At 43.0% G+C, this 63,131-nt stretch overlaps 1 protein-coding gene and 1 pseudogene across 2 annotated transcripts in view; one reads left to right on the plus strand and one right to left on the minus strand.

Moving 5' to 3' along the window:
• The window catches only part of LOC307227761 (tryptophan 5-hydroxylase 1-like), a gene marked incomplete at both ends in the record, with an annotated part of 7,395 nt that extends 5,879 nt beyond the window's left edge, over window positions 1–1,516 (plus strand). The window contains 4 exons of the mRNA XM_079997185.1: window positions 332–458; window positions 545–640; window positions 933–1,066; window positions 1,342–1,516. Coding sequence (XP_079853311.1) covers window positions 332–458; window positions 545–640; window positions 933–1,066; window positions 1,342–1,516 — 532 coding nt within the window. The remainder of the gene's footprint in view (window positions 1–331; window positions 459–544; window positions 641–932; window positions 1,067–1,341) is intronic.
• A 24,410-nt stretch (window positions 1,517–25,926) lies between these two features.
• Window positions 25,927–60,732, minus strand: LOC307227919 (voltage-gated potassium channel KCNC1-like; annotated as a pseudogene). The gene is made up of 9 exons: window positions 60,162–60,732; window positions 33,094–33,671; window positions 27,782–27,967; window positions 27,588–27,719; window positions 27,243–27,458; window positions 27,010–27,160; window positions 26,660–26,727; window positions 26,174–26,307; window positions 25,927–26,014 (listed from the first exon to the last, which is right to left on the minus strand). The product of its transcript is annotated as a voltage-gated potassium channel KCNC1-like (transcript).
• Window positions 60,733–63,131: the final 2,399 nt, after the last annotated feature.

Genomic DNA, 63,131 nt, shown 5'->3' on the forward strand with positions numbered 1-63,131 from the left:
AAGCAGTAGCTGAGTATATGGACGAGGTGAAGAACATATACAATCAATTGTCTTACAAAATTTCCAAAATTTGCTTTAGGAGTTGAATTTGACAAATAATTTTGAGAAGAAAATATAAAAAAAATTAATTTCAGATATTCATGTATTTTATACCATTTCTGTTTCGGCTTCAAAATTTCTGAATTTCCTATAGTTTAAATTTTTTTCTTTCAAATATTTTTTGCAATTTTAGAAAGATGTTTTTTTTTTAAAGTTTGATATTTTGTTAAGATAAAGGTACTTTATTAATCCCCAAGGTTGATAACGCTAGCATGGCACATGTACATTGCAGAGACACATGCCATGAGCTGCTGGGTCACGTGCCCCTGCTGGCAGAGCCCAGCTTTGCCCAGTTCTCCCAGGAGATCGGCCTCGCCTCTCTCGGTGCATCCGACGACTCGGTGCAGAAACTGGCCACGGTGAGAACCCCATAAAACAATAAAATCCTTCTGTAACTCTGTAATAAAAAAGCTCAACAATCGATCCCATTTACTCTCAATTACAGTGCTACTTCTTCACGGTGGAGTTTGGCCTTTGCAAGCAGGAAGGCAGACTGCGTGCCTATGGAGCTGGCCTCCTCTCCTCCATCAGCGAACTCAAGGTACAAATAAATTGATCACATATGGGATTTTTAAACAAGTTCTCACTGATTACCTCTTTAATTTCGGAATCATTAGAATAAAGTGAAAATTCTAAGAAAAAAGCAAATTTTGACTTTCCGGAATTCTAATATTAAATTCATTGTTGACTTTAGAATGTGAACAAGAATATAGATGGCTTCACACTGAATCTGACAAATGACAAGAACAAACTGGAAGTCCATTCGTTCCTCTGGAGAGTCGACATCTGGATGATTAGTTTCATCATTGTAATTGATTTTTTTATTTACTCAGCATGCCCTCTCTGGCAATGCCCATATCCTTCCATTTGACCCGGTGGTGACCTCGAATCAGGAGTGCATCATCACCACCTTCCAAGAAGTCTACTTTGTGTCTGAGAGCTTTGAGGAGGCCAAGACAAAAATGAGGTAAAGCTCACCTTAACTACCGACATGACTTATTCTTCATCAGCGTATGGAAAAATCTTCTGCAAAAATCAACAGGATATCCTGTATATATTATTTTGGGGTGTACCGAATTTTCCAATACTGCGCATTTATTATAAAAAAAAAAGTGTGTGAACTCGCTGTGACCTCATCATCACGACTAACCCACACAACATAATTGAGTGAATTCAATCTTATCAGATCATCGCTTGCTACCTCTGAAGCTTTCCACTCACTCCTTTGTGCAACCCTTGCAGGGAATTTGCCAAGACCATCCTTCGGCCCTTCACGGTGCGCTACAACCCATACACCCAGAGCGTAGACGTCCTGAAGGACACCAGCAGCATCACCAACATGGTAGAGGACCTGCGGCATGAACTGGACATCGTGGGGGACGCCCTGAGCAGGCTAAACAAGCACCTGGGAGTCTGATGTGGGAGCGAGGAGGGAGGGACCGAGGCCTCCGGCGGAACAAGCTCGCTTTAGGTGGGGTTTCTGGCAGGGCTTACTGAGCTGCAAAATGGCGAGGGATTGGTGAGAGATTATGGTTGGTGTCATTTGGTTAGGGCAGGGGTTCACAAACTTTTATTTTTATGACAAGCAAACTACTTCTAGGTGAACATTTTTCAAATCCTTAAATGATCTACCTATAATACACTACCATTTAGACCTTGCTGGCAAAAAGTGCACATTACCTTTAGCAGACGCTTTTATCCAAAGCGACTTACACAGCCATCAGGAGCAATTAGGGGTTAGGTGTCTTGCTCAAGGACACTACAGCATGCTAGCAGGAGGAGCCTGGGATCAAACCAGCAACCTTTAGATTACTAGACAACCAGCTCTACCTCCTGAGCTACCATCCCCATGTATATATACAGACATAAGTGTGTGTGTGTGTATATATATATATATATATATATATATATATATATATATATATATATATATATATAGATAGATAGATAGATAGATAGATAGATAGATAGATAGATAGATAGATAGATAGATACACACACACACACACAGAGTATAATGGGAAAACATTTAATAAAATAGGATCCCTGCAATTCCCTCATAGACCACTAGTGGGCTGTCAACCGTGACTGTGGAACCCTTGGGTTAGAGCATGGCTGATTTACAAAATAACTGTTTTGATTAAAACTGTAAGCTTGGCATGTACAATCTGTTCCGTTCTGATCCTGGAATGTCGGTCAATGTGCAAGCCTGTCTAGAATACAGCATTGTATTGCACGTGTATTGTAACATAGCCCTTGTGTCTGCTGTTTATGGCCTGTGTATTGTATCGAACGGTGTACTACATAAACATGACATACATTAACTTGTTATGCATGTTGCTTGCCTAAGTTGCCATAGTTGTTGACATAGTTGTTAGTCACACGGCTGTACCTATCTGAAAATAAAAGGTCAACGCTATTGACACTGGCTTTGTACTTCAGATTGTTTTTTTTAGAAGATCTCATATTTTCACCCTTGTCTCAGCTGCCAATTTTTGAAACGGCATTCTACATTGTTTCCACTGTTTGTGGCAGGAAGTCGTGGTGGATTTGATAAAGCAGCACTGGCAGTTGTGGTCAGTTACCTGTCGATACGGGTCAATGTTCACCCAACAAAAATAGAACCGCATCCCGGCAATGGAAAAACATAATACCCACGAGTAACCAAGAAGAGAAAGGAAAAAAATTAAAAATACATAACATCAGAAGAAGGAAAACTAAAGACAAAAATAATTTTAGAGCAAGTTGTAGAGCATAGATGAGGGTAAACTTTGGTTACAGTTGTGTTTTTTTTCTTTGCCAGTGCAATTACATTACGTATTTGTTAGTTCGTGGGCTAATCTATAGCCCGGTGCCATTCACCTAAATTGAGGCTAATGGTAGCCTTTATGCATTGCTGACAATCCAAATTTTTGTCATTATCGACAATCAGTGTACCTTTGTTTTTTGGACGCAAAAAGCAACTTAATCACTGTTATATTGATCGATATGTTGCTCAATATTACCTTGTGCGATTACATTTGACATTTTCCATGTTGAGTCATTTTTATAGTATATTAAAATGAATCCCCAGATGCTGGAGAAACTAAATCTGTTGTGGTTTCGAATAGGACATCAAGCATCAAGTATTATTTGAACAAATGTTAAGATATTACTGCCAGTAGATGGGACAGAGGTCTAGTTGATATTGAAGTCATATTTGTATGGGGATTGAGGGTATTGGTGTAGTGTGCCATTTGAACTGAAATACACTATAACCTTTACAGGTGAACTTAATTTGACCTTCTCTAAACTTTTGAATGCACATGTCCAAATGTTCGATGTTTCAGTACTTTTTGCACAACTTGCTGTTCTCTCACAAGGAGCTGAACAGCAGGTGTTTGATCCATGAATCGACCAATACATTTCCTGGTTCAATTACAATTGGTATTTAAACAGTCCTCTTCATCATGCTGTTCACATTTTGACATCATGAGACCAAGACGACACCGAACAATTGATCAACAGTACCTCGCCATTGCGAGGCTTCAAACAGGATGTTCTCAGAGGGAAGTGGCCACTGAGCTTAGAGTGTCACAGAGTGTCATCAGCAGATTGCAACAGAGATATAGAGAGACTGGAAGAGTCACAGAAAGGCGTAATAGTGGACGTCCTTTGGCCACATCCCACACTGATGACCGCTTCATTGTGAACAGTGCCCTGTGGAACCGGATGATGAATGCCACTCAACTCCAGCCACATTGAAGGGAGGTGAGAGGCACCCAAGTGTCACGTCAGACCGTTTACATCGAAACCATTTACATCAGTGTGGTCTGCGTGCTAGACGACCTGCAAGTGTACCTGACCACACCACCAGGCACAGGCATCATGGTCTTGCATGGACCAGGGAGCATTTACGCTGGACGAGGGACCAGTGGGACTCAGTGCTGTTCTCTGATGAAAGTCGATTCTCGTTGAGCAGAAATGATGGCCGCCAACGATGTTGGAAACGTCAAGGAGAGCACTATGCATCAGCCACTGTTGTCACTAGACGAGCCTTTGGTGGTGGTGGTTACAGTGTGGACAGGTGTGTCTAGTCAATACAGAACTGCCCTACACTTTGTGAATGGTACAGTGACAAGCCCATACTACCTGAATAACATCATTAATCCAGTCATTGTGCCCCTGCATGAACAACACAGGCCTAATTTCATCTTCATGGACGACAATGCTCCAGCTCATCGAGGTCGCATCATAAGGGAACGGCTGCTGGAGACTGGGGTACCTCAAATGGAGTGGCCTGCACTTTCTCCAGACCTGAATCCCATAGAAAACCTATGGGGTCAGCTAAGTCACCGTGTAGAGGCTCGTAACTCTGTACCCCAGAACCTCAATGACCTGAGGGCCGCCCTTCAAGAAGAGTGGGGTACTAGGCCTCAGCAGACAATAAGTCGACTTGTGAACAGCATGAGACGTGGTTGTCAAGCTGTAATTGATGCTCAAGGGCACATGACAAGTTATTGAGACATTGACATTTTTTGTTGTGGTAAACCCATCACTGTTGTTGGCTTTTGTTTCAATAAATTGTTTGAGATGAGGAAATCACCATTGCATGCCCTTAAATGCCCTACTTTCATGATATAATATCACTGTAGCGTGAACTTTTTACATTTTCCATAAATTTCACCGAAAGCCAAATATCCCTAACTTTTTGTAAGTTGTGTTTATTTGGTATAACTAGGACTACAACTACATCAGTTTTTGAGTAATGGAAACTAATGAGATATAATTACATCAAAGAAATTATTCTATAAAAGTTGGGTCTAAATTGGGAAATTAAAGCTATTGGTAATATGCACAAATAGAAGGCGAGCTGTGATAATCATCTCCTTGTGCCTCCAGAAATCCGAGCTTGTGTAGCCATGGCAACGCATCTGTTAGGTAACTAGGTTACGGCGTCTTACTGATAGATGTTACCTGTTTTCTTTTTTTGCAAGTATATCGTATGACAATTAAACGTCATACTGCATACTTTCTTCTGTCTTCAATTCATTTGGCTATCTTCCTTTAAAAAATAAGCGACAACACACAAGCACACTTGTATAGCACATACTTGTGTGCTAAAATTAAGGATTTATTTATTTTTACTGTCCTCTACAAATGGTTACCATGGTAACAAAAGCAGAAGGAACGTGAGGTCAGCTAGAGTGAGAGGTAGACAGAGAAGTGTGCAGAAGGTAGGACGTGTACATTGAAACCAAAGAAACAAGTATAGTAATAAATAATCAACTGCCATCATATGCATATAGTTAATCGCAATTTTGACATTAACTCAGATCTGACTCTAGAGATTTTCCAATTCAAAAAGCAACACATCGAGTGATAGCCATACTACGATTTGATTAAGTACAGAAACACAACATTCATCAGAATGTATTTACCGACATTTTCACCATTAACAGGCCACTGTCGTTCTCCTACTCCTTTGCAGTGAGCCAGTTGTGAAAACAAACCCCTTTTTACATGAAATGCTCTTTTTTAAATTTTGTGAGTGCAGTTTCATTGATGCAATATGCTGTAACTCCAAGGTAGCTGTGGTTACTCGCCGATGTCCAGCACTCTCCAGTGAAAGCAACTGCCGATGCCCAGTTGTTTTGTCCATTGTTCAAATATTGAAAGAAAAAGTAAAATGTTTATGCACTTTTCAATTATACTTGCTACGCCCAGAATTGGCTGCTGAAATCACTGTTAAACTTTTTTTTTATTCATTGCACAGATAAACAAGCACACAAACATTATCGTGCGTATTTGTTTTCCTTGACGTCCTTAGCTAGTATTTAATACTATAGTCAAAGTAAAGGTATGAAACAACTCTTTGGAAACATGTCTTGCCATGTGTTTTCATACAGTTGCATTTTTTATCTAAACCAGTCATGACACTTTTTGAAAAACGTAGTCATGCACAATTACAATCCTTTATTAGTAAGTGAACGCTATGTATGACTATTATAGTGAGGCAGAGTAGAAAGTCCAGGCTGCAACATTCTTTACTTCATTTCGGTGAGGTCTAAAACATTAATAGGAAAACAATAACAAAGATTCAGTTTTTAACTCAAATTTATTTTTTTCTGGGACAACTTTTACTCAGAGCAGCAATAAGACATATTCCACTTGACCCTGACAATTGGCATACCGGTTGCCTCGACCCCTACCAGAATATTTTCCATTTTTAAGGATGTGGTAGCAAAACATTCAGTAGGAATCGCTCACACATGTATCATTTCTGAATGGTCAAACTAGGAAAATGTGTTAATGCCGTCAAAAACATTAAGGGCACTTCAAATATAATGCATTTTTTTCATAAAAAAAAAAAAAAAAGCTGCCACTGCTGACAAAACAAAATTGCTGGTTATTTCAGCGCCCCCAAACATAAAGTAATCAATCAATTAGGTCACTAGGTGGTTAAGTAGAGCAGTAGGGAAGTAGATAAGCAGATGGATGAGGGGATGGAGTGGTACAGTAGGTAGATACTGTAGGTAAGGTGTTTTGGAGGGAGGTACGGGGCAAGTCAGATAGGTAGGTAAGGAGATAGATAAGGGCGGTGTTAGGTAGTTAAGGAGGGGTTGGGTGTGAAAGGATGTAGATAAGTACGTAGGTGGTAGGTAGTTAGGGAAGTATATAGGCAGGAAGGTAGGAAGAAGGTAAGTAGGTATAGAAAGGTAGGTACACAGAAACAAAGTCATAGGATGAAACCTATCCAGATGTGCAGGCTTGACAGCAACAGGTGTTATTCACCCACATATACAGTATAAGGCTCAACTTACATCAGGATCTCTTCCAGTTTCCAGATCGTGCTTCTAGCCCAAGCCATTCAATTTTTCTAAGCGTTTAAAAAAAAACAACTTTGCACCCTGCGGTATACATTCAGAAGTTCACTGACACCCAATCATGTTACAATGGGAAACTTCCACAAACACAATACCTCCTAATTTGCATATAACTGCAAATATTACCTGGTGACGCCAGATAGTTGACTAGTTAACTCTTTGGATATAATGACCTTAGTAGTCAAGCAGGTGTAACTAGTTAAGCAGAATAATAAAAGACTGACATAACAAGTTAACTACTTATATATTCTTGGCGTAACTAGTGCTGCTTCAATGGCAACATGCAGGCTTAAAATCCAACTAGCATGCTGAAAAGACAAGTAGTTAGTACTAGTAAGATCACTGTGCCACTACTGAGGTTTGAATGCAACTAGTAGAAAAATAGTGCAACTAGCTGCTAAACACTAATGACTAGTAAAGTGAACACATTTGATAACAAGAGGGAATTGTTCTACTTGTAAGACAAAATGTCCAACATGTTGTGAAGAACAGGAATCTAGCAGGATTTTTTGGTAGATAGCTAGTAAGGCAGGTGGGTATGTAGGTAGGTTTTGGTAGTAGGTTAGTATTGGTATCCTACTTCCAATATGGAAAGTAGGCTACTGGTTCCTGCACATATTTGGTGCAGTATTTGAAGTGATGGTGGCTTGCAAGATGGGAAGTGAAGAGGCAGTGTTTATCGTACATTGTAATTACAGGAAAAAACATTACAGGAAAAAACATTGCAAGTACTATGTAGTCACCTATTGCTTCACATAATTACTGTGGCAGTTTCACCACCCCATGTCACAAAGCGGTCTTTCCAGAGACCTCTGATACAGAGACAGATGATGGGGGGTTGTTAACACCAGTTTATTGTAGCAGGAAGTCTTGGTGGAATTAGCCAGGAGCAGATTGAACATGTCATGACACAGCTCTTCTCCTGAGTGCATGGATAGGGTTTTTAAACCTGCTGCTCGTTGCCCAACCAACAAGTATCAGGTGTGGCTGCTCAAGCCATCCCATCCACCACATACCCCCAACACCAAACTGAGGCCAGGAAGAATTCCTGGATAAAGTCTACCCCCCCCCACCAAGCAGAGAACAAAAATGAAAAGAAAAGCTTAAAACAGACTCTTATTAAGTTTAGGTATGGTAACCCTGGGTCAAACACCGGATTCTGAAATAGGGTTATACAAACAAATGTCCAAAAAAACAACAACAAAAAACCCCCCCCCCAAAATAACCCAAAACAACTGGTATCCTTCTAGGCAACTTGTGTTCCCTGGAGCAGCAAGGTTGACCAGCCTCCTTCCACCAGGGCCACAACAGACTAGCCCCTCCCTTCCAGAGCGTGGGGCCTCAGTGCTGTTGAACTGGCTGGTGACAGGACATTGTTGCGAGACGGCCACGTGGCCTTAGCCAGGAGCAGATTGAACATGTCATGGCCTCCTCTCCTGCGTGCGTGGATGGGGTTTTTAAACCTGCCGCTCGTTTGCCCAACCAACGAGTGTCAGGTGAGGCTGCTCAAGCCACCCCATCCACCACAATTACTGATTTATAACAGCACGAAAAAGGTGCATTTTCCCTTAAAAAACTTGAAAAAGAATTCACCCGCATTTTTCATTACTAGCAGCTATAAAATACGTATACAGTCTGTAGAAAGTCACTGAAAGTAAGGCCTTGCTTTTCAACAGTGATTTACTAGTGTCCGTTTAATGTTTAACAACCTAAGGTTAGCTATTATGTTCGGTATAGAACTTATTGTGCATAATCTCCAGGTGCGTTGCAACGACATTTCACTACATATATGTATTAATGTATGTATATGTATGTGACAGATAAACCTCTTGAATATTGAATCTTGAAACCTAATGTAAAACACAATATCACTACTGTCAGGTTGGTGTTTTCAAACATCCTTTTCATACAAATGTATATTTATGTCAGTACTTTGTGTCGTGTGTGTGAAAAAATACATCTCCAGGCTGGTTGATCATCGTAAAATTGGAGATTAGAGATTTTACGCTCAGCATAGCTCATACTGACGCATACAGTATTTTCGATATGAAATTGCTGGTATAGAAGTTGGCAGGGTGGTTTTCCTATATTAAAGCACAATGAATGTCTTCTGCCATGGACATTTTCTGAAAATCTTTTGAAAATAGAATAACATAAAAATAAAAAAATAGCATAAAATATATACAAATAGCCAATAAATCCAAAACAGATACAACCAATATATAAAAATATACAAATATGATTCTATCTATATCTATATCTATATCTATATATCGATATATAGATATATATATAGATATATATCTATATATATATATATATATATATATATATATATATATATATATATATGCACGGGAGCTTGCAGCGGGAATACCCATGGGAGCCAGTCCCTAAAAGCGCCGTCGTTATTGTGTGGATGGGACTTGAACTGTCAAAAACGCTGTGTGAAATAAAACCCCGCCGTGCTGGCGCTTCAGCCCGAAAAACCGTGCGTCACGTGTCCTTGGGGAGCCGGGGGTAGCGGCTGCGCTACATAGACTATAAAAGGGACGAGTCTATCCAATCACACAAAAGATCATTCTTGTTAGCCAATCCCCAACAGTGAATTAGCACAAAATTAACATATTCAATCTTTAACATCCATTCTGTCTTTCAGTATTGTTCAGTGACAGCCAAAAACAAGAACACAATAGAAGTACTTCCATTATTTCTCATCTGGGGTAATTAATTAACTGTAAAACGATTCTCGACACCCGATACCCCTTAGTGATAGAGTTTAAGCTGCCATCAGTGATGTGGCACGGGACACATGGGGCTTTTTTGTTTCTTTTAATTAGGAAATGGAAATAAAAAATAATTAAAAATAAAAACACACAATTTCTATTTGTTTTGTTGGGAGAAACGGGGAACGTGAAAACGTAGTGGAGAAACTATGTACCGGTAATCTTGGGCTGAAAAAGATTGCCTTTGGGTAAATACAATTTGTGCTGTTTTTTTTTTTTTCCTTTTACAAGAGGGAGCAATCCCAGAAAAAAAAGCCTAGCCGAGTCTTAATTAGCCAGCCAAACTATCGTTTCATTGATTCAATTAAACGATAGGTCAATCAATCCTCAGTCATGACTAATTGACAGCAGTTTTCAGGGAATCTAGAATCTCTGAAGTCTAATAGGCCTGTGGCATTATACTCAATTTATGGTCCTGGAAATAACACCTAACACCAGAAATATACAAAATTAACATTTACACATGTGAAAATTGTTCTGAATAAAAACAATTACAACAACAACAAGCATATTAGCATATTAGATATGATTAAATGAATTATCTTCCAACAGTTTCAGATACTGTACACACACACGCGCGCGCACACACACACACACACACACACAGATGAACTCACACGCCAACTAGAGATGCAAAGAAATTGATACCTCTTACCAGATATCAATGTCTACAGTGGATTAAAATAATAATTCTCAACTTTAAAGTTTGCCACTTTCCGACTACTCAAAAGGGGGGTGAGTGGATGTTGTGTGTCCCACACACAAGGTGGTTGGAACTCCACGGTTCATGATGCATACTGATGCTGCGTCCTGTCCAATGGTGGTGCGACACTGCACAGGGACAGAGGGACGAGAACAGTGATAGAGAGGGAGAGCGAGAGAGCACTGTCACTTAGTAATTATAATTTCACGCAAGCATTGTGAGTTTCAATTCATCAACAGCACACATTCTTACATTTGTTGGGCTCAACATCACACCTGTTGTGTTCCATTGATAAATAAAGATGAAGATATTTAGGACTTAAAGTCCTGACTGATCTGCTGTGGTTCTGGACCCCCTAAAATTGGCAGCGATCAAGTCGTTATCTTAGAGCGTCAGCGCCAGTAAAAATTCTCATCGACTTTTGACTTTGATAAGTGTGAGTAGCATGATTATTCTGACCTTCATTGTGGGATATGCCGGTAAAGGTTTGCTATGCAGTGTCGTCATCAAGAAGTGGATCAGGAAGTGACGCAGCTATATGGCGTAATAGTATGTCTAAGAAGCCATCGTTCTATTTACTCACATACTAAAGCACAATGAACATTGTGGTCCTTTTATGTAAGAGGCACTTCTTTCATTTGTGTCTCAAATAGGTGTTTGAGCATGGTTGTGTGTGTGTGTGTGTGTGTGTGTGTGTGTGTGTGTGTGTGTGGGTGCTCTAACAGTGCACACTCGGTAATACCATGCAAAAAAACCTACATCTCTGGAAGCGCACTTCATTGTCCTGGGCATCTGCAGCAGCACCAGCACCATCATATCATCATCATCATCATCATCATCATCATTAGTCCCATGCTGCCAATGCCGTCCGTCATGCCACCCCTGCTTATTGCTTTCTGGAACCCTGCTCGGGAGGTGACCTTTGACCTTGTAGAGGCAAAGGCTGCACATTCATTCCATTCATGAAAGATACAAATCAAAGTAAAAAATAAAAAAAGTGGCATTTTCATACAAAATAAGTTTATTTCATGCTCGGGTTTTGGAAAAAAATGTTTTTTCCTTTTTCATGTTGCATAACACTTTTTATCTTTCGTAGCTCACCATGCAATTCATGCTAGCTAAAGCGCAAATCCCACCCCCGCCAAGAATTTGAAAAATACAGCAACAGAGAAAACGCTATTGTCGTGTGGGCCCTCTGTAATTTTATTGGTTGACTGTTAATAATAGTATGCTTATTTATGCATGTTGACCTGTAATATGAGGGTGTGTTTCATGGACTATTTGGGACAGTGGGATCAATGTTTTTGCTGGTGGGTAGTTTTCCATATGGTTAGGCGCTAATCAGCATGACCCAGCTGATGACAAGAAGACACAGCTGTTGCCAATGGGCAAGGACAGTGGACGACAACCGATTGGTTACTTCGTAAACGGACAGTAAATAAAAGATGCCGATTGGAGCTCAAGCGGGAGTTCACTGCGAGCTGCCAGGGGAGGACGAGTTCCCCGCGAGCCGCTGGGATCGGCTACTCGGTGTTGACACGGACGACTTGTCTGTCTGTGCCCTCAGTATTTTGTACCTTGTGGTAACCTGCCAAAGTGTTAGATTTGGGGGTAGGCCTTAGGCAGGCCACCAGTAAGGTTAGTGCCGTCCATAACTTACGCGTACGGCTGGTGTGCTGGTTTGAGATTTGTGGTAGTTAATGGACGTTTGCCGTGAATGCATTTTTATACCATTTGCCGTGGATGCACATTTTTATGCAGTTTGCCGTGAATGCATTTTTATACAGTTTGCCATCTCGTAAGCCCCATGCATATACTCGCGGTAATTTAGACCTAGACTGCTCTGTGGTTGTCATCGGCTTTAGGCCCCCTTATCCAGTGCAATTGGTGGAGTTATTTTAATGGATGAATTGTAATAAAATAACTTCTTGACGCTCGCTGCCTCTGTGTTGTGGTGTGTCCTGGGATTTCCTGCATCAACTGGGTTGTCCTTATGACTTTGCGACACTATCACACTGAACAATCTTTCACTTTGATGCCGTCCCAAAACAGCAGTCCATAGCTTCTCCTTTTTTTTCTTCTGCTGTAGAGGCTATTTAAGTTGCCGTCCCGTCTCTGTCTGTTGGGGAAAATAGAGAACGAGGAAGGGGAGAGGAGGCGAGATCGCCAGAGGCCTTGGCTGGTACAGAGGTGTGTCCCCTTCAGGTCGCACAGAACTTCCACCTGTACATATTTAACTAGGAAAGTGTTATTCAAAGTATCTGGGCAAGGGGGAATAAAAGATGTTCTCATCAGCGCTTACTCTCAGCACAGAAGAGGAGGGAAGAACGACAGAGATACAGATGTTAAGAGGATTTGGGAGAGGTTGGGGCAGTAAAAAGCTCTTGACTTGAAGGTTGCAGTGCAAATAAATAAACAAACCGAAAACCAGCCGTCGGAAGTCATGGATTAAGAGGCAGAGATTCAGCAAAAGGAGGGGGGGAAATAAGAGGATAAATGGGAAAAAAGCGTGGGGTCCAAGAGGACGCTTCACAGCAAAGTGTGTGAGAGCGGGAGAACGAGACTGTGAAAGTGACATAGAATTCTGAGAAGGAGGTACAAGAGCTGACACTGTACCACATGTTGAATGTTGTGTGCCACAATTGTAATTGACGAGCAAACTAATCACACCAATACTGTAAATTGCACCCGGTGTGTAATTGGCTGAAGTGTCTGAAAATATTCGAAACAGGACAAGAGCATGTTTGTTTCAGCTCTGTTGACGGATAGGGGACTTCACTTGTAGACAATGGAGCAATTATGGAAGATGAGTATTAAGTGATTGATTCAACAGTTTTGGAGACCGGGCTGGGGTGGTGTTGGGGGCGCCAAGTAGTGGGTGTAACTTGGCCAACCCAGCCGATTTGCAACAGGATAGCCCTGCTGGGATGGGTTTAGGAGCTCCACCCCAGTGCCTACCAAACATTAATGTAACATTGCAGAGAAGTGGGACGGGGGTTTGGAAAAGGGTAAAAAGGGGGTTGCGAAAGCGGAAAGGGGGGGGAGCAGGGATAGAAAACAGAGACAGACATACAGACCAACAAGTGGAAGGGATAAGAACAAAACGGGACAACAGAAAAAGAGGGAAAGTTAAGACTGGCCCATTGGGACGTGGATATGTGTGTTTGCAAACAACTGTCAACAAACAGAATGGAGTGAAAGGAGATATTATCAAGGAGGTATGGTACTTATGGGAATAAAAGGTGTGGCATGTAAGAAACAAAAACATAATGGGCCCTCATTCACAAAAGCTTCCATAAATTAATTTTTTGGGAAAACAGCCTTGGATTCTTCGCAGTATTGGACGCCCTGTTAACAACATATATGGCCAGCAAGCATATCTGCACTGTACCTAAAGACCCTCTTTTTCCCATGGCACACTTAGCCAAGTACTCCGATAAAAGCAAATACCCTATTACTATTGAGTTTTAGTCTTGGGTCTTTTACATATAATCATGAATCACTTTGAGCAAGCTTTGTTAATATGGTTATAATACAGTCACATATTAGGTCTACAAATGTACTGTAACATTTTGGTGTTAATATATGGTTAGGTACTGGCATGAATGAGGACCACTCAATGAGGAAAGTCATTAAGAAACATGTCTAGGAAAGCAGAAAAATCCCTAAAACAACACACCAACTGAAGGTTTTCTTTAATTTAAGGTCTTCTTTAAATTTGACCCTACAAATTTCAACAAGCCGATGACAATATGAATAAATTATACCATGATTTACCAACGATACCATCATTTAATGGCCAATAATTGGTTGTTAAATGCAGTTGAAAAAGAGAATAAACACAATTTAAGATGTGAGGAAGATGTAGAGGCCTATTGAGGCTATGTGGCATTTAGGATTTTTGGATCTCATTCTCCTCTGGACTGGGGTTTTGATAATGGATCGATGGATGAATTGTCTTGATCTCAGAAATGTGTTTTTGTCACATTTTCATTCATCACAATTTAACTAAAAAACATGATGTTTTAATCTTATGCCCATTTCATTAATATACAATATACGGCTGTCTGCTGAATGAGCACATTCCTTTTCATTTTGAACATTACGCACAGAAATTGCTGCATCTCTATCAGCCATTCGCAGCATCTACATTTTAGTTTACTATGTAATACATGCCAAAAGTATTTACTATGAGGCACTGTTCAGGAAAAAAAGTGTGTTGAAACACAAGGAAAGATTCACTAGTCACATTTTACTTGCAATTTCCTCAGAAAGTAAAAGTCCTGCTTTGTTTTGGTTCCAGCCATTCAATGAGCCAGCTGATAACACACATTATTTGTACCACTGAGTTATACTACTGTAGTTTCTTGATGAATTTGATGTGTTGATGAAGAAGGAGAGACCGCTGACGCTGACTTGAGTAAAATAATAGATTTATTACAAAAGAACAGCATCATACTGGACTTGCCCAGGATGCCCAGGAGAGAACCAAGCCGGATGGATTCTCTGTCGAATGACACTCAGGCAGGTGCTTTTATACTAAGCCAGATACAATGTTGACCATCTGATTACCCTACATAGGTCACCGTTCACGTTTTCACCTCCCTTATCACCAGGACCCCTGACAATGGGCTCTGTCTTTCTCTTGAGACCCCTGGCACCGTCTGTTAATAATTATTATTTTATACAATGGGCACTGTCTTGGGACGCAACTCATTCCCAGACACCTCACTACATAGCAAATCAAGATGGTTGACTGAAATAATATATATTTTTTAGTTTATATCTGAACCTGAAAGTCCCACCTCTAGTCATGAAGGACACTCCGACAGGAGCAAAGGCTCAAGGTGTAACCTCCAGGCTGGTCTAAGTAACACTGGTGAAAGACACTGATGTACCCTGGTTTCAAGATGTCCCAGAAAGCCAGCCATGAATGCTCCTGCAGATTGTAGCCTTCCACATCAATGAGATACTTAAGTCTTGTGATGACCAAAACACGTCGTTTATAATGTTGCAATAATTGCCTTTCCTCTTAAACTGATCGAAAGTAAATTATCTACACTTTCCATTTACTGTATATTAAATTGCATCCCCTTAAAACCTGTTTTTTTTCTTAAAGAAACTGATACAAAGCTTAGACCAAATTGCAGTTTCAATGAAATGAATGAATGAAAATGTTGAAGAAGAAGGAATAAAGAGCAAGGCAATTCTCAAAGCTATCAAAAATCCGAAATGCTGACTTTTCAAACAGATTTGATGGAATACTGGTCGCAAATGAAGGAGTGAAGAAGGATATCGGAGAGTGTACGGAGCATATAACAAGAGCATACTGTAGGTCCATATTTCCATTCATTTTATTAGGGGCCAGATCATTAGTTTTACAAGTTCTTCTGGAAATGTTGTGGGCCGTCAGGGATTTCACTTTAAGAACCATGTCACAGGGAAAGCTTTGGACAGGGTGGAATGGCCATACCTTTTTGAACTACTTGATCGGTTTGAGCTTGGAGAATTTTTTTGTAATGGGGTGAAACTTTTATATTAAGAGCCATTTGCAGAAATAGGTACTAACAACAATATATCCAAACCAACTGAAATCAATAGGGGATGTAGACAGGGTTGTCCATTATCACCTTTCTTATTTACGATTGCAATCAAACCTTTATCATTTGCAGTAAGAAATCACACACTTATTTTGGGCATATGTACACCTTTTTTCTCTCGGTATCATCCAGTTTGTTGTAATAATTATTTTGTGCCAGGTAGGGCCCATAGTGGTTTTAAACTATGGTCTGATACAGGAGTAAAACAAATTTATGACACTTTTTGTCCTGAGGATGAGGATGAGGATTTGTTCCTGAGGATTATCAAGACATCTGAGGAACTTGTAATCAAGTACAATGTCCCCCATAAACATTTTTTTTATATACAATATATACAGTGTATTTACAGCTCAAGAGCTTTATTGGATCTAATCAAAAACAATGCTTGACCATCCCCGCTTTATCCTCTTTGAAGAAAGTTTTCATTAAAAATCTCTTTGGAAAAGGAATTCTATCAGAAGTATACAACTTGCTGATTACTATATATTAAAATCCTCAGAATCTCAATTGAATGCGTGGAAGGTCAATCTACAAGAGGAAATACGAATTGAAGAATGGAATAACGCATGCAATAAAGCTCAAATTGGTTAACGAGAGCATACATTACACCAGAAAAAATCAATCAATTTAATCCCAACATTTCAGACTTATGTAACAGGTGTAGGGAGGACAAAGAAACATTTTTCCATTGTCTATGGAAATATCCAAGAATTGGGGAATTTTGGGAAGAAATCAAAGTAGTAGTGCAGGAGATTTTATCAATCCAAATAACTGTGGCACCAAATTTTTTTGTTCTTGGAATCTATCGTAACATAATATAAAATGCAGATAACAGATCTTTGTAGAAATTTGCCAATAGTACCGGTAAACCAAGTATTGAGCAGTGGCTTAAGGAAATGTCTTGTGTGGAAAAAAACAATACTCACTGACAGACAAACATGAAAAATTTCAAAGCATCTGGGGCCCATTTATAAATGATCTCAGGGACAAGGATTTATCTCATGTGTCATATGTTGACTGGGGAAAGATAATTATAGCCTCTGTAATAGAGGTCATTTAAGCAACTGTGGAATAGTGGAAAAGTGTGACAAGTGAAAAATGTGTATATTGTAATGTACCCCCACTGGTGTTTATAATTATTATTATTGTTATTTGCAATGTAATTATTGTCATTAATACAATTATTATTTTACCAATTATGTATTGTATTGTTTGGTCATTATGTTGTATTGTTTGTCATTATCTATGTATACATCATTTACATGTTTATATTATTATAATAAATCAGGAACTGTGACTAAATAAATCAGACTCTGTGGTCCATATTTGAAAGTAAGCATACAAAATGTTTTTTTAATTTTTAATTTTATTACTTGGGTACACTTCTTTGGCTAGGAATGTTCACTCCCACTAATATCATAGCCTATATTATAAAATAATATCAATATATGTAAAATATGCATGCACCTTAGATTAGAAAAAACATACATACATATATACAAAAAAAAAAAAAAATTATATATATATATATATATATATTTAATTGCTTATATATATATATATAAATATTTAAATATTTAAATATTTAATAAAAATGCAATTGACTGGGAAAACAGGCATGTTGGAAATTTCCATGAGGAAGATAGCAATAAACATATATGTATATTCAGACAAGGCCATTCAAATGTTTACATTCAATATATATTTTTTACACTCTAAGATATGATTACAATGCAGAACCTGTCATGCGGAACTAAAGTCAACCATCTGTTTTGTGTCAGGCTGAACAGTGACACTCTTAGCTGGGCATCCTCAAACTAGCCTGCTCCCAACAAGGCTAGCTCCAAGACAAACTGTATGTTGCTGTGAGCAAGGACAGTATAAGAATTGGAATAAGTAAAACATAGTTTAGCTCCTGATGGGCGAACTAAGTCTCTAAAGACAAGCTGAGGTCAATGAGGCTAGGGGTTCTACCAGGGAATTGATGTTCGTAATGATTAGATGCTCAAACTTCAAGAATCTGGTTTGTCAAAGCCCTTCAAGCAGCGCTTGAAAAAATATTAAGGATGTGATCAAAATAGACAAAGAAATTGGCTAGCTATGATTAAGTCCATTGAACTAGGCATGGCACCAGGATCAACAAAAGCCTTGTTGATTCTGTTGGATAACGCTGGTACTGCCAGAATAGATGAACAGGGAGAAGGTTACAGACCTCTGGGGTATTGAGGCAATAGGCCTGGCTCAGTTTCCTCCCAGATACTAAAAAGTCTTAGCTTTTCCCTGACACTCAGGGCCAACAGACTTTTCAGTCACTAGAAAGTCCTCTGGTCGTCTAAAGACCAAAAACTCTTGGGCATGATAGGTACATCAATCTTTTGCTGGTTCTCATAACCTGGTGTCAGCATAAAAGGCCAATTAAATGTGGGAGTTGACATTGTCAACTACACTCGGTGGAAAGAAAAGAAGGTTCCAAATCCGACTGGGTCCTTTCCGTGTGGAGTTGGCATGTTCTCCCCATGTTCACTTGGGTTTCCTCTGAGTGCTCCGATTTCCTCCTACCATGAAAGACATGCATGTTATACTGAGTTCAGACTATATGATTCTGGGCTGATTTTCTGCTCGCTAACAGGTTTTGGAGATCCCGAGCAAAGCCCCAGATTGGAGGAAAATCATAGTGAAAGGATAATCATGAGTGACAAGCGTGTGGTGTGAACTGCTTGTGACGCGATCCGTATGCTTGTGTGGGGATCGAGTCAGGAGTGACACAACGAGCTACAGCGAATGAGAGCAGAAACGGGGTGAGGGTAGGGGGGTCCAGAAGGAGAGATGGGAGTGCATGCAGCAGCAGCCAGAAACACATCTATTTTACTTTTCTTCTCTAGGTTTTTAATATATTTGTTGTATAAATTCTGCTTTTATTAAATTTTTTACAGTGATCAAGAATATAATAAAAAATAAATAATCCTGTCCTGTACATGGTATCGTGTCATCTCCGGTCTCAGTTCTTGCGTGTGATTTTCGTGACCAAACGTAGTTTGGAGAACTGGCAGATTAATTGGGGATTCCTCCCGGTGAAAGATCTTGTAATGTGTGACCCCTGTCACCGATCAGTCAGCGTGCAAACCACAAGACTGCAAGATTCCCGATGACAAGACAGAAGGTTCTGTGGTGTGAACAGTAAAACAATCTGACAACTCTGAAAGTCGTGCATGGAATTAGAAAGTTGCCCATGGCATTAGGCGTTCACTCCCGCCATTGTCATTGGTCAAGAGCTGGAGTTGGTCCCCAAGGCGCCGCAGTGTGGCTGCCCACTGCTCCTTGTTACCAAGGAAGCCAGAGAAATAATTTTGCCATTGATTATTCATCTTCTTGAGCTCACCTTGATGACTTTTGACAACATGTAGATAATCATCAAGAGCTTCCAGTGGCTTTTAGCATTACGCATGTGAAACGTTGGCATAACCAGCGATACAGTGATAATCCTGGCAGGAGTTTCTTGGCCTCTTATTTGTCACTCTCAGGTTTCTCCAAAAACCTATTCACCTCCTTGGTGCTGAGTAGGAAGTGAAAGCAGACTGGATGTTCCTGTTGCCCCATATTGACAGCTGAAGCCAATAATAATAGACAATTAAAGCTAAGCTTTTGTGCAATCAAATTAAAATCTTGGAGACGGAAGCTCAAAGTCTATGGAACATTGGGTAAGAAAAGAGAGACACTTGTCTGGATAACCATTGTAATGCTCAACAGAAAGTAGATGAAGTTCATGAGTATGGACTTGAAGTGTTTGACTGACAATGCAAACCGCTGTGCCAACAATTTGCCTGATAAAGCAGGTGTCAACGCCTTTCACGTCATTCCATATAGGTTTTACTTGACATTGGCCTCATTGACCTATCAATTCATCACAGAAAAAGTCTAACTTTGACTGTCTTATTGGGGTCCCCATTTACGAACACACAGACTTGTGCATAAATCTTGCATACGCACAGTTTAAGCAAAAATTCGGGCTTCAACAATATGTTTGTACTTGAGTTTGTTCTCACTTTAGATGAAAATGTTGGACCACATGGACCATGTGTACCATGCATTAGAGTCCTGGAAAATGATATTGCCTACTTTAACTACATGTAAGTGGCATATTAGAACCACAATTAGTAAAGAATGAGCATACATTCAATAATACACAATATAAAATAACAATGATTTACTACCAATAATAATCCGACACCTATTATTTATCTTCTTTGCTTATCTTGAAGCATGCTTTTCTATAATGTTAAAGTTTAGGATCCTGAAATGAATTCTATTGAATGTCCAGTTGGTTAACTTTAATCAAGCCGGCTTTAAAGCAGTCATATTATTCTCCAAGCAGGTCCAACAATGGATTATTTCGCTTTATTTATACATTTATTTCATATTATTATTATATTATATATTATTATAGTAATAACCTGGAGCCACACCTTTATCACCAGACCAACCGCAGCACATGAGACCACCATGTCCAAATCCACCATCGGCTTCCTCCCTGCAAAGACCAAACAACCTCCATGCAATTAATAAAAAGAAACAAAAACTTTTATATCAATCCATTGTTTTAATGCTTCCTCCGGAGAAAACGGCATGTACTGGCTCTGCCACTGCAGTGCAAAACTCTGGCAGCCGCAGCAGACATGCGCAGTCGAGTCGGCTCCTCCTCTTTGTTTACCTCTGTAAATTTCTTGTATGGAGAAATTGAGGAGTGGTTTATACTAATTAGCACTCGCAAGAATGCGTCTGTCCATTGAGAAAGGTTCCGATTTATCAACATACACAGGTGTTTAGGAACAAATGTGCGCACGCGGCATGAATCTTGTGAACATACCTAAAAACATACACGCAATTGCACGCAATTATGTCTTCATAAACATATTAAATTTAATTTAAAAAAACCAAAACAAAACAAAAAAAAAAGCTTTTGTTTTGACTCAAAAACAAGGTATTCTCTTTTTTACCACTCAAATAAGGGATAAGAACTCCTTAATTCATAAAGGAAGGCAACAATTTGCATGTGATTAAGGGATGATTATGGGAATTTTTGACTTCTGGCCTCTTATGGGTCTAGCAAACTATGACTAAGCTATTTAGGCTGGCGCAAATTATTATGCAATGGAGGCCTGCGTATCTTTCTTTCCAGCATGTCGCAGCTCTTGATGTGACTTTCGATGAGCAACTGCATTAAGGCCCCATTTTCAAATATGACAATATGAACACAATCTATCTGCATATCTATCTCCTTCTAAACTTACAAAATGCACATACATTATCCACATCCAAACCTGTCCTCCACATATGTATGGATGCCCACTGACGCATGCATGAGTGAACATAGTTATGTATATGTATGTGTGTTTGTGTGGCATACCCTTTTTGACCCTGGCCCCCGCATGACTGGGCCTTGTTCCAAGGGATAACAGGAAACAGGAGTGGTCTGCCCGGTCAGGGATGGGACTAAATAATTGTCGGTCATCGGGCGATAGGGCCTGATCGATGTGAGGACAGTCCTCATTTACTAGAGCTGCTATTGCTGCTTCCCCATTCACCTTGGGATCTGGAGTCAGGCCCACTGGAGATTTCAGATATCATTCATGTAAACACAATAGACAGAATAGATACACACAACATTCACAGTAACACCTACTGTACACAGACAAAACTCACAATGTTATTTTCCTTTTTAACATAATTAGTGTGAAGTCACCTCTTGCCAACACCAAAGACGACTTTCCCCCATCAGTGTGGTCCATAATTGAACATCACACTTTAGCAGCACAATGGAAACCAGTGATAAACAATATGGAAAAATAACAACTAGACTTGGACATGGAATTTTTCATTTCATTTTCATTTTCACTGGTGATTTTGCTCAGTACAATTTCTAAATAATAATAATTATAATAATAATAATAATAACAATAATAATATAATAATAATCTTTATTTCTACATCAACTTTCATACACCACATTACTCAAAGTGCTTTACATTAAAAGAAAGCCATCAGATGACAATACCTTTACAGTGACAATAAAAGTAAAGCAAGCAAAGCATAATGTATTTACAAAGTAGAATAATAATCCAATTAAAATAATTAAAGAATATAAAATAGGGTAAGAATAAGCGTTTCTCAGTAAATATATATATATTTTTATTTCACATGGTTCTTCAGAGAGATTTTACTATCATGAAACCCAAAATGCACAAATGAAACCCATTGTGCTACAGTGACTTGAAAAAAAACAACTTGAAATGTTGCACTTTGGGTGCTAAAATCAGTTATTTATCTAAAATGTAAGAGTAATCATGGAATTGATGTATTGCCACAGAGAGTGATGTAGAAAAACATAAAATCTTTCAAAAAGAAAAGGAAGTGGCCTTTGAATGAGTTTGCAGGTGTGGTTTAGTTTCTTTATGGGTGTGATGTGTTGAAGAATGAAGGAGTGAACGCTGACGCTGACTTGATTAAAATAATAGTTTTATTACACAAATCAGCATCAAACCAGACTTGCCATGGATGTCCTGGGAGAGACCCGAGCCGGATGGGATCTCTGCTAAGTGACGCTCTGCATTCGCTTTTAAAGCTGTACAGAGATAACATACCATCTCTGGTCTCAACCTACAGGTGCCTGCTCAGCCTCTGTCCTGTCATAAATCTAAACATTTCCTCCTCTGGTCGAGCTGGAGAAAACAACAAAATTTCTCTCCCATAGGACCTCTGAATAGACCCATTGTTGTCTTCGCTCTTCGTATGACATCGAGGCAATAAATCTAATAGTAACAGTTAATATTATGACCGCACTATATCTCAGCTCTGAGCGCTCAGTGACCTATTCACCTCAAACCTTCCAGACACCTCACGGGTTTGTTATTTTTAAATGTGTGGGAAATTGTGACTGAATCAGATACCATCAGTAACCTCTCCAGCTCTGTTGGTAGCCCCTCTACTAAAAATGAGGAAGGGAAGCTAGCAACGTAAATATCCAATGTGTCAATTTTCAGGTTGCTGATTTAAAGAAATTCAAGGAATTGGAGAGTTCATGGCCCTTCTCAACTGGTGGGTCCTGTTTCATTTTGAGTGCACTGTGGAGTGTATATACTGTACGTCCACTTCTTCACAAATCTATATATTTTGAAAGGTAGTGCTGTGCTTTAACTTTAAGAATTCTTTGAAACACCCTGGTCAGGTGTAGGCACGCGGCTTGGCTGGAAATTTTGTTTTAAAGAATTTTTCTTAATAATAATAATAAGATTCAAGATTCAAGATTTTTATTTGTCACATACATATACATACTTTCATACTATATGCAGTGAAATGTAATGCAACGCACCCGGTGATAACACACAATATGTCCTAGGAAAAAAAAATATTTCTAATAGACCAACTAACTGACTCCTAAAATGTAATACAGTAAGTTGAATACTTATAGAATAAAATAAAAATATATAGAATAAAATAAAATACAATAAAAATAAAATGAAATAAAATGTGCATTAAAATGGCATGTGAATTAAAGTGGCATGTGAATGTGAATAAAGTGAGGTAGTGTTTGGGATAATACAGCACGAACAACCCTGAACAGTGACACAGTATGCGATACAGTATGCAACATATAGTACAGTAGGTAGTGGAGCCTATGTGTGTGGCTCAGTGAGGACCCCTGGTGAGGTCAGCATTAACAGTTCTTATGGCTTGCGGGAAAAAACTCAGTCTCAGTCTCTCTGTTCTCGCTGTGTGACTCCGGAGACGCTTGCCTGACCGCAGCAGCTGAAACAGTCCGTTGTTGGGGTGGTGAGGATCCTTAATGATCCTGCGTGCTCTGCTACTACACCTCCTGGTGTAAGTCCTGCAGGGAGGGGAGGGTAGTTCCAGTGGTACGTTCAGCTGAACGCACCACCCTCTGCAGGGCCCGCCTGTCCTGAGTAGTACAGCTCCCAAACCAGGCAGTGATGTTGCCTGTCAGGATGCTCTCCACTGCTCCAGAGTAGAAGGACTTGAGGATCCTCACCGAGACCCGTCATTTCCTCAGCTGCCTGAGGTGGTAAAGACGCTGCCTCGCCTTTCTCACCAGAGTGTCTTATACACCAGGAGGTGTTGTAGCAGAGCCCGCAGGATCATAAAGGATCCTCATCACCCCACACTGTTCCAGCTGCTGCAGTCAGGCAAGCGCCTGACTGCAGCACAGCGAGAACTGAGAGACTGAGACAGAGTTTCTTCCCGCAAGCCATAAGAACTGTCAACACAGAACTCACCAGGGGTCCTCACTGAGTCACACACATAGGCCCCACTTCCTTACTGTACTTCATGTTGCATACTGTACTGCACACTGTATCGTTATTCTTGGTTACCGCATACTGCGCTGTATCGCTGTTCTGTTCAGTATTACTGTATTGCTGTGCCGTACTGTTGTATACTGTATATCTCCACACACACACTACCTCACTTTATTCACATGCTGCAGGGACAACAAACCCTATGTTACTTCCTGGTTTAGGATCAGACTTATCAGTGGTTGATTCGGCCGTTGATTCGGCCGATCCACAGCAGCTGAAGGGAACGTGACTGTCAGAACTCGACTGTGGAGAAATGGAAGAAGGTAGCCTGGTCTGATGAATTCCATTTTCTTTTATATGATGTGGATGACTGGGTGCCTGTGCGTCGTTTACCTGGGAAAGAGATGACACTAGGATGCACTATGGGAAAAAAGCAAGCCGGTGGAGGCTGTATAAAGCTTTGGGCAATGTTCTGCTGGGTAACATTGGGTCCTTGCATTCATGTGGATGTTACTTTGACACGTACCACCTACCTAAACATTGTTGCACACCAAGAACAGAGTTGCTTTCAGCAGGATAATGTGCCCTGCACACTGTAAAAATTGTTCCGGAACGGTCTGAGGAACATGACAGAGTTGAAAGTGTTGACTCCAAATTCCCCAGATCTCAACCCGATCAGCAATCGTGGGATGTGTTGGAAAAACCATGGGTGCCCCACCTTCCAACTTACAGAACTTAAAGAATCTGCTGCTAACTTCTTGCCAATTACCACAGGACGCCTTCAGAGGTCTTGTGGAGTCTATTCCTCGAAAGGTCAGAGCTGTTTTGACAGCACGAGGGGGATCTATACAATATTAGGCAGATGGTTTTAATGTTATGGCTGATCCGATCCGGGGCAGGGAGCTTTCTTAATGTTGGATGCTAATGAAGGAGACAAACTGGAACGTCATTCCTCCTGTGCCCAAATGCATTATTCTTTATCATTTATCCTTTTGGCCAGCAAGCCTTTTTGTTCCTCTTTTATAATAAAACTCTTGCCATGTCAGCAACCGATGGCAAGACAGACTCCGTCTCCCTCCCTAAACCCCTACCTGTGGGTAGAAACGCCCACACTTTCTATTATTAATTAACCAACTCTATTAATAGATGTAACCAGTGGTGAGATTATCTGTTTTTCCAATTGAGTAATATTATTTTCTTGGGGATTATTAAGGCGATCAAAATGTGTTGCTGGTGTTTGGGTGGTCCAGAATGTTTGGATAGGTGGGCAGAGCCAGAAGTAATAATATTAATAATAATAATAATTGGGATTTATATAGCGCTTTTCACAAAAGAAGCCCACTTTACAATGGAAAAAAGCAAAGAACAAGACATGGTAGATAAATCACAATAAATAAAGAACAAAAAAAAAAGTGTCAGGGGCAGTAGGCCTCGTTGAACAGGTAGGTTTTAAGGAGATTTTTGAAGGTGGCCAGGGATGGAGCACTTTAAATGTCAGTGGAGAGAGAGATCCAGAGGGTGGGGGCTGCCACACTAAAGGTTCTGTCCCCAAAGGTTTGTAGCCTAGTGCGGGGGGGGTAGAGAGCAGACCCGTGTTGGAGGATTGCAGCTTCCGGGATGGGGCGTAGGGGTGGAGGAGGTCTGTTCGGTACTGCAGGGCAAGGGCATGGAGGGATTTATAAGTTAGTGGTAGGGTTTTGTAGGAAATACGGGATTTGACAGTGAAGATGGATGAGATGGATGAGGGTGGGGTGATGTGCTGCTAGGGCTTGGTGCGGGTGAGAATTCTAACAGTAGAGTTTTGACATACTGGAGCATGTCCAGGTCTTTGCTTGGGACCCTAGACAAGACTCCATTGCAGTAGTCCAAATGGGAGGTGATGAAGGTGTGGATTAGTGTTTCTGCCACGGGCTCAGACAGTGATGGGCGGAGTCTGGAGATGTTCTTAAGGTGAAAGAAGGCAGATTTGGTTATGGATTTGATGTCTGCACGAAATGAGAGGGTTGAGTCGAAAATGAAGCCCAGGTTGCATACTTCAGGGGATGGGGAGATAGAGCAGCCATCAACAACCAGGAGCAGATCTCCAAACTTCCTGAGCGGTGCCTCGGAAGCCACGACCATGAGTTTGGTTTTGATATTGTTGAGTTTGAGCAAGTTTGATGACATCCACACATTGATGTCGTAGAGGCATTTGAGAAGAGAGGGTGGAGCCGGGTGGATGGTTTGGTGCTGAGGTATAACTGGGTGTCATCGGCATAGGTGTGGAAGCACAGGCCATGGTGGCGTATGATCTGACCAGGGGGAGCATGTAGATGGTGAAGAGGAGGGGCCCAAGCACAGAGCCCTGAGGCACCCCTTGGTCGACTGGGCCAGGGGAGGAGCACAAGTCTCCGATAGTGACAAAATACTTCCTGCTGGTGAGATAGGACTGGAACCAGGAGAGTGCTGTACCAGAGAGGCCAAGGTAGCCGGATAGATAGTTGAGGAGGATAGTATGGGAGACTGTTGAATGCAGCTGAGAGGTCGAGGAGGATAAGGATACTGATGTAGCCTGCATCAGCAGGAGATTGTTAGTGATTCTAATGAGGGCGGTATCCGTACTGTGGTGAGTTCTGAATCCAGATTGAAGGGGTTCGTGAAGCTCACGGTTGGACATGTGCTGTTGGAGTTGGGTGGCAACTGCTCGTTTCAGGATTTTGCATCGGAACGGGATGTTGGAGATCGGGCTGTAGTTGTTGGGGTTGTCAGGGTCAGACCAGGCTTCTTGAAGATAGGTGTGACTGAGGCCATTTTGAAGCTGGTGAGAACCGTGCAGGATTTCAGGGAGGCGTTAATGATGCCACCGTGGCAGGGGAGAGGGCATGTAGGCATGCCTTGACCAGGGCTGTGGGCATAGGGTCCAGAGAGCAGGTGGAGGCCTTGGCCTTGGTGACCAGCTTAGTAATTTGTGGCGCATCCTCAGGGAAGAAGGAGGAGAGACAGTACTGGAGTGGGCAGGCAGCTGGGGGTGCAACACCCTGTGGTTGGGGTGTGTGTGGGAGGGCAGGCGATTGGAGTTGCTGGTAGATGGTGTCCACTTTGGCCTGGAAAAACTCCTGGAACATGGTGCATCAATCAGGGGAGTCGCAGGATTGAGGGGGATCAGGGCAATGGCAATGATTGGCAATGAGGGTGGAGTAATATTGGGTCTTGGTTTTGGAGAGAGCTTCTTTGTATGAACTCACATGCTGTGTGAAGGCCTCAAGGTGGACAGTGAGGTCAGCTCTTCCGTAGAGCCTTCCCAGCTGACGGCCGCTGGCCTTCATGGTGCGGAGTTCACAGGTGCACCAGCAGGCAGGGCGGGTGAAGGAGACAGTCTGGGATTTGAGGGGCCAAGAGAACTGAGTCTAAGGGAGAGGGCAGAGTTGTAGTGGGAAACCAGGCCATCCACCGTGGTGTCAGGGGGATCTGGGGTCAGGTGGGTCGCGAGGGTGTTGATCAGGGCTGGTGTACTCAATGACTTGAGGTTCCTGAACGTGATGGTGCGTTTAACGTATTGCCTGGGCAGAGGGACAGGAACATTGAACAGGACAGCATGGTGGTTGGAAACAGCTAAATCCAGGCACTGAAGATGAGAGGGAGAAGTGCCAGTAGTGCACACCAGATCGAGCGTGTGGCCTTTGGAATGGGTGGGACCTTGAACATGCTGTGTGATGCTAAAACAGTCCAACAGTGACAGGAAATCCATGGCAAGCGTGCAGCTGGTGGAGTCCACGTGGATGTTGAAGTCGCCAAGCAGGAAGGTAGATTGGGACATGGAACAGACAAAGGTAAGCAGCTCAGACATGAAGGTGGTGGAGGCTTTAAGGGGGGCGATAGATGAGGACAACCTGGAGGTGTGCGTTGAGAGAGAATGCAACACATTCAAAGGAAGTGGTGTTTGGCACAGAGAGTTTGAATAGGATGTCTGCTCGTTATGTATTACAGCCAGCCCACCACCACGACCTATGGAGCAGGGCTTCTGAATACACACATATCCAGGGGAGGCTGATGGATTTAATGTCGGCGAGGCAGTTTGGAGTGGAGTGACAGGAGAGATTCATGAGTTCCAATGCAGAGTATTTTAAGAGCACCGTCGCAGCAACAGGTGAGCGCCTATCTCAGCTAGCGGCGCTAGCTAGCAGGGAGGGCTAGCAGCAAGATGACAGGGCTGGGAGCTGATAGACAGCTAGCCGTTATCCAGATTCAGTGGAAAAACAATCAAATAAATAGCCTCAGGTACGTAGTTGCAACAGTGGGACAAAAATGAAGTAACGATAGCCAAAGTTTGGGGAGACGAAAAACAAACAAAAACAAAACACGCAAACATGCAGGTGAGAAGAGGCAACAAAACACACCAGCATCCTCTCAAGTCCTCTCAAGTCACGTTCAACCTGCTGCTCATTAGCGGTAGTAATCTGAAAGTAGTCATGTCTGGTATAGAGGAAACAATTAGAGCAAGCGTCCCTCTTGAACATTTTGTGTTGGGTACTATGTGCTCTGTATAACATCTTATACTGGATGAGTTGCATTTTGGAATTGCAGGTCATAGAAAACATGTCCAGAAGTTGATATCGGTGAAAACAGCAAGGTCTCTTTCCAATTCCATGGTTGCTAAAGACGAAGTGTCACAAGTTTGATTTTTAAAATTGTCCATGTGAGTATGATGTTCAGTTATGGGAGTTTGGTTGTAGGATGTTGTTTGTTAATTCGACTTTTACTTCTAGAGATGGTGCAGTTAAAGGAATTGCAGGAAACTCAGACCAGCACCAATATTGTACATTTGGATTAGGGGTAATATAAGTAGAAGATATAGGGAAAGATATAAGTGAATAGTTTTCAAAAATGTGTTCCAGATAATAATTCCTTTTCATTTCCAAGACCTGACAGAGAGGCCAAGACCAAGACCGTGTGTATCTTCAAGACTAAGAGTAATACTATTAACTATGATATTTTAATTATAATTAAAGATCATCAGTCATTTATAGCAAAAGATGTCAAGTCTTATAATTTTATTATAGTGTGTATAGAGAATTAGCGTATTCTATTCACTCCTGGGGTATTCACTCCCAAGGCCCTCAAGGTTGAACCCAACCTCAGAAACATAGCTGTGAAGCTATTGGCTATTTGGAGATTGTGGTTCTGCATTTCAGGGCAAAATGAGGAGAAATAATGAATAAATAAAATAAAATAAAAATGTAAATTAACTACTAACAATTACCAACTGCCATAGCTTATAATTGTATTGAAATATTTCACTAACATTGGTAACAATGCACCCAATACAAGTCCTCCTCATATAACAACCGAGTTCCGTTACTAGGACCAGGTCATTAATCGAATTGGTCGATAAGCGAGGACCCATGTTATTTCATGGTTAGGGGGCGTGGTGATTGCGAACGCTAGTGTAGTGAATACTGACAGACTGCGGGAATGAGACTGAGAACGGTGATGATATGAAATGTATACAGTGTATATATAGGGTATATGTGTCCAACCACAACAAAACTCGGCATCCCGCGCATTTCTAAAATTGCCAGGAGCAGCCAAATAAGTTCAAAAAACCTTTCTTGGAGGAAAAGTAGATTTTTCCAGATTCGTGTTCCTTTGTGGTTTTTTTTTTATCTCTCAACGTATTTTCAAAACCAAGTTTAATTTTTAAATAGTAGAAAAATGTTAAACTGTGGAGTTAAATATTCCTGTTAGATTACATGGTGAAACGCAGTTCACTTACCGGGATGCGGAACAGCGCTGAATAACGCCGATCGATGGTTTCTTTTAAAACGAGCATCCAGGTGAAGATCATTCCTCCATATTCCATGTGATATGAAGTCACAATGTGAAACCATTTTGATAGAATTCCACCTTTAAATCGTACTACTCTTACACACACGGAGCCACTGTTGGAAAACGCGAAAAAGAAAAATCCTTTGCGTCACGCACCTACGTCACTTCCGTAAACAGACGATTAAAGCGCAGCACAGGGGTGTTTCGGTCTCACTTGTCTGTGAAAACTTTCTCCGTATCGTTATGGATTACGCAAAGCGGGTGACAGAAGCTCTGAATCATATTTCGGACCTTAATCTGACCAGTGCCATAGATCCAAGTCAGTGTTAGCAGCGTGTACTGAACTGCATTTTCCGCGATGATGGTCAGTTCTCCGACAGCGACGAGGATAACGACAGCGCTGCTGAATCGGATATTACTGGAGAACGTGGAGAACATTTCAAACAGCGGATTTCAAACTTGAGGTAACGATGAAACTGAATATTTTCAAGAACCACCGGAGGAGACAGACGATACGCCTGTTGTTACAACGGAAGAAGTTGATAATGTGATGAAGTCCGTTGAGGTTTGTGACAGATTTTCAGATTTCAGATTTTCAGACTCATAATATTGATAGACATTTTGTTGTGTTGTCTGTACTTTTAAACTCCAAAATAATCCCACTTTTATAAAACATGTATATTCTTACTGTTAAATAAAAGCTTAACAAAAAAAAAAAAATTAGTTGTGTTGTTGAGCTGTTCATGATTGGCCCATTCAGCAGTATGTTAAGTAGCCATAAGGCTTTGCTTGTCCGCCAACTCCATTTGCATTCTGGGAGCTGGCTTAATGAACCTGGTGTGGGTAAAACTTTGGAGGTGATTATTTCAGAATCACGGTTTGCCACACCCTTGTCACTAACAAGTCATAGCTTTAAAAATATTTGCTTGATTTGCGCAAGTGACACCTTGTTTGGGAGCTCCACTTTCAAATGAGAAAAAAAATCTTGAAAACCGCCAAATTACCCTAAGTATGCGGCGGTTCACATATACAGTAATAAATATAGTATACAGTGGGGCAAAAAAATATTTAGTCAGCCACCAATTGTGCATGTTCTCCCACTTAAAAAGATGAGAGAGGCCTGTTATTTTCATCATAGGTTCACCTCAACTATAAGAGGCAAAATGAGAAAAAAAAATCCAGAAGATCACATTGTCTGATTTTTAAAGAATTTATTTGCAAATTATGGTGGAAAATAAGTATTTGGTCAATAACAAAAGTTCATCTCAATACTTTGTTAAATACCCTTTGTTTGCAATGACAGAGGTCAAACGTTTTCTGTAAGTCTTCACAAGGTTTTCACACACTGTTGCTGGTGTTTTGGTCCATTCCTCCATGCAGATCTCCTCTAGAGCAGTGATGTTTTGGGGTTGTCGCTGGGCAACACGGACTTTCAACTCCCTCCAAAGATTTTCTATGGGGTTGAGATCTGGAGACTGGCTAGGCCACTCCAGGACCTTGAAATGCTTCTTACGAAGCCACTCGTTCGTTGCCCGGGCGGCGTGTTTGGGATCATTGTCATGCTGAAAGACCCAGCCACGTTTCATCTTCAATGCCCTTGCTGATGGAAGGAGGTTTTCACTCAAAATCTCACGATACATGGCCCCATTCATTCTTTTCTTTACACGGATGAGTCGTCCTGGTCCCTTTGCAGAAAAACAGCCCCAAAGCATGATGTTTCCACCCCCATGCTTCACAGTAGGTATGGTGTTCTTTGGATGCAACTCAGCTTTCTTTCTCGTCCAAACACGACAAGTTGAGTTTTTGCCAAAAAGTTCTATTTTGGTTTCATCTGACCATATGACAATCCTCCCAATCCTCTTCTGGATCATCCAAATGCTCTCTAGCAAACTTCAGACGGGCCTGGACATGTACTGGCTTAAGCAGGGGGACACGTCTGGCACTGCAGGATTTGAGTCCCTGGCGGCTTAGTGTGTTACTGATGGTAACCTTTGTTACTTTGGTCCCAGCTCTCTGCAGGTCATTCACTAGGTCCCCCGTGTGGTTCTGGGATGTTTGCTCACCGTTCTTGTGATCATTTTGACCCCACGGGGTGAGATCTTGCGTGGAGCCCCAGATCGAGGGAGATTATCAGTGGTCTTGTATGTCTTCCATTTTCTAATAATTGCTCCCACAGTTGATTTCTTCACAACAAGCTGCTGACCTATTGCAGATCCAGTCTTCCCAGCCTGGTGCAGGTCTACAATTTTGTTTCTGGTGTCCTTTGACAGCTCTTTGGTCTTGGCCATAGTGGAGTTTGGAGTGTGACTGTTTGAGGTTGTGGACAGGTGTCTTTTATACTGATAACGAGTTCAAACAGGTGCCATTAATACAGGTAACGAGTGGAGGACAGAGGAGCCTCTTAAAGAAAAAGTTACAGGTCTGTGAAAGTCAGAAATCTTGCTTGTTTGTAGGTGACCAAATACTTATTTAACCGAGGAATTTACCAATCAATTCATTAAAAATCCTGCAATGTGATTTCCTGGATTCTTTCCCCCCATTTTGTCTCTCATAGTCCAAGTGTACCTATGATGAAAATAACAGGCCTCTCTCATCTTTTTAAGTGGGAGAACTTGCACAATTGGTGGCTGACTAAATACTTTTTTCCCCCACTGTATAAAGGGTGATGCGTGATAAGATGCTTGACACTGAGATGCCATGCACGCAGCGCGCATGCCGGGGTATTGTACACAGCAGCGTACAATACAGACTGGTCAGAGAGATGGTCATGAGTCCGAACAGTCGTTTAACAGGTAGGTCATTTAGTGAGGAGTACCTGTATTAATGACAAACATATTCTACGTAGCATTATTGCAAAACTATGCACTAGTACTGTGGATACTAAAGGATGTATAAGTAAAAAATGAATAATATAACTATGCAAACATAGGGGATGTTTTTGAAGTGCGTGTGGTGGCCTGCGTGTGGGTCGCTGGGCTTGGCACTGATGCGCTCAGCATAGTAAATCATGGTGGCAAAGATGAGCACGCCCAGGGCCAGGAAGACGATGAGGAGGAGGAACTCATTGGTGCTGGCCTGAAGCGTGTGGCCCAAAACCCTCAGTCCTACAAAATGGCGCGTCAACTTGAAAATGCGCAGAATCCGGACGAACGTCACCACTCGGAGGAATCCCAATACATCTTTGCCGGCTTTCGATGAGAGACCACTCAGCCCCACTTCCAAGTAGAATCGTAGGATTACGACAAACCAATGATGTTCAAAGTGTTCCTTATGAACTCCAGCTTGTTGGGGCAGAAGGTCACGCGCATCAGGAACTCAAAAGTGAACCAAACCACTATGTAGGTGAGGTAGACAACAGTTTACAGCGCCAGGTATGTCCGCGTCGTGTTGTCCACAGGGTCCGTGTCAGTAAAGTTGAAGATGGGGTTAAATGCCTCGTGGGTCTCCAAGCAGAAGGTGGTGATGGACACCAGGATAAAAAACAGGGAAGCAAAGACCACCCACTGGAAAAAGAAAAGACAATGCAGGAAAAAGGGAATTAAAATGTGCACATTTTCAGATATGAGTACAAATTGTATATTTCCATAAACAGATACATTCATCATTTCTTTATGATCTGATCTTTGTACATGTGGGAAGGCAGAAAGCTGACTTGGATTACAATTGTAAAATTAATTAAATGTCACCCCAAACCTCATAATAACAACAAGATAAGACCAGAAAATATAAGATCTGTGGGGAAATCCAGGTCTTAGAGCAGCAAAAGCAGTGCAAGTCAAGAAAGGCAATTAAGATGATGTGGCAGTTTCGCCACCACACACCACCCAAGTGGCGTTTTCAGGGCCCTCTGGCACAGAACATGTCATGACAGGGGCTCTTATCCTGAGTCTGTGTGCGGATGGGGTTTTAAACCTACTGCTCGTTAGCCCAAGCAATGACCATCAGGTGTGACTGCTTAAACCACCCCATCCACACACCACAGATGAAAATAAAAATAACAAAATAATAAATGGAGCGGCGAATGATTGAGCAAAATGATTCAGTAGCCAATATGTGACCCACCGCAGAAAAAGCCTCCGTCTCGTGCATTTCTAAAATCGCAAGGAGCAACCAAAGTTGTGTTCCTTTGTATTTTTTTTAATCTCAATGTATTTTCAAAACCGAGTTTGATTTATAAATAGTAGAAAAATGTTAGACCGTGGAGTTAAATATTCGCGTTCGACAACATGGGGAAACGCAGTTCACTTACTGAGATGCTGAACAGCGCTGAACAACGCAGACCGATCGTTTCCTTTAAAGCGACTGTCCAGGTGAAGATCACTCATCCATATTCCATGCAATGTGAAGTCACAATGTGAAACTGATTTGATAGAATTCAACCTTTAAATCTTACATGTTTTACACACACCTGGAGACAAAGTTGTGGAGGGGGCATGTCACTGACGTCACCGTCACTTCCGTAAACAAGACGAGGATCCGGTTTCACTTGTCTGTGAAAACGTTGTGTTGTTATTGATTACGAGAAGCGGGTGGACGAAAATCTAAATCATATCGCGGACCTTAATCTGACCAGTGTGATAGATCCAAGTCTGTTTAAACAGCGCGCACCGGACTTAATTTTCTGCGATGATAGTCAGTTCTCCGACGCTGAATCTGATATTACTCCGGACTTGGAGAACATTTCAAACAGCGGATTTTCACTGGAAATAACCAAGAACCACTGGAGACCAATGATACGCCCATTGTTGTTACAACGGAAGAAGTTGATGACGTGATGAAGTCTGTTGAGGTTGGTGATTTAAAATAAAATAAAATAATTCCACTTTTATAAAACATGTATATTCTTACTGTTAAATAAAAGCTTTTTTCAAAATAAAAATACGTTCAACGTTCCATCAAAACACAAGAACAAAGCAGTGAGCCCATTCAGCAGTGTGTCAAGTAGCCATGTGGCTTTGGCTACCCTATTTGCATTCTGGGAGCTAGCTGACTGAAGCCAGTCTCAGGGAAACTTTCAAGGTGATTATCTCAGAAACAAGGTTTGCCACACCCTTGTCATTAAGAAGTCATAGCTTTAAAAACATTTGCTTGATTTGCACAAGTGACACCTTGTTTGGAAGCTCTGATTCTCCACTTTCAAACGATGTGAAAAAGTTGAAAGCTGCCAAATTACCCTAAAGTCTGCAGTGGGTCACATATTTGTCCACCTAATAGGCTACTGATATAACCATAATAACAAAGCTTGTTCAAAGGGAATAATTACGACATACAATGAAGCAAAAGCATGCTGTGATGTGAATGGATGAATGAATTCCTCTTCTCTCGGCTGCTCCCGTTAGGGGTGGCCACAGCAGATCATCTGCCTCAAATACCTTCTGTTCTGCGCATCTTCCTCCCTTACACCAACCGCCTGCATGTCCTCCCTCAGCACATCCATAAACCTTTTCTTTGGCCTTCTTCTTTTCCTCTTGCCTGGCAGCTCCATCCTCAGCATCCTTCTCTAAATCTAACTCTCATCTCTCCTACACACGTGTCCAAACCATCTCAATCTCACCTCTCTCACTTTTTCACCAAACTGTCCAACCTGAGCTGTCCTTCTAATGTACTCATTCTTAATCCTGTTCATCCTTGTCACTCCCAATGAAAATCTCAACATCCTCAACTCTGCCACCTCCAGTTGAACCACCTGCCTTTTTGTCAGTGCCACCACTTCTAAACCGTACAACATAGCTGGTCTCACTACTGAATGAATGAATTAATACAATATATAAATTCATTAATAGAATACATTAAAACAATGTCATGCAATTTTATGGCCAATCCTACATGGGATTATAAAACACTTTTGCAAAAATTCCACACAATACGTGATCTTCACTTGGTCAAAAACAACTTCTAGCTTCCTTTTATATATTTGTATATCTGACTATTTCTGTTTTGTGGTTTTATTTGTTATATTTGACAATTTAATTTATATTTTTACCTGGCGAATAAAACTGATTCTGTTTAACTGTGCTGGTCAGACTTCTAAATTACAGTATAGCTGAACATAAATACTTTGGATACACAAATATAAGTACATAAGGAGGAATAGAACACATTTTGCCTTTACTCACACAGCTCTCTTTCTCAAGTCCCACACTCTCTTCAAATGCTCTGCAAACTTAAATTCCACTTAAACAACCAATGTAATAGTTCTGAGTAATTTCGTATTTGCCATATCTGCCTCACAGTGTGTATCACAAAATAACAGATCACGTTCTGGTCTCGTATTCCCATAGAAAGGACAATACACAACAAAATGGCATTAATTTGATATTTTGGCAATGTCACTGTGGAGAGTGGTTTTGGCGCCATCTGCAAGTTGGGGGAGCCAGCACTGACAACCGGCAGCGCACGCAGCTGAAGGAATTAGCAGGGGCTTTAAAAGCTGATGTGTGTTTGATCTTTCTCTCTCCTGACAGCGAGACTGGGTTCCACTCCAATGCTTGGTGGCGTGCTGGAGTTGTCTTTTACTTTGTGTTTGAAAACATATTTTACTTGGAGCAATCTGGAAAGACTGCAGATTTGTTTTGTTAAAAATCCCACACATTAAAGACTAAATAAAGAAAAAAAAGTTTGCCCACTATTGCCAACCTGTCTCCAGGTTCATCACTTCCCCAAACTCAACAAGAGCCTTGTTACAGTCACACATGAGGGAAATCCAATGTTCCTCTTCTACGCACACTGAGAAGCTGCAGCAGAGGATTACATTTCTCAATATTAAAGTGTTTGCCGATTTTGTGCTGGGAATAGTTCTAAATCATGGGAACCAACAACAATCTGGTAATCAAAACATTTTGCCTCATTCCAGAAAAGATGTTGCAGCACCCAATCATATAATAATTTCCTGAAAATACTAAGGCTTGGAAATGTAATAGAATTTGCACTTAACTTGATTGTAAAGAAAACCCCAATAATGTAATAACTTTACCAATGAAATGTAATAAAACATCCTGACTGATATTGTAATAACAAATAACATATACCGATAATGTAATGCTTCATCATATTTTTGGAAATGTATTACATTTTCAGGTGGGTAATTTTTTTCTCCAAACTGATAATGTCATCATTTTGACAGATAATTCAATGATGTAAAACAGTATGCTTTTTGAAATTTATAATACTGTTAGTGTCGTGTTAGCCTAATGAAAACACAAACATTTGACACTGATTTCATGTTTGGAAATCTTAACTCTCCTTAAGCTTTATGTATAAGAATTTGAAAGTTACAACAGATTATTTTATAGTTTTAAAGGGGGGTCTGAACAAAATAGTTTGAGAACCACTGCTTTAAGATATTACATTAACGGTAAAACTGTTATTACAATATCAGTCAGGACATTCTGTGACATTATTGGTCAAGTTATTACATTATTGGGTTTTATTACATTTTTGATCAAGTTAAGTACAAATTCATTCAATCATTCATTTTCATTCATCCCCTTGAACCCCTTGAGACTCAGAGCAGTCTTTCTCATATCTGAACAGAAAATGCGATTTGGTTCATTTAACACCTTGCCTTGCCTTGCCTGATTCAAATTATTTTATTGTATATCCAGTATACGATATTTCTCATAACCACATGGAGTGATCAAGGAGCCAACAACGTTCCCTAATTAAATCAATACGTCTCTTGATGTGGTGTTCTCACCAAAGAAGAGTATAATGACAGGATGATTTTCACCACCCAATTATAGTGTAGCTTATACATCATTATGCAATAATGCATAAACTATAATGTCACTGTGACCTTATAATTGCCTAATCACATACAAACTACAAATATAAGCAATGAAAGCAAGCAAGCATAGTTAAAATATGCCATACATTAAAGTTTTTTTCTCAGGGGTCAGAAAGTTTGAAGTGTGGCGCCGGCGTAAGTCCACTATGAGTACTGTGTCTAAAATGTCTCTGGCGGGAACCTTAATGACTCTCCTCAGGGCCTGTAACTCTCTTAGTCCACCAGATATTGGATGCCCCGACCCCGGCAGAGTGCATCCAGCAGCCGTCGCACCGTGTAGGTGCATCCATCCAGGAGACGAGGAGGCGGCAGGGCAGCAGGGGTAGGTGCCAGGGGGCTAGACTTGACCATCTTGACCTGCTTGACCAGCGCTACATGGAATGTCAGGTTTATACGGAAAGACCAGGGTAGCTGGAGATGCACAGACATTGGGTTGATGACCTTCGAGATGAGGAACGGACCGATGAACAGTGTAGTGTGCTTACGGGATTCTACCCAGAGGAGATTAAGATCGCTGGTGGAGAGCCACACTCTCTGGCCAGGACTGTAAACGGGAGCAGGTAATTGTGAGGGGGAGCATGCGGTGAGGGTGATGGCAAGCATGCTGTGAGGTGAGGTGGAGCGTGCTGTGATCTTGCAAGAAGACGGAAGCGGAAGTGAGTAGTGAGTGGAGACCCAACATGGCGGCGCCCTGCTACACTAACTAACACACCAGCAGCTCCACCTCAGACAAAATAACAAAGGGAATTGCAAATAATATTTATATATATATAAATAAAAAAAAGGGAACACTGCGTGAAACCAAAGTGGAGGACTTCGAGGATTATATCAATTTTTTTTTATAACGAATACGTGATGGAAGACGACCAGCACCGCAATAATCCAGTGAAAAGTAAGAAGACCGACTCAGCAACAGACAAAGACGATCTCATACAGGGTGCTGTAGAGGTGAGTGTCTTGGATGAAATTAACAAGAAGCTGGACATGCTTGGTCCACTTCTCCGAGACATTACTGAGATCAAAGCCAGCCTTGATTTCCTGCACCTCACGGTGGGGCGAGATGGAAGTTGTAAAAAAAGAAAAGAAAATAATGAAAGAGACCATCCTGAATAAACAATCCAGAAGTATGTGGGACAACATCATCTTTTCTGGGATCCCAGAGAACAACACCAAGTCCTCAGAAAATATGGTGAAAGACTTTCTCCGTACCGCCCTGAAACTCCCGATGGACATCGTGAAGCAGATCACCTTCCACCAGGTTCATCGACTGGGACAGTGCGTGGGGAACTGTCCCCGCTCCATCATTGCTAAGTGTGAACACTTCAAGCACAAAGAGCTGGTTAAAAGCAAAGGACGGGAGCTGAAAGGAACCACACAGGGTATGAACGATCAATTCCCCCGGGAGATCAACGACCGACGGAAAGTGCTGTATCCTGTCCTGAAGGAGAACCAGTAGAAGGGTAAACGCGTATCGATGGTTGTTGATAAACTATATATAGAAGGTCTGTTATACCGAGACTCCTCCACCACACCCTGGTTATTTTGATCATTATGTATGTATTCTTGTAATTCTGGTTATTATATACTGCAAGATGTAGGAATAGCCATGCTGTCTATGTCAGGATTTAAAATATCGCTCACTCTTACCATCATCTCACCTCCCGAATCCCTCTCTCTGTTACATAATTATTAATAGGATTTTAGGTAACATCAAATTAACCATAGCTAATATTTATGTCCCCAATGAGGATGACCCAAATTTCTTTCACAATTTATTTTCAAATCTCTTAGAATTCTCTGAATAAGTAATCATATTGGGAGGAGACTTCAACACAGTACTGGATCTAAGTTTAAACCGTTCTCAAGCCAGAAATATTCACAAATCCTGGCGTTCGTCGGACACTATAAAACAATATATGAGTGATCTTGCTCTTAGTGATTGTTGGCGATCAAATAACCAACATTCCAGAGAATGCACCTATTATTCACCACCCCACCAAAGTTTCTCCAGAATCGACCTTTTCTTGACAAGTAACTCCGCACTGTCCAAAATCACTGATCCTGAAATCCACCCTATTGTATTTTCTGATCACGGGCCAATTAGTTTCAACCTGATAAATGAAACAAACCGGAACCCTCCCGGCAGGTGGCGGTTTAACACCTCACTTTTGACAGATAAAAAATTTAACCATCTCCAGAGAATGGAATTCCTTCACTGAACTGAATGACTCCCCAAAAATATCACCATCCTTACTTTGGGAAACAGCTAAGGCAGTTCTAAGAGGTAGTATTATTTCATTCTCCACTGACAAGAAAAAGAAAGGACAAGAATGCCAAAATAAACTTGAACAGCGACCAAAGGAGTTGCACTCCCAACAAGCACTGAGCAAATCCAAAACGAGATCCGGACAATTACATCTCAACTTGATGCTAACATCCATCAAAAGACACAATTCCTTATGCAACGAACAAAAGCAAATTATTTTGAATTCAATGACAAATAAGGTAAATTTCTTGCCAATCAATTGAAACGCGATAGAGAAAAATCACTTATTACAGCCATCAAAGATCCACAGGGTAGAATAACAAATAACCCCGCAAGACATCAATAACATATTTACAGACTTTTGTAATAACCTATATCACTTGGATAATGAATCTAATATATCAAACATTCACTCATTCCTTGATGATATTGACCTTCCTAAACTTTCGACGGAGTAGACTATCACCTTAGATCAACCACTTACTCTTGCAGGACTCAGGAAAGCTCTCTTCTCTATGCCGAACAATAAATCACCTGGATCAGATGGCTACCCAGTGGAATTTTAAAAACACTTCTGGCCACTTATCTCCCCATTATTCATCAGAATGCTTACAGAGGTCAAGTCAACCTCCACCATGCGCACCTCCGCACGTGAATACAGCTCTCATTTTGGTTTCGCTCAAACCCAATAAGGACCCAACCTCACCTCCAGTTATAGACCCATAAGCCTTATCAATTGCGACCTTAAGATTACAAGTAAAACACTAACCAAGAGAATTGAAAAAGTAATTCCATTTATAATTCACCCAGACCAAACAGGCTTTGTCAAAGGCAGACACTCATCCAGCAATATGCGTCATTTATTCAGTCTGATCAGCATATCTCAAAGGAATCTCAAATTACATTTCACTGCATATATGTATGAAAGTATGTATATGTATGTGACAAATAAAAATCTTGAATCTTGAACAACTTTAATACAATTATTGCCTCTTTGGATACCGAAAAAGCATTTGACAGCGTTAATTGGACAAATCTCTTTTCAATCCTCAACAAATTTGGCTTTGGAGAGTCCCTCATTCAATGGATCAGAATCCTCTACAACTCTCCATCTTCTTTCTTTCAACACAAATGGTTACACTTCACAGTGTTTCACTCTGCAACGCGGCACAAGACAAGGATGTCCGCTCTCCCTTTTACTATTCGCCATCTTAGTAGTGACGATATAGTGAGATAGTGGCGCCGCCCCTAGCGGTCGCCTGTGCCGGCGCTCCGGTTACTTTCTTACTCTTTAGTATTTTTTTTCCTTTTTTTTCACAATGTTCGCCAGAAAAACATCAACAATTAACTCATACGACCGCGATGCACTCATGGATATAAAAATTTCCCTAAACGAACAACTTTGGGACTTTTTATCCGTGGGAGCAGAGTGGCCGGCGGAAATCCTACGCGGGAACACTCGCAACAACAACAACTACAACAAAAATGGAGTCGCTGTTCCACGAGCCGGCCCACGGAGGAAGCACCGAGGTAAACGAGGCGGCATTCGGGTCAGAATGAGGACGCAACCTTACCGTCCACCTCTGCCAAGCATCCTTCTTGCTAACGTCCAGTCCCTGGAGAACAAGATGGATGAACTTCGAGCGAGGATTCAATTCCAGCGTGACACGAGGAACTGTTGCATCCTCTGCCTGACGGAAACATGGCTGACCCCACTGGTGCCGGATGAAGCCATACGTCCAGCCGAGGCCTTCTCCGTGTTCCGCGGCGACAGAACGGGAGAGTCGGGAAATCCAAAGGTGGAGGCGTCTGCCTAATGGTAAACAACCGCTGGTGTAACGCCAACAACACCAAATTCCTCTCCCACTCCTGCTCGCCGAACCTGGAACAGCTGACCATACTATGCCGTCCATTTTATCTCCCCCGGGAATTCAGCACGGTCATCATTACAGCCGTTTATATCCCACCGCAAGCGGACACCGACGCAGCTCTGTCGGTTCTGTACGATGTGTTGTGCGGATTTCAGAACAGACATCCCGACGCGGCTGTGGTGGTGACTTGGGACTTTAACAGGGCCAACCTTAAAAAAGTTCTGCCGAATTTCCACCAACACATCACGTGTGGCACCAGGGGAGACAGAACTCTGGACCATTGTTACACTCCTTACAAGAACGGATACAAGCCCGTGTCGCTTCCTGCTTTCGGGAAATCAGATCACGCCGCGATCTCGCTGCTTCCTGTTTACAGGCCTCTGATCGCGCGGGATCTGGTGATGACGAGGGAAGTGAAGCGGTGGACGGACCAATCGGAGGCTGCGCTTCAGGACGCTCTGACTGACGTAGACTGGGACATGTTCCAAACAAGTTCAAGTGACGTCAGCGAGTTTACGGAGGTTGTAGTTAGTTTTGTAACTACGCTCGCGGATGAAATCGTTCCCACGGTGAAAGTTCGGATATTTCCAAACCAGAAACCATGGGTTGATAAATCCATCCGCTGCGCTCTGAATGCGCGCACGGCCGCTTACAACGACGGACTTGTATCTGGTAACATGGACAATTACAAAGCGGCGTCGTACAATCTGCGGAGGGCGGTGAGGGAAGCTAAACGGACGTACAGAGACACCGTGGAGCTGCAGATGGAGCGGGGGGACACAAGACGCTTGTGGGAGGGGCTGCGAACAATAACAAACTACAAGAGCAGCTCCTCCCCAGCCACGAGTGTGGACGCCTCCCTGGCCAACCAACTGAACTCCTTTTATGCGCGGTTCGAGTCTGGCAGCAGCACCGCTAGCTCGCCGGCTAATTGGAGTTACACCGCTGGGGACGAGCGCGCACTCTCAGTGTCCGTGCACGAGGTCAGGAGGGCTTTGATGCGGGTGAACACCAGGAAAGCTGCGGGCCCAGACGGCATATCTGGGCGAGTACTGAAGACCTGTGCTAACCAGCTAGCTCCTGTGTTCACCACAATATTCAACATTTCCCTGGCTGAATCAGTGGTCCCGTCCTGTTTCAAGAGGTCCACCGTCGTTCCTGTCCCGAAGATCGCCTCTCCAACCTGCCTGAACGACTACCGTCCGGTGGCCCTCACCTCGGTGGTCATGAAGTGTTTCGAGAGGCTGATTAAGGATTACATCTGCGCCTCCCTTCCCCGCACCTTGGACCCGCTGCAGTTCGCGTACCGGCGGAACAGATCCACGGATGACGCGGTCTCCCAGGTACTGCACACCACGCTCACGCACCTGGATGGCCAGAAGGGGGCCTATGTGAGAATGCTGTTCATCGATTATAGTTCAGCTTTCAACACCATAGTTCCCACCAGACTGGCTGTCAAGCTGATGGAGCTAGGATTGAATGGTCCGCTGTGCACCTGGATCCTGGACTTCCTCACAGGCCGCCCCCAGGTGGTCAAGGTGGGGAAGTACATGTCAAGCTCCCTCACCCTGAATACAGGATACCCCCAGGGCTGCGTCCTCAGCCCCCTACTGTACTCCCTGTACACACATGACTGTGTGGCCAGGTCCAGCTCCAACACCATCATCAAGTTTGCTGACGACACCGTGGTCGTGGGCCTGATCACCGACTGCGATGAGAAGGCCTACCGCGAGGAGGTGGCTGACCTGTCACTCTGGTGCCAGGACAACAGCCTACACCTGAACGTCAGCAAAACCAAGGAGCTGATTGTGGACTTTAGGCGTGGATCACAATCGAGGACGCACGCGCCCTTGTGGATTAATGGGACTTCTGTTGATAGGGTGAGCAGCTTCAGATATCTGGGAGTCCACATCACAGAAGACTTAACATGGACTGTTCACACAGACACTCTGGTGAGAAAGGCGAGGCAGCGTCTCTATCACCTCAGGCAGCTGAGGAAATTCCGAGTCTCGGTGAGGATCCTCAAGTCCTTCTACTCTGGAGCGGTGGAGAGCATCCTGACAGGCAACATCACTGCCTGGTTTGGGAACTGTACTGCCCAGGACAGGCGGGCCCTGCAGAGGGTGGTGCGTTCAGCTGAACGTACCACTGGAACTACCCTCCCCCCCTTGCAGGAGTTATACACCAGGAGGTGTAGTAGCAGAGCCCGTAGGATCATGAAGGATCCTCATCACCCCAACAACGGACTGTTTCAGCTGCTGCGGTCAGGCAAGCGCCTCCACAGTCACACAGCGAGAACAGAGAGACTGAGACAGAGTTTTTTCCCGCAAGCCATTAGAACTGTCAACGCTGACCTCACCAGGGGTCCTAACTGAGCCATACACTAGGCTCCACTACCTACTGTACTGTATGTAGCATACTGTATCACTGTTCAGGGTTGTTCGTGATGCCGTATTGCTGCGCCGTACTGTTGTATACTGTGCTGTATTATACCAAACACTACCTCACTCTATTCACATTCACATGCCACTTTAAGTCACATGCCACTTTAATGCACATATCTGTATATACATAGGCATATTCCCTCTATCTATTCCATTTTTTTTCTTTTTATTTTTATTGTATTTTATTCTATATATTTTTATTTTATTCTATAAGTATTCAACTTACTGTATTACGTTTTAGGAGTCAGTTAGTCGGCCTATAGAAAGAATTTTTTTATTTTCATTTTTTCCTAGGACATATTGTGTGCTATCACCGCATTACATTACATTTATTTATTTATTACATTTCACTGCATATAGTGGGGCAAAAAAGTATTTAGTCAGCCACCAATTGTGCAAGTTCTGCCACTTAAAAAGATGAGAGAGGCCTGTTATTTTCATCATAGGTATACCTCAACTATGAGGGACAAAATGAGAAAAAAAAATCCAGAAAATCACATTGTCTGATTTTTAAAGAATTTATTTGCAAATTATGGTGGAAAATAAGTATTTGGTCAATAACAAAAGTTCATCTCAATACTTTGTTATATACCCTTTGTTTGCAATGACAGAGGTCAAACGTTTTCTGTAAGTCTTCACAAGGTTTTCACACACTGTTGCTGGTATTTTGACCCATTCCTCCATGCAGATCTCCCCTAGAGCAGGGATGTTTTGGGGCTGTCGCTGGGCAAAACGGACTTTCAACTCCCTCCAAAGATTTTCTCTGGGGTTGAGATCTGGAGACTGGCTAGGCCACTCCATGACCTTGATATGTTTCTAACGAAGCCACTCCTTCGTTGCCCGGGCGGTGTGTTTGGGATCATTGTCATGCTGAAAGACCCAGCCACGTTTCATCTTCAATGCCCTTGCTGATGGAAGGAGGTTTTCACTCAAAATCTCACGATACATGGCCCCATTCATTCTTTCCTTTACACGGATCAGTCGTCATGGTCCCTTTGCAGAAAAACAGCCCCAAAGCATGATGTTTCCACCCACATGCTTCACAGTAGGTATGGTGTTCTTTGGATGCAACTCAGCTTTCTTTCTCCTCCAAACACGACAAGTTGAGGTTTTACCAAAAAGTTATATTTTGGTTTCATCTGACCATATGACATTCTCCCAATCCTCTTCTGGATCATCCAAATGCTCTCAGGCAAACTTCAGACGGGCCTGGACATGTACTGGCTTAAGCAGGGGGACACGTCTGGCCCTGCAGGATTTGAGTCCCTGGCGGCGTAGTGTGTTACTGATGGTAGCCTTTGTTACTTTGGTCCCAGCTCTCTGCAGGTCATTCACTAGGTCCCCCCGTGTGGTTCTGGGATGTTTGCTCACCGTTCTTGTGATCATTTTGACCCCACGGGGTGAGATCTTGCATGGGGCCCCAGATCGAGGGAGATTATCAGTGGTCTTGTATGTCTTCCATTTTCTAATAATTGCTCCCACAGTTTATTTGTTCACAACAAGCTGCTTACCTATTGCAGATTCAGTCTTCCCAGCCTGGTGCAGGTCTACAATTTTGTTTCTGGTGTCCCTTGACAGCTCTTTGGTCTTGGCCATAGTGGAGTTTGGAGTGTGACTGTTTGAGGTTGTGGACAGGTGTCTTTTATACTGATAACGAGTTCAAACAGGTGCCATTAATACAGGTAACGAGTGGAGGACAGAGGAGCCTCTTAAAGAAAAAGTTACAGGTCTGTGAAAGCCAGAAATCTTGCTTGTTTGTAGGTGACCAAATACTTATTTTACCGAGGAATTTACCAATTAATTCATTAAAAATCCTACAATGTGATTTCCTGGATTCTTTCCCCCCATTCTGTCTCTCATAGTCGAAGTGTACCTATGATGAAAATTACAGGCCTCTCTCATCTTTTTAAGTGGGAGAACTTGCACAATTGGTGGCTGACTAAATACTTTTTTGCCCCACTGTATGTATGAAAGTATGTATATGTATGTGACAAATAAAAAATCTTGAATCTTGAATCTTGAAGAATTTGCTCCAGGCTCAGGAACGTCAGCACCTCTTATACGACCGGGGGGCTTGACTCAGACAATTTGCACCGGGAGAAAAGGTGTTAGTGTTGCTCCCTACGTCCAGCTTTATATTGCTCGCGCAGTGGCAAGGGCCGTTTGTGGTCACACGACAGGTTAGCAAGGTCGATTATAAGGTTGAACGGTCAGGCAGGGAGCGAAACAGATTTATCATCTAAACCTCTTAAAAGAATGGAGAATGGAGTCCGTGGCTCTGGTTACAGCGGTCATTGAGCGAGATGAGTTGGGGCCGGAGGTTCAAAAAGCGGCTGATGATACCGCGGCCCTGTTCAGTGACTATCTCTCTCTGTCCCAGAGGGCGGACATAGCTGCACTTCAGTGTCGCTTCTCTAATGTTTTCTCCTCCCTGGCAGACCTCATGTCCCTCATACACAAAGAGACGACCCCAGGGGTGAAGGTGCGCTCTCGGCCGTATCGCCTGCCCGAACACAAACGCAAGATCGTATCGGAATTAGAGGCCATGCTGGACATGGGCGTAATAGAGGAGTCCAAGAGTGACTGATCTAATCCCATCATGCTGGTGAGTAAGCCTGATGGGTCAGTCGGTTCTGTGTGGACTACCAAAGGGTGATCGACACTGGATTTAACCAAGGGCTACTGGCAGATTCCCTTGTCTCAGGAGTCCAAGGAAAAAGCTGCGTTCTCCACGCCTTTGGCTTATACCACTTTCGCACACTTCCGTTCAGGTTGTTCGGTTCCCCAGCCACCTTTCAGAGACTCATGGACGGAAGGCAGCCTCCCCTGCTTTAGAGTTGGTACGAGGGATAGTTAAAAGACCACTGCCTGTGTACCTGAGAGTTCTTGCTGGTTCATGTATAATTAGCTTTTATTTTATATACTGAGGTACACAGCCATTTATAGCTTTATATACAAGTAAAATAATCTTAAAATCAATTCTAGTTTTGACAGGGAGCCAATGTAGAGATCTAAGAACAGGTGTGATGTGTTCAAACATTTTTGTCCCAGTGAGAACGTGTGCAGTCACATTTTGGACTAACTGTAGCCGCTGCACAGCTGATTTTGGGAGGCCGGTGAACAGGCCATTACAGTAGTCCAATATACTCATTATGAATGCATGGATTAATTTTTCGGGGTCTGCTTTTGACAGGAAGCCTCTTAATTTTGAAATGTATTTTAGCTGGTAGAAGGCTGATTTTATGATGTGAATGATATGGCTCTAAAAATTTTGATCGCCGTTTATGATTACACTCAGATTTTTGGTTTCATTCTTGCTCTCCGGGGACAGAGGACGGAGATGAGCTGCAATTTTCTGTCTTTGAGCATTTACACCAAAGATGAGTATTTCTGTTTTGTCTTTGTTCAGTTGTAAAAAGTTCTGTGACATCCATGCATTAATATCATTAATACACTGAGTGAGGGAGTGTATGGGGAGTAGGTCATCAAGAGATAGGGATATGTACAGTTGTGAATCATCTGCATAAATATGGTAATTTTTTTTGTGTTTCTTTACAATATGTGCAAGTGGGGGCACATAGAGGTTGAACAATAATTGGCCCAGAATCGAACATTGGGGCACTCCACATATATCCACTTTGTTCGACACAAAATCTCCAATGGACACAAAGAACTGACTGTCCTGTAGGTAGGTTTTGAACCAGTTTAGAACCGGGCCAGATAGGCTGACTTATTTTTGTAATCTCGCTAATAAAATCTGATGGTCTACAGTGTCAAAGGCAGCACTGAGATCCAGGAGCGGAAGAACAGATTTTTAGCATCAGTGTTTATGTACAGATCATTCAGAACTTTAAAAAGTGCTGTTTCTGTGCTGTGGTGAGGTCGAAAGCCAGAATGATAGGTGTCTAAAAGGCTGTTTGAGGTAAAATATTTGTTAAGCTGAAGCTAAACTGTGTTTTCGAGTATTTTGCTGAGGAATGGCAGGTTGGAAATGGGCCTGTAGTTAGCAATAACTGTTGCATTGAGATTGCTCTTCTTCAGGAGTGGTTTAATGACAGCTGTTTTAAATGCTGCAGGGATACCTGATTGAAGAGAGCCATTTAAAATTTCTAATATCTCATGTGCTAGGCAGTTAAAAACGGTTTTAAAAAAAGTGGTAGGGAGAGGGTCCAGGCAGCAGCTGGAGGACCTGAGCTGACCAGCAATATCGTCCAGTCTGAGGGGACGAAGTGAGACATGTGGCAGCAGTCATATTACTGAAGAACTCGAGGGTAGGTTAATTTTTGGACACAAATATTCTGTCTAATAGCCATAAATTACTGAAGAATGTCGCGAACTTCTCACATTTTTCAGTGGAGAGCATCTCTGACAGGGGTTGTAGATGTTAACAGTGGAGAAGAGCACTTTACTATTGTTCATATTTTGATTCATGATTTTAGAGAAGAAAGACTGTCTGGCCTGTTTAATTTCTATATTGTATTGATTGATTCTAACCTTGTAGCTTTCATGATGAACCTGAAGTTTTGTCTTTCTCCATTTTCGTTCTGCCTGGCAACACTCTCTAGAGCTGCCTAACAACAGCTCAATTTCTCCAGGGGGCTTTTTGTTTTTCTATGTTTTTAGTTTTAACAGGGGCAATGCTATCAATGTTATCAATGATATTTTGTATTTTGGAGTTGAAGTTGATCACAGGATCCTCAGTTGATGATGCCATGAACAGCGGTAACTCATTTACAATTCCCTAAAAGGTTTAAATGGTATTATTGTTCATGATACGTTTTTTAGTTGTTCGGGTACCCCTCTGTTGTACAGGAAGAGCAGACACGTCTATTGACTGTTAAAATCACCTGAGATAATTACACAATCATAATCAGTGGCGAGCTTGGACAGTAGCTCAGTGAATTCATCAAGAAAGCCACATTTAGATTTTGGTGGCCGATAGACAGTGATGATTAAATGATTCAGGACACTGCAGTATATAGATATAGCAAGGTGTTCAAAAGACGTGAATTCTCTGAGGAGGATTTCCTTGCAGGTATAGATATCAGAGAAGACAGCAGATATTGGACCACCTCTCATCAGATCTAGTGGTTTGGATGAATTTGAAATTAGGTGGTGCTGTCTCAATGAGTGCGACTGTGCTATTTCTGTCTATCCAGTCTCAGTCTGTAGAGAGAAATCGGGGTTATGGGTACTTATAAGCTCATTAATTGTTCTGGGTGCATGGCTTTGCGGGGGACTGATAGTTTAGAGTCCGAACCGGTAGTAAATTGTTTAGATTCCTGTATGTTACAGGGACATTACATGATTTCGGTCTATGGTTTATAATTACAGGGATTTGTAAAGCAGAGTGACTGTCATTAATGTCAGTAAAGTGGATCGTACTCACCAAACATCAGCAGTGAACAGAGGATTTCAGCTTAAGTTCCATGTTCAAGGTGAGGAGACGTGATCCGTGAATGTTTGGATGTACTCCATCATGTCTGAAGACGTTTGGACAGTTTAAGAAGGTGCCAAAGTTGTCCACAAATGCTATGTTAAGTGAGCAGCAGTATCTTTTGAGCCATGTGAAGCTGAAGGACACGCGTGAATTTCACATCTCCAAAGCTGGGACACACCAGCGGGATGATGAACCGGCGTTCAGACTGTATAGGACTGTCAATAAGCTTTGTAAAATCTGTAAAGTTTCTCTGATTGTTTGTTCCTGAGATCGTTGGTTCCGACATGGATGAAGGAGCCGACAGTGAGCAGGGATGGAGTTCTGGCAGCAGCCAGGTCCAGCAACCCCCCCCCCCCCCCCCCAAACGGGGTAATTCCCGCATATCCCTGACATCAATTGTGGGCTCTAGGGCTTGGAATTTGTTCTCCAGCTGGAAAGTCTCTGGTATAGAGGGGCGCAAGGAGCACACACAATGCCGGCCATGGCTCGCCGCCAGGGTCCAAGGATCTGGGGTGGAGCAGGTCTAGGACTTGTGCCATGGCTCCACTATCACAGCTGGCAGGGCTTCAGATGGATCCGACTCACCTGCAGTGAGAATAGATCCGGGCCATGGGAGAGTGGAGTTTAATTCCAGTCAGATCACAGCAGAGGACATGGAGCAGGGGATGTGCTTAGCCTGAGCGCTAGCGATGGAAGTCAGATGCACAGTTCGTCCTTCTTCTTCACGTCCTCACACAGGCTGTGGATGTCTTTGAAGACCGACTTCTCTAGAGCGCTGAGTCTGTCGATGAGGCGGAAACAGTTCCCACAAGCCGTGGAGGTAGGCATGCATGCCGGCATAGTTAGCAATATGCTAAGCTAATAGGTTAACTAGCATTAGCCAAGCGCTAGCCGAGCACTCGCCGAGCCAAAGTCCATGTTCCAAAATCCGAAAAACAGTTCAGGCGAGGTTCAAAGCCAAGAAATAGTAAGGATATCACAGTGCAAACAATCCGAAATCCATAACCCAAAACCAGGTAAAGTTGGGAAACTATTCAACTAAGTAACACACATGCAAAGATGTCAACGGAACTGCAAGTACTAAGGTAGTGACAGGGTACATTCTAACTTATTTAAGTGATCCATCTTGTCTTCATGACAAGTACAAATAAAAACACAAAAACAAGACTTAAAGACATTTAAAACTTTGTTTTCACTGAATCCAGTGACACACAAACACTAAGGCTCTGGTGTTCAATTACAGTGTTTCTCAACCCAGTCCTGAAGTACTTTCGGTTCTACAAGTTTTAGGTCCAATTCTACTCTTTGTCGCACACCTGATTTAATGAAGGGCCACATATTCTCATGACCCTAATTTTAATTCCATCCATCCATTATCTATACCGCTTATCCTCGTGGGGGCTGGAGCCAATCTCAGCTGTTGGGCAAGGGGCAGGGTACACCCTGGACAGGTTGCCAGTCTATCACAGGGCTGACAACAACCATGCAGGCTCACATTCACACCTACGGTCAATTTTTTAGAGTCACTGATTAACCTAACCTGCATGCCTTTGGAATGTGGGAGGAAACCGGAGTACCCAGAGAACACCCACGCAAGCACAGGGAGAACCGGGAACCTTCTTGCTGTGAGGCGACAGAGCTAACCACTGCACCACCATGCCGCCCCTAATTTTAATTAGGTATGCAAAATTTGAATTGGAGCTAAAACTTGTCAGTCAGTGGGTACTTAAGGACTGGGTTGAGAAACACTGTTTTATGACCCAGCAGTGGAACTTTCCTCTAACACTTGGAGTCAACTGCAGAATCAAACGTATCAAGGTACTGGGTTCAGGGACTCCGATTCTGTGCAGTATAGCTGATGCATCAACTTTTGAGAGCTCTCCTCTGGCAAACACACAAGTGTTAAAAAAAAAGAAGGATATTTGCATTTTGTCTTACCCAGATTCAGATGAGAAGGTCAACTGCAATTTCATCCCTGTGTGTCCAGTACCACGATAGCGATGGGCTGCATGCTAACAGTGTTTGCTCAATGCAAGCCTGCAGAGGAAAGCAACTAGTCTAGTACCTGTGAAATACACCTTCCAGCATTTCAAAAGCTGAGTTACTTAAGCGTTATATCTCGCATCTTTATAACGAGCAAACATAAAAACAAGATCTTAGTTGTTTTTAATCGATTTAGGCACAATGAGAAGCTGCAGCGGAGCAGTAAGTTTCAAGAAAGCCTGTAGCAAGGTAATTAATGATGGGAATTAATATTTTAATAAGGTATAGATTGAAAAATGGTGAAACTACACTTAACGACAACAAGGAACTTAATGGACACAGGCAACAGGGCAATGCTGAGAAAAAGAAGGCCAACATCCTCGGTTAACAGATAATACCTTGTTTAAAGAACGTAGGATGTTCATTTTTCTAACCTTGAAGGTTTAGTGAAACCAAATCCCCTTCATGACCTAGTAATTGATAAGCGCGGCTATGAGTCTGGGTGTGGCGGACAAAGGGCACAGCACGGTTCCCTTGTCAGCAGCCCAGCCGCGGAGCATTCATCCTGTGCCTGAGATGATTTTTATCAACTGCATTATTATAATAATCATCATATTGTTATTTATAGTTGTGGCCAGCATACCTTATTGTGTAAGGTTACAATAAAGACACTCGCCATGTTGGTGCACCACAGCCAGAAAGACTCAGTCTCCCTCCCTAAACCCTTACCTGTGGGCAGGGACCCCCACAAGTGGCGCCCAATGTGGGGGCCGGGAGGGGCCGAGCGCTAAGTGGAAGGCATCCGGGAGCAGATCCGCTGGCTGCGGGAAATGCCTCGCTGACCTGGAGGAGGAGCGTGACAGCCTCCTCTACCAGCTGTGGCGCGTCCTCGACAGCGTGAGCTCCCTGGAGCATGGCGTGACCAGCTGCCGGCCCGCTGCCGCCGACCGGGAGCCAGTCAGAGGACCAGACCCGCGTGCGACCCCAGGACCCACGCGGGATTCGCCAGGTCCGCAGCCCATCACGGTGCCCCGGAGGACAATGTCAGGGGGGACGCTATGTCTGACCCCAGGACCTACGCGAATTCGCCGGGTTCTGTGGTGCTGCGGGACGCTCTCTCCCCTTCCCATGCTGTCCCCTCTCTGTCCCCCCTTAGCTCCCAGGGCGGTGCCGCTGCAGCAAGTCAGGGAGCTGTGCAGACGTCTGGGCGGGAGCGCAGACCCCTGGGCAGGGGTGCGGACACTGCATACGGCCCGGCCACGACCACCACGACTGTCCTTGGATGCAACTCGGCAGGTGGCCTACAAGGGGGTAGACATCAGGCTTTGTTGGACTCGTGCTGTTCGCAGAGCAACACCTGGTTCGACCCGGGGGTTTTGGTGGAGGCGTCACAGGTGGAGGTTTGTTGTGTGCATCGGGATATTCACACGTATCTGATGGTCCGGCTCAAATCGTTACAAGGGAAAAAGCCATAGGGTACAGGTAAGTTCCTGCTTGTCGCACTTGATGAGAGAGGCTGGGGGAGTGCATTCACAGTCGGTAGGGAAATGTGAGTGTTGCGTGGCGCATGGTGACGTGGAGGGGTCGTCAGTGAGCGTGATCATCAAGAGCGCCGTTGAGGCTCAGTATGGACCTCATCGGGCCGTTAGACCACAGTGCCCGCGGATACTGTTTTGTGTTAGTCCTAGTGGATTATGCAACCCGGTACCCAGAAGCAGTGCCCCTGCGCAGTATTACGGCCAAGAGTGTAGCGCAGGCGCTGTTTCAGGTAATCTCCCAAGTCGGGATTCCGAAGGAAATCCTGACCGACCAGGGCACTACCTTTATGTCACGTACACTTTGGGAACTTGCCGAGTTACTGGGCATCCGCTAGATTCGGACCGGCGTTTACCATCCCCAGACCGACAGCCTGGTGGAACGCTTTAATAAAACGCTGAAAAACATGATTCAAAAGTTTGTTGACAACGATACGATTAAAACGATTGGGACAAGTGAGTGGACCCCCTGTTGTTTGCGGTGCGGGAGGTTCCCCAGGCCTCCCCGGGATTTTCTCCCTTTGAACTGCTCTTTGGCAGGAGACCCCTGGGCTTGCTAGACCAAATTAAAGAAAACTGAGAGGAAGGTCCTAGCACCAGTAAGAATGAAATACAGTATGTCATGTATGTTCTTGTTGTTCGGTGCCCCAGCCACCTTTCAGAGACTCATGGGCCACATCCTGCGTTCGCATGTAGCATATGCCGCGCCTACCTAGATGACATTACCATTCACAGAGACACCTGGGAGCAGCATATGCGCGCTGTGCTTGTGTCCCTGAGGCAGGCTGGGCTCACCACCAACCCAAAGAAGTGTGCCGTGAGACGGCGGGAGGGACGTATCTGGGGTACCACTTGGGCGAAGGTCTGGTCCAACCACAGCTTGATAAACCCGCTGCGGTCACAAACACGCAGAGACCCAAGACCAAGAAGGAGGTGAGGCAGTTCTTGGGACAGGCCAGCTACTATAGGAGGTTTGTCCCCAACTTTTTGGAGCTAACCAGCTCCTTGACCGACTTAACTCGAAGGGGTGCTCCAGATCCGGTCCAGTAGTCAGAGAAGTGCCAGCAGGCGTTTGTCTGCAGATCGATGCGTCGAACAGAGGACTGAGCGCAGTCTTGTCCCAGGAGGTTGAGGGGCCGAGCGTCCGGTGCTTTACCTCAGCCACAAGCTCTCAGAGCGGGAGTCAAGGTACAGCACGGTCAAGAAGGAGTGTTCAGCCATCAAGTGGGCAGTCCGTTCTACCTCCTGGGACGAGCCTTCACCCTCTGTTTGGACCATGCCCCGCCCACTGCAGTGGCTCCGGATCACCCAGTGGTACCTGGCTCTCCAGCCCTTTAGCTTCCGGGTGGTCCATAGGCCGGTCGTGACTGACTTTCTCTCCTGCTCTGGGGGGAGTCAGCTGTCGGCCGGACAGCTCCCCGGCCTAAGTCTGGTGGTGGAGGTATGTTACGGACAAAGGGGGCGTGGTTAAGCACCGGCTGCTGTTTCCCTTTCCCGCGGCCGCCAAGCTGCCTTGAATTGAACCAATGAGTGCAGCGAGGCAGGGAGATTTGCATTATTATGCATTAACTGCATTATTATAATAATCATCATATCATTATTTAAACTTGTGGCCACCATAACTTATTGTGTAAGGTGACAATAAAGACTCTCGCCAATCTTATGACATGATGCCATGCAAGCTGAATGCAGCTGTAACTAGATGACACAAAGCTCCATTTGCACTTCCATACTGTCAGACCATGTCTTCTCCGATTGTCAAAGTCAGGCGGTAACAATAGAGAAAACACTATTTTGAGTGAAAGGGGTCTATAAGCTAAAACCATTGAGAGAACTTATCTATCTTAACTCGCCGACCAGCCCAGCCAACAAGCAAAGATGATTCTGTTTGCATTTCCTGTTCAAAGTGAGCTAAATGATGTTGAAAATTGTGCAGGCCTATTATTTTCCTCCATTTTCTAGGGAACCAAAATTCCCTTGCTAAAAGTTCAAGCTACTTCAACTATTACAGTTTTTACACAAAAATTAATGGGTATACCTGGGTTTAAATATTTCCATTGCAAGGAGAAAATCTGTTCTTTTTTTTCTGGTGTGTCACGTTTGAAGTCACAAACATGCTGGAAAAGTGGCTTGTCAGGTTCCAGTGTGATTGGGGAAAAAACAGTGGAGGAGAAAGCAACTTAAATAAACAAAAACATAAAACTGTAAAACTTGGAGGAAAAAAAAACGGCTCATCACCCAGCGATACTCGGTTCCCTCCGTTCCTAAAGAGCCGTTCCACAGAATCGGCTCGTTCGTGAATGACCCAACACAGTAGAAGCAGCTTGGAGTATCCGTGCCTGCAACCACGCGCACTGGTCCTTCGGCAGCGGGGAGCGGAGACGCTCCTGCAGTTCAGAGACCGGCTTGGGGAGATGCTGGAGAAGCTTGGAGACTGGTGGGGAGCGTGGGGGTTCTCCACCGTGGTCCCCTTGGAGCTGTCCCCACATTCAAAACTCCAATTAACTTTTGAATTTGATTTTGGATTCAATCTCCGAATGAAAATAATTGAATGATTGAATGTCTGGAACTTCATTGCATTGGTAAAGGGGCCAAAATTGACGGGTCGGTCCGGGTGTCCTCTTTACATCAGAGCCGATAAAAAGCTGTCTATCTCAGGGTCATTTGACCCGAGACCGAAACCCGGGTGTTACCTTTCCCACAAATGAATAATGCCGGATGTTAGCGGTGCTACCAGGATTTTGATGCATTGGAAAAAGGGTAAAAGTTAAAAGCTGAACATTCAAAGTGTACCCAATGACAAAACAGCGACATGTGATGTAGCCAACAGCAGCGACAATAGAAAATAAACATAGTCAACACAACTTTAAAAGCATATTATGAATATACATGTATATTCACAATATGTATATTTATATATATATAAAGATCACCAGGGTGATCTTTTGCATTAAATTTAGATGCATCGTTGAAATACAAAACCGTCTGAGCAGAGTGCAGATCATGTGTAGGCCTCATTACTTACGGAAGGCTCAGTAGGTCCATAGGTTGGCTTCAGAACTAGAACTATGCTAGTTTCCTGCAAACATGGACCTGCTTCATACTGTATATATCTTGGCCATTGACTACTATGACTAATGCTCAGTTGAGAGACAGTAGAACCATTTTTAGGACCTCCATGTATTTTCATGTCTACTACGATGAAAATGTTCCTCTTTGTTTAACATATTTTGTATATTGATATATGCTGTGTGGGTGGATAAAATAACACCAATGCCACATGACAAAGAATTTAAACAATGGGGAGCAAGGGCATCGTTATGGGGGGGAAACCATGAATGATTCATGGGGCCCTAGCCTGGTAGGGGCCCCTAAATGTTTAGAAAATGATTTGTTTGTTAGGCAAAAATATTGAATGACATTATGTGATGAAAATTAAAATGTATAACCAAAATCAGATCAGGCATCTCTACCTAAACATCCCATTTTCATCCCCCATAAGGCACATGGTTTGGTCCATTCTCCACGAGGAGAAATAAACAAAAAAAAAACGCTAATCTAACAGTTGCTACACCGTGTAGCAGCATTAGGAGAGATAACCACTATGCCCGCCTCAAAAACTAAATTTTTTTTGGAGAGGTGTGCATTGCACTGTGAATCTTCTGTACAATGCCTGTAACAGTTGCTGGAGGTGAACATGCCTTCAGTAATCTGAAACTTGTAAAGGACTATCTAAGATTTACAATGTGCCAAGACAGGCTGAACAGCCTTGCCTTCCTTTCAATAGAAAACCAGTGAGCTAGAAAATTCAACTTTAAAGACATTATAAATGAGTTTGCTCACAAGAAGGCTCGACGCTGAGCTCTTGGTGCAGTGTAACCTCTGAGTTTTGTTGACAGGGAACAAAAACAAGGACAAATGCCTTAACCTGTTCTACCCAAGCCTACCAGGAGATGGGCAAAATACTGTTACAGAGTATTTTCTCCTATGGTTTATCTCCTGCTGAACTTACTCAGGAATACCCACATGATGTCTTGACACTACAGTTGCAGTTTCACAGATGTTTGTTCTCTGTAGATACCACATTTATCAGGTACCACATTTAGGTACCTGCAGTCCACATAGTTCTGGAACTGTTTTTATTTTAGGTAAGTTATTTAGGCATATATTTAGGAATTATGCATAGGGCAGAAGAGGGTTAGCCTTGGTTATAAGAATTGGTAATAAATTATTTCATCTAACCATGGATCATTGGTAATATCTTAATTAAAACTGACTACAATACCATATATAAAAATTCACCAATTGTGTAGTTATTTATAATAAAGCATCAGAAAAATCTCATGACACAGACAGCTTTTGTTAATATTAGGAACCAAAAATGTTTGCAATACTGTTAATATAGGCAAAGGATGATGGTGGAAACTAGAATCTTCCCAATTGTAGTATAGTGCAGCAGAAGCTTATATTAGTACATTTAATAACACATGTTGTTCAGTATGTTATTTTAATCTGAAATATTCTAATTTCTATGTTAGGGGCCTGGTAGTTGTTTTTTTCATGGGGCCCCAAAATTCTGGCAACACCTCTGATGGTGAGTCATATTAGCTTCATTGCTAATAAGCAGTATGTGTCATCTATACAAGGGGTGCGGTCTGACAATTAGCACATTGATATATGAGCTTTCAAAGCTACATGAGCTTATTTACAGAGCTCGAAAAAAGACTGAAAAGTCAGCACCTCAATCAAAGGTGACCTGGTGAGAAAAACTGCTGAATAATTTGATGTGTCAAGGGCGACAGTCTCTAAAATCATGGAATGACGTCAAACATGGAAAAAAGGGCATCAACTAAGAAGCCCGCTTTTTGAAGCTCACTAACAGGGTTAGACGGACACTTAACAGGACAACGGATACAAGTCACAGATGTACAGCCTTGAAACTGACCACAGAATTTAATCTGAGGTGTGGTACATAACAAACTACACACTGTTATGAGGGGTGTTATATTGATATGGACAGCCGTTTTGTGTCCGCCATTGGGTCAAGTAATTCTGTTGTATGGTATTATAACGAGAGACTATGAGGGTACTTTCCAAAATCAGATGCACCTACCACTGCAACACTCCTCATTGTCATTGTCAATGCGAATTGTCAATGACATGTTTCTAAATTCATCAACAAGTATTTTAACGGCACATTAAGAAAGTGTGCTGGCTCTGTTTTGCATAAAAATAAAAAAGATTGTCGTTCATTTCAGACTTGCTTGATGTGGCTTTTGTTCTATTTTTGTGTTGGAAATAGTTTTCAAGAGTATCATATGGATATTTTGTTAAAATCCCATCATTGATCATCTTTATGTCGTTGGCACTTTGAAAGAAACAGCCGTTCAATGTATATTTACGTTGTGGATATGGTCCTTGTAATGCCGTTCCATTGTTGGTGGTGGGGTCCGCTAGACTGGGAACCAGACAAATCTACAAGCTCATGTCTTATTTGCTCTGCAGAATGCGTCTGGCCAACCTACCATTCAAATAGATTTCCACCCAACCTTGCCAGGGTCGGGCCAATCATGATGATGATGATGATGCAGAGATATGCCATTAAGGCACTTTCCTAAACAACCAAGATGGCTGCCGCTGATGTGGAACGGTCTGTTGAAACCACTATCGTGACAGTATTACACAAACTGGATGGTATTTTTCTCTAAAAAGCTTTTGCTTTTGCTAAAAAAAAAAATATGTTTGGTTCTCTTTGCCGTTTTCCGACCGGATTTGGTAAAAGTTTAATTCACCAACTGACTCGTTCAGTGCTACGACACACTTTCCGTTATTCTGGTTGGTTGTAGGTCCATCCAATTCCCTAAAAGTTTTGTATAGGGTCAGCGTCACATAGACGACTGTTACGGATACATTACGTAAATGTCGCGCGAGAGCTGTCTAATATCATGTAAATGCAAATGTAAAATGTACTCATGCGAGACTAGGCACCAGAATCGGTTTCGTTTTTAGACCAGCCTCCACGCCCCTCCACAGACGATTCCCTCCCCAGACGGAGGGAATGATACGGGGCATTCTAAAATAGCTCCGCAGGGTGGGCTCTGCGCCCCGATCGCTCCCTCTCTGACGGCACCAACTGTGCCCACTGCGGGCCAGAGATAGGGTTCCCGTGATTGGTGCGCAAAACAGTTTTTTTTATTTTAGATGTAGGTTATTTTATTTTATTTCGTTTACTTATGGAACGAAAGAAGCACAGTGCGTAAAGGGCTTACTTTCCCCGTTACTCTCTTACCCTGAAGTCCAGCCAGCTTGTGTCCGATGTCCCCACAACCCTACTGTAAATCTAAGAGACACGTCTAGGTCTGAGTGCCATTTTTATGAAGATAAATAATAAAATTAAAGAATATAAAGACCTCTCTCCGTAGAGACTGGAGGTGTTTCGGTTAGTCGTCTTTGCCTTTGCCTTTCCTGGCGAGAATGCACAAATTGGTTAGTTGTTGTTAGTAAACTGTTGCTATGGATGGACGATTGATTTGGTTTTGAGCACACTGCAAGCATGATGTCGTTCACGCGTGGAGTGAGGGCAAAACTGACTTTTTACGCACATTGCACGCACTGCACAAGCAAAGGCCAAACTAAACAAAATGTATTATTTCATCCAGCTAACTCACCCTTGCGTATTTGGACGAGTACGGGTCTTCGAAGAGCGCCCACACTCTCTTCTACCAGTGGCGCCACGTCCCCCTTGCCCGGCTCTCGGCGGAGTCGCCGAGCGCCGGCCTCTTGGTCATCTCCGGTTCTTCCTCGCCCTCCCCGAGCTCCGTGCCGTCCCCGCCTCCGTCACCCAGCCTCCATGGGCCCCCCGCCAAAGCTGTCTAGCGCCTCCTGGGCCTCCCGGTGCTGCCGGTAGGTCATCCAGCAGCAGGGCTCCACGTCCGTCTCATCGATGCCCCAGAATGCGAGCTTCTCCTCGTAGAGGGGGCCGCACACGTCCGCTGGGCAGTGCTGCTTCCCGGTGCGGCAGTAGTTGAGGATGTGCGCGAAGACGCCCGGGTGGCGGTCGAAGAAGAACTCCTCGGACCGAGGGTCGAAGTCCAAGCGGTCGTACGCGTCGGGCTCCGCCAGCCAGGCCAGTCGGGTTCTCGGCAGGGTGCGGAGAGTGTTGCGGCAGGTCTGGTGCCGGATTCCTCCCACGTTAATCACGACGCGCACGTTCGCGTTCTCGTCGCAGTGCTGGCCCATCGTCGCGCCACACGCATGTCCTCGTAGCCGGTCGTGTAAAATAAACAAAACAAATACAAATAAAATAAAAAATAAAGTGAGGGTGAGTGTCACGTGCCCAAAATTGCGCAATTTTAAACCAAGTCTCCGGCAAGTCTTCCCGCACGATCGGCGGCCGATGTGCCCTCTTCTTCCACAGCGTATAAAATGTGGAAACTCGAACACCACGAGGTGAAAACTGTCCAATATCAAAATGCGACATTTTCCTCTTCGTTATTCTCGAAGGCCGATTGGAAAACGTAGGTGTGGGGCTGCGGCAGGCTGGCAACGTTTGGTTCTGAACGGAAAGCTGGAGTCACAACGCCTCTCTCCCTCTGTTTTCACTCTCTCTCTCACACACACACACACACACACCACACTCTCTTTCTTTGACTGTCTCCCTCTGTTTTCACTCTCTCTCTCTCTCTCTCTCTCACACACACACACACACACCACACTCTCTTTCTTTGACTGTCTCCCTCTGTTTTCACTCTCTCTCTCTCTCTCTCTCTCTCTCTCTCTCACACACACACACACCACACTCTCTTTCTTTGACTGTCTCCCTCTGTTTTCACTCTCTCTCTCTCTCTCTCTCACACACACACACCACACTCTCTTTCTTTGACTGTCTCCCTCTGTTTTCACTCTCTCTCTCTCTCTCTCTCTCTCTCTCTCTCTCTCTCTCTCTCTCTCTCTCACACACACACACACACACACACACACCACACTCTCTTTCTTTGACTGTCTCCCTCTGTTTTCACTCTCTCTCTCTCTCTCTCTCTCTCGCACACACACACACACACCACACTCTCTTTCTTTGACTGTCTCCCTCTATTTTCACTCTCTCTCTCTCTCTCTCTCTCTCTCTCTCACACACACACACACACACCACACTCTCTTTCTTTGACTGTCTCCCTCTGTTTTCACTCTCTCTCTCTCTCTCTCTCTCTCACACACACACACACACACACACACACCACACTCTCTTTCTTTGACTGTCTCCCTCTATTTTCACTCTCTCTCTCTCTCTCTCTCTCTCTCTCTCTCTCTCTCTCACACACACACACACACCACACTCTCTTTCTTTGACTGTCTCCCTCTGTTTTCACTCTCTCTCTCTCTCTCTCTCTCTCTCGCACACACACACACACACCACACTCTCTTTCTTTGACTGTCTCCCTCTATTTTCACTCTCTCTCTCTCTCTCTCTCTCTCTCTCTCACACACACACACACACACCACACTCTCTTTCTTTGACTGTCTCCCTCTGTTTTCACTCTCTCTCTCTCTCTCTCTCTCTCACACACACACACACACACCACACTCGTTCTTTGACTGTCTCCCTCTATTTTCACTCTCTCTCTCTCTCTCTCTCTCACACACACACACACACACACACCGCACTCTCTTTCTTTGACTGTCTCCCTCTGTTTTCTCTTTCTTCTGTCTTTTTCCTCTATTACCTCTTTCTCTCAGTCTCTCCACTCTCTTCTCTCTCTCTGTCCCCTCTCTCTACCCCACCCTCCCCCACCTCTTCTTGTGAAACCAGACACCGCAGAGCCTCGTCATCCTTCTCCGCAGGTCAACCCTGCAGATATCAAGGGTTTTAGATGCATCCTATGTGTTCAGAGCGCAACAGAGCATACATTGACACCAAAATAACTTGGAGGCAGGGGTATTCTGACGGGCGGTACTAGCAGTAGGAGTTGGGCGTCAACCAAAGTTGTCGAAAACTCCCCGGTGCGTCGCTCTGGTTTAATAGAAGACATGTTCTCCTATGAGCCGCAAAGTGTCGCCCCTCGCACAGTAATATCAATTCAATTCAATTCAGAGGGGGTTTATTGGCATGGGAAACAGTCGTTTACATTGCCAAAGCAAGTGTCAAATTAAAATGTAACCAACATGCAAGAATAGTAAGAAATTATTTGAAGTAGAACACAAAAATTTACAGTTGCAGTTGAATAAAATGTAAATCGTAAATATATGTGTAGTAATTAAATGTGAACACTGCAAATTATTGTTGGGTTATCAAAAATATTTGTTGGGTATGTATGTACAGTAAGTGTGTATGTATAGAGGTCACACAAAGGTCACGTGCTGGACAGTCTTTATGGTGCTTGTTTTCCATTGGACACCCTTTTCCGGTCACAGCAGCTCACAAATCTTGCTGCTACTGTATGTTTGCACAGTCCTGTATTTCGACCAGCAGATAAGGGGGGCATGTTTTTGAAGTCCTTTAGGGTGCTTGTAATCCATGGGTAGTCTTGGTACAGTTGACAGGAGGTGAGAAAGTCCAGCTCGGTTTCCGAGACAAAATCACTGCCCCAATGATGCAACATGTAGTGCGAAAACAGGAAAAATACAATGTAAATAAATAAAAC

This window comes from Zeus faber (assembly GCF_960531495.2).
Source record: "Zeus faber genome assembly, chromosome: 3".
Taxonomy (NCBI): Eukaryota; Metazoa; Chordata; class Actinopteri; order Zeiformes; family Zeidae; genus Zeus; species Zeus faber.